This window comes from Anabas testudineus, chromosome 8 (assembly GCF_900324465.2).
Source record: "Anabas testudineus chromosome 8, fAnaTes1.2, whole genome shotgun sequence".
NCBI classification, from domain to species: Eukaryota; Metazoa; Chordata; class Actinopteri; order Anabantiformes; family Anabantidae; genus Anabas; species Anabas testudineus.
Window position 1 is genome coordinate 2,733,761 of NC_046617.1, and position 72,089 is coordinate 2,805,849.

The following is a 72,089-nucleotide window of genomic DNA, read 5'->3' on the forward strand; positions in this document are numbered from 1 at the left end:
ACTTTTTCAAATAAAAATGAAAATAACTAACATTATAATTTTTTAAATTATCTTTGCTATTCTGCGTGTTCCGCCCTCCCTGAATGTGGTTGGTCAGTTTAATATAATAATAGAGATATAGATAATTAGTTTCCCAATGATGAATGGCTGTTTATTTTCCTCCCAAATGAAAAAAAAACCTCTAAAACTGAAACATGCAAAAGAAAAGATATATAAATCAACTATATGGACAGCACATTTAAATATCTACATTATGATATATTTCGCATCCTGGTCATATGACAATGAAAGCGTGCCATGATGTGCTAAAAAGTAAACTATTAGCTCAATGATAATAAATAATGAAATTCCTCATTAACATGCTAACAGTGATTAACATCATTAGTGAGGGCTAAGCCCCCCTAAGGATGAAATCCTAGAACCGCCCCTGCATGACATCTTTAGGCACTTCAGTCCAAGACAAACCTGCTGCTCAGATATTCTATGCGTGAGAATGTGGATGAGACCTATTACACGTCCGACACAAATTGTGGGGATGTGATTTATAAAATGAAAAGACATGAGTAAAGTAAGCACTACCTGATCCAGATCAATAACATATATCGATCATCCTCTAGAGCAGAGCAGCTTTTGGCATCATCCAATAATCTTAACTGAGACAATGCACTTTGGAGTGAGGAGGATAAAAAGCATCAAGTCCAGTGGAATGAATGAAGAAGTAGTAGCTTTGTTTCTGTGTAATGAAACTGCTTACACCTCTGAGGCAAACCAAGGAAAACAGCAAGGAGTGAATGACACCACTGCTTCTGACCAGCTACCATTTCTATTGTATATAAAAAATTGCTTTAGTAAAGTGGACTTTTGTTGTAAAACTTGCATCCAACATATGTGTCTATGTGTTATATCTAATTTAAAAATTAACTTATGCTTATTAGATCACCGCTGGTTTCAAATCCCCCCCATCTATCTACTAACTGTGACCACCTCAGTCTATTTTTCTGAAGCAGTAATATAAAGCCCTGGCAAAGGGGTATAAAATGGGACACGCGTAACACAAAACTAGTCCAGTTGAGTAATTAACTACTGCACAGTACGAAATCTAATCATGTACATTTAATTGTTCTGCTGGAATATGCCAGCTTTGAAAAAAACAAATAGTTAAAGGGCATGATTTGTATGAAGTCACATCATCATCTGGCTGGAAGAAGTCAGAACGTAGGTTAACTGTCTAAAAATGAGAAATTTTCCTCTGCCAAACATGATGTAAGACACATCTTCACTCACATTTCATTTCTCCTTCTCCGACAGTGATACGTGTTTGACAGCAATTACTATTAGCCTGAAAAATTAGAAGTAGAATTGTATTTTAACTGTTTTAGTCCCTTCACCTGTCTCCTTCTCTGTCGCAGTCATTTTTCCTCTGTACACCTCCCTGCCAACATACTGGATAAGAAATGGAAATAAAAAGCATCAGTGTTTCTCTTTTTTTCTGCAAATAGGCATCCGTTCATCCATCTTAATCTCTGTCTCTTTTTTCAGTGTAATACACACATGAAGTCAATAAAAGCACTACAGACATGTGAGATTAGCCCTCAGCCGTAGTCTATTCTCTGAACAAACACAGGAGCTAACTGCCCCACTGTTTGTGTGTGTGTGTGTGTGTGTGTGTGTGTGGTGGAGAATGTAGATGTGTTTGGAGAAGCCAGCACACCATAGTTCCTTCCACAAATACTTTTACCTGTGATAATGCTTTGTTAAAAGGGCATTTACTGGCAAGTGTGTGTGTGTGTGTGTGTGTGTGTGTGTGTGTGTGTGTGTGTGTGTGTGTGTGTGTGTGTGTGTGTGTGTGTGTGTGTGAGTGTGTGTGTGTGTGAGTGTGCTACTGTCCACCCTGCTGTCTGTGATGCCTTTTTAATACAAAGAACCAGCTTAGTCTTTGAATTAGAATAGAGACAGCTAGAATTACATACATCACATCAAGCTGTAGTTTGCATGCACGTGTCAGACAAATGTTCTACATTATATGAAGTCCTCCACCAGTCCAAGTGGAGGTTTGTGGCAATTTATAAGATATACCATCAAGGTGGTCCTAATATAACCTGTTTAAATAAGGTATCGCCTTCTTTTTGGTCAGACTGGACAAATGTCCAATGACCTTTGAACCTTGACCACCACTAACTAGCTCATCACTGAGTCCAAGTGAAGCTTTGTGAATTAATTATTTTTTTTCTCAGATATCACATTCACAAAAAAGGAACAGACGGCCCAGAAATGTAATACCTCTGGCAACACGATGGCACAAAGAAAACAGTGTATTAGGAGTGCTACATTGAGCTTGAGGAACATGCTAATTAAGTTAAAGTGACCTTCTCGATAAACTCCTTTTGATTGACAAGCAAGTATTGAATGTTTGCTACTGCCATCAGTTGAATATTGGATTTACATTCAATATCATCAGGAGCCAGAGATATGTCCCCAAATGAATGCTAATGTTGCTGTGAACATTTCTGAATGCAATAAATAAAAAAACATATGCTACAACCTTGCTGCGTTGACTTAATAATAAGTTGAATAGGTCCCACTTTTATTGTGTAGGTGAACATAGGCATGCACAGACACAAGTTGTTGTTGCATGTTGGTTATACATGATTCACATTTTTGCCACCTGTTTCACATTTCACACTGCACTGCTGACTGACAGATGATGGCAGTAACACGCAAAGTAGAACTTGATGCACAAACAAAAAGCCTGTAATCAAGCACATTCGTGCATCCAATGCACAATTTAAAGTATGCAACAAATCACTGATGTTTACATGGAGGAAATACATTCAGTTTTTAGACATCAACAAGCACCTTTGTATGAGACACTTTCCTAGTCTGAGTCTATGCAATTTACTTTATAGCCCTGCACTCTGGTGCAGCACAATCATAATGAAGTACATCAGTGGATTTTTAATATCCTAGCTGTCTGCCTTTTAATGATTTTTCAGACAAGAAAAAAAAAATCCACTGAACCTGGTGAGAAAATGTCTGATGTATCTTAAAGTATCAGCAGCAGATGAAGACATTGTAGGGTCATGTGAGACAGAGTCACTGTCTTAAGTTGATGGTTTTGGTGATCACATGGAAGTTTACAGCTTTCTGATATTTTTCTTCCTTGTCTGCCCTTTTCAGGTTTGCTGCTGTATGTTCTTGAATCTATTCATCCGTCCATTTTCTGCCACTTATCCAGTGGCTACAGGCTCAGCAATGCAGTCCAAATGTCTCTCTCCTCAGCCACATTTTCCAGTTCTTCCAGGAAAAGAGCATCCAGCGGGGTACTTTTGTTGCAATGGGGCCGCAGCTCCATGCTCCCTCCAGATCTCCAAACACTGTACCTTATCTCTAAGGATGAGACCAGCCACCTTATGGAAGGAAATCAGTTGCACACATACATTCTTTATTCTTTCAGTCACTGCCCAAACCTCAGGACATAGGCGATGGTTTTATCAGGGTAGTCTGTGGAGCTCATAGTACTGATATTTTACATTGTAATAAAACTATGCATCTAGCAGTAATGCTGGCAGTTTTGTGCACACAGCTGTACAGCAGCTGTGTAAAAGTTAGTAACTATTACATTTGCGAGTTAGCACAAAAAAAAAAAATGAAATAAAAATAAAGTTTTGTTGAGGCTGAATGTCTTTTGACATGCTGGACAAGTTCAAATTGTCTTATTAAGTGATCAGCACAGGTAGGACATGAAAGATAAGAACATGAATGTATGTAACAAAGGTTTGGGCAGTGCCGTCCATAGCTGTTGGAATATTTCACTCTAATCCACAAATGAACCCCATGCGGTTACTAGCTGAAAGGTTTGGGGGTGATTAGATCATCTAGGAACACTTAATTCCAAAGCATCCATTAGATGTTTATATGTGGAATGAGATATTTTTAACCTGAATCCTCTGGAAACCATAAATATATGTGGATTGTAAACTCCTGCTTGGTGTGGAACATGCTTAACACTAAAATACCAAAAGCAAAATGATTAATGTATTATATTGTTGGAGTTGTTGTGCATTAATTTGTAGTGACCAGTGATGTTGGAGGTCGTTAATCCATAATGTATAGAGGTCCAGTCAAACTGTAACGAAGTAAAAAGTATAGTATGTTTCTAAAACTGTAGGGAAGTAACATAATATTGAAAAGGCTGTACCATAAAATTGTATTTAAGTACAGTACTTGAAAAAATGTACTTAGTTACTTTCCACCAGGTGTGGCTGAAAAAGAGCATGTCAGTTAGTCTGTGTGTTTGTGTGTGATCGTATCAACAGCAGCATTGTAAAGGTTAGAGACGCTGAAAGCGGGCAGGGAGAGTGGCAGGAAACATTTAACCAGCACTGATAAAACGCACAGTTTTGTTGCTGTCACTGAACGTCACTCAGCATCGCCTTCGACACACACACACACACACACACACACACACACACACACACACACACACACACACACACACAAACACACACACACACACACACACGTAGGCATTCACACATTGAAACTTGTATCTTAAAATGGACATTATTGCTATTTTTCCCTTTTTAGAAAGTAAAGTTATGCATTTCAGTGTGAGTAATGTTTAAAGTAGCGATATCCTGACACAATAATAAACATATGTGCATGAACTGATGCAGAAAGCACCAAAGAATACACACACTGGCACACAAATGCTTTTAAAGCCCATCTCCTGTCTTGATGTTCAGGAGCCTCTCAGTGTTTATTTAAGTCTGTGATCCTTCTATCTGTATCTCCGCTCCGTCAGGACAATATGACAGCCAGACTTCACTGATAACCAGCCGTATCAGCGCCAAGAACAAAACATTACTTTAATGGACGCTGCTGTGTGTGTCTGCGTATCTCTCACTTCGCTTCTTATTGTGTATTTTTACCTAAATCGTGTGTTTGTCTTACTGGCACTTCCACCTGCGCACAACTGTGTTCCTCTGGGAGTAATGGCAACGTATTGCAAGTATAAAGCCCAACAAAGCGTTGAGAAATATGCCTCAGTCCCTTTATTAAATGCAACTACAGATGATATAATGGCTCAGGTTTCATAGCCATATTATTACACTCTTGTTTTCCTTTTCAGTACGATGAAGTAAATGAAATTCTGTTTCAAAGCTAACTCCATTATCTGTTCCTGTTGATTAACAATGTGATGGAAGCAGGATTTGATTACACATTAAACAAGAATTGGTTTTTACTTTTTACTAACATAACACTTGTTTCCAAATGCTGGAGAGAAATATTCAAAACAGATCAGACATTCTTGTGTATTTTAATATTGAACTAATTCTTTTACAGCCTAAATATGTAACATTTTAAAATTTTAATATTTTTACATTTTTTTAAATAAAACCTTCAAAATAATTTCTAAATCATTATTTTATACTAACTTGTAATATCTGGACAGTGACAGAGTTTTTAGGATTTTCCCCTCATACACCACTGAAAATAAAATAAAATAAAAATAAAAGTGGGTCGTTAGGTGCCTAACGATTCTAATGCTTCTTTAAAAAAGGCATTACCTACATCCCACTTTAGGGAATAAGAGGCAGAGATTTGACCATTACATCCTTCACAATCTCCCCTCCCATTGTTTTACCTAACAAGTCCATTCAGGACAAGGGTGAAATGATAAATTGTGGACTTTAACGAACTAATTACAGACTGAAGAAGCTACTTGGATCAGTAGTGAAACGTTTCAACCTAACAAAAAGGAAGTCCAGTTGCCATGACTCAACTTCCGGATAAATAATATGATTAAACTTTTACAAAAACATGACATTTACCATTTAGGAAATATAGTCATTCAAGCACATACAAGCCTGAGTACCTCTATTTTAGGGGCTTAATAATATTTGGACATTTGACTGACAAGAAATGAACTGACCAGGTGTTGTCCATTCCATTATTACTTCAAGACATTACTTCATGAAAACTCAACTCAGACTATTCTTGGGTAAGTGTCTATAGGCTTCTTCTGAGGCAGTCCTGATTTTCTGGTTTAACTCTTTAGTATCTTCTCTTTGGTCCTTCTTTTGCGCACTTCCAGATTTAGGAGGACTTCAGACGTGGTGGACTCTGTGCTGACCCTCCTTTAAGTTGCCTTGATAGGTAAGGTCAAAGGTGAGGCAGGTTTGCCCCATTTGCTGTGTAACAGATGGCGATGTTTTATTGGGAGACCAGTAAGGTCATTTCTTCTGGTAGACTCTCCTAGAAGTTAACACTGGAGGGAAAGCAACATGTTTATGTGATCAGATACAGTATAATGCTACGCTATGTTTTTTGTTATTATGAATATCCAGACCCCAGTCTTAGTCAAAGTATTAAAGCATTATCCAGTAACTTCTTCCTACTAGCCTCAAGTGTTTATTTACTGTATATAGTGCAGAATAGCAACAAAAGTAATCTGAAGGCACTTCACCTTTCAGAAAAATATAAATATAAATATATATATATATACAGAATGATATAGAAAACCCAACACTCCACTTGAGCAGCACTAGGTGAGGAAAAACTCCCTTTAATGGAAGAAACCTCCAGCAGAACCAGGCTCAGTAAATTAATTTGTAAAATCATTTTTTTTTACATTTAAATGTAATCACCAAAACATAAAAAGAGTTACTGTGATTGATTAACAGCAAATAAAATACAATTAAAACAGTAGAATTTAAATGGAAATAGTGAAGGGGGGAGAATACATCAGGACTGTCCTTGTTTAGACTTTTACAACACAACTGGGACCCAGGTAAGACGAATGAGGAACGGTACCAGTAGCCACCTTCCATATTAAGCAAACAGATGATAGTTATTGTACATAAAACAGTAACTACTGTATTTACTATTCACATCACTGTTTTCTTGAGGGCAGCATTTAGATCCCTGCCACAGTTTGTATAGAGGTGCAGCCCTGGGTTTCCCCTGGGCGTGGGGCTCTGTTCAACATAATACAGACTACTTCTTATATTTATGACATGCCAGAAACACTTCAACCCCCCCTGACTTAATGCTGGAAATTGTGGTATGTGTTGGTTGGTCTCTTTGCAAAAGAAGGACTAGGACAGAGAAGTGCCAAGAGTCATTGTAGTGTGGTTGTCAATGTGAGAAATTACAAAATAAATACACACAGAGAAGAAGGGAGGAGGGAGGGAGGCAAAAATTAAAAACGTAGAAGTCAGGCCTCATAAAAAAGAACCCACAACTAGAAGCAAAGGGGTGAGGAAGTAAATGAGGAGCCTCGGGGCTGCGCGGTTTGATAGCCTTCTCCTTAGATCAATAAAGCTCATTTGAACTCTTGATCTCGCCACATCCTGCACACACCTGTTGGTCTCTTTGAGAATGGAGGCAGAAAAAAACAACACAACACAACACAACACAACACAACACAACACAACACAACACAACACAACACAACACAACACAACACAACACAACACCTTAAAGACAACAAAAGATGTGCAGCTGCATAGACAGAAGATAAACTGAAAGCAATGAGATGGTGTCCTGCACACGGCAGGGGCTGCAACAAACAACTATTATATTATACTTAACCATTTGTCTACTGACTTACACAGTTACTCAATTACAAATTGATCTATCAGCTTTGCTATTTTAGTTTTCAAATTAAAATTTGGAAGTTTAAACTTTTTTGCAGATACAAAAGAAGAACAAAGTAAAAAAAAGTAAATAAATAAAAAAGTTGCTTTCTTCTGAAGCGCACACGTTTTTTCAAAAAAGAAATGACAAAACAGGGAATCTGTCTCACAAGGCTCACAAATAGTAAAAAAAAAATGTTTGTTATTATCTGAATTCAGTCCCATATAATTTGGAAAGTGGGATTATGTTATTTTATCCCATTTATGTGGGACGTAGCAGCTCCCAAGTCAGCTGCAGTATTCCAGAAGGTTTCCTAGCATTTGAAATGCAGCAAACATTAACACTACAGTTGTCACCTTCGATAAATCATTTGTCAGAATGTCATAACTCTGATGCTATTCAGTGGACATCTCGGTCCAAAATGACTCAACTCACACAAAAAGGCTGCCCACTTTTAGCATGAGTGGCCCAGTGGGAATAAGAGTCTTTTTCTTATCCCACACAGTAGTGCGAAGCCACGTCTGGATGTCAAACACCGTTGTCTTTGGAGGTGTCATCCTGAGGAGTGATATCCGTCAAAGCTAAGGTTAATATTAGTTGTCTGATTATTTGATCAGGGATCTGAATGAGACTTGTTTCACTATGAGCGTGCCGTGACGTCTTTCCTCCAGGTTAAACCCGCTGACATGTTGGTGTTTATTTAAGTAATCAATCAGATTTGGGCAGGTTGTAGTATAATAAAAGACACTGATGTAAGAATGATGAGCCGTTTGTTTTATTGTCATACCTGGAGAGGCAGGAAGAGCTCACAATATTAAGCCTGCAGGATGAATTCCTTCGCACTCTGTGCATGACTGCTGTCGGTGTCATTGGTGCATTAGTCAGGATGCGACGGGTAGGCAGTGAACAGCTCGGAGCTACACAGCATGTTACGTTGGTCAGATGTCTTTCTCCGAGGTTACATAGTGTGCTCTTTCTTGACTTTTACCTGCCAAAAGCTGGAAAATAAAAGTTGGCTGAGTGCTTTGTCACTTTTTTTGCCAACTTTTTAAAATACAATATTTTATTAATAATTTAGTACCAAAATATGGTCAACACTATTAAACATTAGTTAAACATGAATAAATACTTAATTCATCAATCACAAAGCATCACTTCACCATTAACAGGGATTAGCAACCGTTGAGCGGACAAGCAGTTAATAAAATGGATGAATAATACTTGATACTAAAATGTATTAATTAACACATTTTATAATTTTAAAATAAGTATTAAATCACATAGAAACTAGTTATGTAGGTGGTGTCATTAGTTCATAAGATTATATATAAAGTGTAAGTAATTGTTTATATGTCTAGTTGTTTTGATGTACTGTTACTGAGTTTGTCAATAAATGCGTCCAACTAGAAATCATGAATAATTTATGTAATAAAATCATTTACTTCTTGTTAGTGAACTACTTGGTGAGCTCACCTAAAGCGAGGTCTGTTTCTGCCTTGTGAAGCTTTTGCAAAGGAGATTTAGGGGCTCAGTTATCTTCTCAACAGAAAAACGACTGTGGAAAACAACACTGCGGAAAACAACACAGACTGATACAGAACCAAAGATATTTATTAAGAATGTATTTGTAGATGCAGAAGAATTGAACTGTACAACCTTACACTTGATATAAAATACGAACAAAATAAGCTAGAAAATAACCAAAAAGGAACAAAATAAACACTTGAACCTTTATCTATCTAAGAGAAGCAGAATTAAATAGATAAATAATACAATAAAATAAAATAAAATCAAAGAATTCTGAATGTCTTGTGATACCTTCCAGCGATCTTCCAAATTATACGTTTGTTTGCATCACTTTAAGCAAAGAGGTTCATCCACATGTGATGGAAATCGGCCAGAGGAATGTTCAGACCGGAGCAAAAATCAGATTACCGAGATGAGAGTTTTGTATATTCAGAGTGAACCAGCTGCAAGTGTAAACAGCATCTTCCTTCGAGGAAGGCCTTCTGCAAGAAAAACTAAATTTCCCACCTCACCGGCCTGAACAATCCATCATCATTATGACCTCATAACTGTCGCTGCTGAAAATGTGCTGTCATTTCCCGCCAAAGTGTGTGTGTGTGTGTGTGTGTGTGTGTGTGTGTGCAGGGAGGGGGTGTACAAGTCACCACGGCAATGCAATCTCCACACCTGTACAAACACACACACACACACACACACAGATACCAGAAAGCTGCATCTGTATTTGGCTGCAAAAAGCCCTCGCTCTGCAGGACACCATTCTACGTGCGTGAGCACATTTGGTTCCTACGACTTCAGAAAACCAAGAACTTACGCACATGCAAACACTCATGCACCAATAACACAAATATATGCACAGTCACAATCACATACACCCCCACACTCACTGCAAACCCCTGCTGAGTCCGCGAAGACATTTCATTCTGACAATTATGAAGAAGTTTGAGGGGCGACGGTGAAAGAAAGAAAGAAAGAAAGAAAGAAAGAAAGAAACTGAAATTTAATGAAATCCTGGTTTAGTTTAGTAATAAAAGTAAAAAAAAAAAACATAGTTAGAAAGCATTTAATCCTGAGAAATCAATGTATCATTTATAAAATCCCAATTTTATTTATTTAATTTCTCTTTTATTCTTAATTTGAGAGCCATTCCATAGTTTGGTGTTCATAGTTTAGATAATGTTTAACCAAATGTGAGAATGAAATTATGCTCAGAAATTGACAAACAAAAACACGCAGCTGAGGTCAAATCTTCAACGTGGATGCTGTCATCACATTCGCATTTGGCTGATTGATTGTTGCCAAAATGTAATTTTACTGCAGGAGGAGCAAAGTGCTGCTGCAACTCTAAGGCCACCGACTTCAACCACAGTGTGAGTGTGTTAGCCTTTGATGTGGCTGTGGCCATTTCTGGTGCCGTGCCTGTGTTATCGCCTGTCATAACGCTGCGGCTCTAACTGCTGCTCTGAGCGTGGCTGGGACATTCACTGCAGTAGCTGCGGTTATTGCTGTGGCTGTAGCTAATGTGGTTACGCTCATGGCTGTCACTGTGGCTTCCAGTGTGTGTGTGTGACCAGGGGCATGTGATTAACTGGTAATACCCATCACACTATCACTTCAACAGCAGTCAGTAGGGGAAAGTAACTAGGTACAGTTACTTAAATACTGTGCTTTACCTGAGTATTTCAATGTTCTGCTTCTTCACACACACACACACACAGATTTTAGTTGAGTTTTTATTGCATTACAGAAAAAGGGATTATGAGTGAAAGAGTACAAACTTTTACGCCATCTGTTTAATAACCATGGTAATTAGTTTTTTTCTAGAATATCAGTAATAGTGCAAAATACTGTCTAATTATAAGATTGCAACGTTAAAGTGAAGAAAACGATCATGTATTAGTAATTAGAATCTAGTAATCTAATCTAATCTAATCTAATCTAATCTAATCTAATCTAATCTAATCTAATCTAATCTAATCTAATCTAATCTAATCTAATCTGTCATCACCCAGAATAGAACAACACATCATGATGATCATGAAACATCACTGACCAAACTTTAATGAGACCACACCTGTAGTCCAGCTTACACCTAGTCTGGACTGAACAGTGATAGCCTAGTCACACACCCACACACACACACACACACACACACACACACTGATGACATGTCTAGATCATTATGCAGTATGCCAAATAACTTCTCCCCAAGAAATCAGACGTCACTGAAACCTTTCAGAGCTACTAATTCAGCCGCCTGAGGGGAGGCAAGCGTAACGCTCTTCTCCTTTTCTTCCTCTCACACGCAGTAGCCCCCCCCCCTCCACCTGTGCTCCTTCTCAGAGCCCGGTGAAAACTGGCTGCTGGCACCATCTTGTGCTCACAGAAGCCCATAACAGAAGTAGTTTTTTATTTATTCAATAAATCCCTTCACCGTGACGACGGCACCTGTACTCCAGCTTACACCAACACTGCACTAACCAGTCACACACACACACACACACACACACACACTGATGACATATCTAGATGATTATGCTCAAGGCTCTCTTCAGGCAATAATGGACACATTTTAATAAGAAGGTTTAATGATATAACGGGACAGAGCAGACCTGACCTGCACCCATCCCCACAGCCAGTGCACACACAGTGGTTACAGCCTGTGGCTACAGTCAGTCTACTGGTTTATTTTGCTGTCCTCAGTCCTTTAATCGTTCAATCGTTTAATCATTCCTATCCTGATGGAAATGAATGGTCTCTTCTAGGATGACAATGCCTCCATATGTAGGGACAGTGGAATCAGTTCCACCAGTTTCCACCAGGAGACAGTTGACAAAAGAAGCCAGTAGAAAATTCTCTGAATAAATACAGATTCAACAAAGATGCAGATGTTGATTATTTTATATTTTATTCAGGTTTTTCCCACAAACTAAATTCCATCCACCTTCCCTTTCTTCTCCCCACTGTCGTGACACCCTCACTGCAGGAGCATCCATTAAACATTAAACTGCTCATATTGTTTGTCACCTGCTCCAAATAACATCTCCCCAGGAAATCAGATGTCACTGGAACCTTTGAAAGTTACTAATTCAGCCGCCTGAGGGGAAGAAAGCGTAACGCTCTTCTCCTTTTCTTCCTCTCACATGCAGTACCCACCCCCCCCTCCACCTGTGCTCCTTCTCAGAGCCCGGTGAAAACTGGCTGCTGGCACCATCTTGTGCTCACAGAAGCCCATAACAGAAGTTTTTTATTTCTTTAATAAATCCCTTACACGACAACACTTAGATACAAATTACACATTTTTATAAAAGAAATGCTTCTTTTGTTCAGCAAATGTAAACTTTACTCATTTTAAACAGTCTTTTAGTGGAAGCGTTTGCCTGTGTGTGTGTGTGTGTGTGTGTGTGTTGTGTGTGTGTAAACATATGCTTTCATTTATTAAGTGTGCATTTTCATTCAGACAGTGTCTGTGGAGTGTGTGTATTAGTCTGTGTGTTGCTCCTCTGTCTCGTCCTTGGTAACAGGAAATTCCAGAGATGTCCTGAACCGAATAGGCACCTCACACTTGTCACTGATTGGCTGCTTGGCCACAGGGGCGTGGATGCGCAGCTGTCCATCGTCCATCAGGGAACAAGACAGCCCTGATAGGTCCAGGTGATCGGGCAGGTTGATCTTCTGGACGAATCCCATCTGAGACGAAGCCGTGGAGGAGAAGGCGGCGCAGGAGGAGGAGGAGGAGCTGGACTGGCTCTCTTCTGCTGCGGCCTGCTTCATGGCCACCACCGCCAGGCTCCGCCCTTCTAGTTTCACTGTGATGTCACTGGGAGCATAACCACGAACGTCTAGCGTTACCAGGAGGTCGCTGTTGTTTTCTGTAGGATGGGCTTCCTTGTACAGCTCTGCGCTGGGAGTCTGTCTCTGCTGCTCGTTATCATCAGTCAGCCTGAAGAGAATCAGAATCTGGATCAGAATCCATCAAGTCCACCAGCTCATCCAGTGACTCAGACCAGAGCAAAGCAGCTATAGGTTTAGGAAACACCCTAACCAAACAGGTCTAACTGCCACTGAGACAAAGTTCCTGTACATACCTTGCCAAAGAGGAAGAAACGAAGGGCAGCTGATTAAGTCTAAGCATGGGGTGCCCGTCGTGGAGCTCCCTCAGGAGGCTGTCGGTCAGCTTGGCCCTGCGGTTGAAGAAGTCTTGCTGCAGTGAGGACAGGGCCTTGTGATGGAGTGGCCACAGCAGCCTCTCCTGACCGAAGAAAGGGTCATCAGCGAACAGGCTGGACAGGGCAGCGTGCTGGGACATCATGTCAGCGTTTGAAGACAAACACTACTGCTTATAAGAGTCTCCCTCTGTTTAGGATTTATGTCTTCAGTCTCCAGTGAAGAGTGAGGACTGAAAACTTCCTGAGTGTCTTCTTCTTGTTAGTTCTGCACATCACACAGGACTTCTGAGCTTTATATGCCCCAGCTGACCCTCCCACCGAGCTATTTACAACGCATAAGCTCACTGCTGTTTGTTAGTGTGTGTCAGCGAGGTCAGGAATGCCCTGCAACTCATCAAAAGGCTAAAGACAGCTCACGGTCACATCCGTGTGTGTGTGTGTGTGTGTGTGTGTGGGTGTGTGTGTGTGTGGGTGCCTGTTAACACAGCAGATATAAGTGTCCTGTTTATTCCTAATGTGACTCTCAAAGGCAGATTTCTAAAGCACGTATGCTTTTAGTCCACTGCAGCATGAGAACATCTAATGGCATTATTTTTATTATACATATATTTCTACTCAGTAAACAGCACCTCCAGCGAGTGTGAGCCAGTCTGTTCACAGTGTTGAAGTCAGGTTTTTTAATGGCTGTCTTCTGAGTCACTAAATAGACTCATTAAAAATGTACTATAACAAACTCTGGTTAGAAAGTTATAAATGTTGCTTTTATGCGTTTGCTAAAAATGAAGATATCAGAGTATAAATGTGAAGTTGTCCTGTAACTTTCAGAAAGACAGTGAATCAGCTTTTCTCTAAATGTCAGACTAGTCCATTAAATATGGTTTTGTCTTCCAAAGCCATAGTATTCAACAAAATAAGTACTGTAACTAAACTAAGCTAGAAAAGTGTATTAGTCATCAGTGATGTCTTGTTATGGTTCACAGAGCTGCCTTTTTATTGTTTATATGCACATTTTTTCTCAAACAGATATAAACGTGATGTGTGAGACTTCAGCAGCTGTTCGTCACTGAACATGTAGACCAGCAGTGTAAACACAGCCTGTCTTCAGGTTACGAGGCTTCGTCACTGCTTCTAAGGGGGATGAGCTCAGAGTGCCTACATTTCCTGGTGCCTGTCAAAGTGTGTATGTGTGGTAAGATTAAACGGAGTGTGTGTCACGTCTATCTTTGGCTGCTGGCGTCATGTTGTCCAACTGCCTTCAAATCATTGGTTCAGTGAACAGGCTCACATGTGATTGGCTGAAGACAGCAGCCTCATTTCCTACTTTTGTTTTTGACGGTGTGCAGGGACAAAACAGATACAATTCATCATGTAAAAATATTATATACAGTAGTTTTTCTGTGTTTAAACATCTGGTCAGTGCATTAGGACGTCATCATGTCTGAAGATAAGGATGATTCAGTATTAAGTCGTCTTAAGGCTTATTGCAAAAATAGAGAAGCGTGTCAGTGAACCAGGAGACGTCGGTGACAGAAATAGAAAGGAAGATTCAAGATGGCTGCTTTCTGCTCCGCTTTAAATTACTGGGTTATTATTACACTAGCCGGCTCAGTCTGGTCATAATTTACGATGGGATGAGATCATCTGGTTTAAGTCATGGCCATGCTTTATCTAGGTTATGCATGCGTATTTATGTGTGCATGTGTGTGTGTGTGCAGAAAAAATGTGAAGCTTCACAATTAATCCTTTAAAAAATGTTTAATGAAGTATAATATTTTCAAAAAACATCGTATTGTACAATTTATTTAAATAAATTCAGATTCCAAATGATTTTACAACCCAAGACTGAAAATATTGCTCAACATAAATACAAATAAAAACAACACTGACATAAGTCTCTGATGAGTTGTCTCCCTGATTTAGATTTGCTTGTTCTGATCTCTCTTGTAAAGCATTCTGGATACAAGCGTCTGCTAAATGCTAAAGGATTGTTGGTGAGTTTCATGAATGTGGCTCAGACCATGTTACATTATTATTTCACCTGAATTGTAGTTTTCCAGATGATAAAATCTAAACCAAACCACCACATCTCTTTAAACCACGCTGGTTTCAACTTCATATCTATTGTATTGCAGTGGTTGGTGATTTGTCTTGGAAAGTCATACTCATACGTACCAGCCTATAACCCAGTGTTTCAAAGCAGAGTATTGTTTATTTATTATTATTATTATTATTATTATTATATATTGTTTTTTTAATGATTCCAATTTAACTGGGTGGTTATTAACACATCAATATGACCAGTAGAAGTTTGGATAAATACCCTAGTTTTCTCTGTAGATATTCACATTTGTTTGTTCACATAATGGCACGTTTACATTGACATAGTCGTCTTCGTCATCACTGGTTTCACTTTCTTCATTATCATCTACCACCTCACTGTCTCTGTAGACCTCCTTGGCCTCTGTGTTATTTTCAGCAGGACCAGCTTCGTCATAATCATGATCTTCATCACTTTCTGGATTCTCATAGTCATCACTTTCCTCTTCTTCAGCTTTACCTACTTTCTCTTTGAGTGTCTTCTCATCATCTCTGCAGTCTTTAACACTGAAGCAGATCTTCTTGTCCTCTGTGTTATTTTCAGCAGGACCAGCTTCCTCATAATCATGATCTTCATCACTTTCTGGATTCTCATAGTCATCACTTTCCTCTTCTTCCACTCTAACTGATTCCTCTTTGAGTGTCTTCTCATCATCTCTGCAGTCTTTGACACTGAAGCAGATCTTCTTGTCCTCTGTGTTACTCTCATCAGGACCAACTTCCTCATAATCATGATCTTCATCACTTTCTGGATTCTCATAGTCATCATTTTCTTCTTCTTCCACTTTACCTACGTTCTCTTTGACTTTCTTCTTGGTGTCCATTTGATCAACATTCACATAATCCTGATCATCATCATCATTATCAGTAACAGCCACTGAAACACAAGCATAAAGAAAACAAATTAAAACATATGAATGAATAGAACTTAGATGAAAGTCTATATTTGACATGGCAAAATATCCTGTTGAGCACAGACACTGACTACAGATGAGTGTTGCAGGCTTCTTTGCTCGTCGTCTTCTCCTGCAGACCAGGCAGACCACCAGCAAGACCAGCAGTGCCAGCAAGAGAGCTCCCACAGCTACTGAAGTGACCAGCAGCAACAAAGGCACTGGGAGGAAAAAAGAAAAAGATTTAGTGTGTGTGTGGTTGTCAAGTGTCAGACTCACTCTTTCAAAACAAGTGATTTATATTAGTGGAGTTTCAAGAGCAGTAGTAGAACACTGCAGTGTTGAAGCACATTAGCATTTAGCTCAGCTCCAACTTGCTCTCTCCACCAAATTGTGGGTATAAAATCAGATGACCAACTGACGTTGGCTGGTTTTGGTTGCGAAACCAAGAACAAAACTAAACTGGAACTGGTCTGAGTTAATCTTTAATAACAGTAGGCAGTAGCCAATGGGAAAGTCATCACAACGGACATCATATGCAGATGTTTACATTTTAAACTAGTGGATAGATTATTTGAAAATATACTCCAACTGGGGAGGTAGTTTAACATGGGTTCTTTCATTTCATGCTATACTTCTACTCCAATGCACAATGGGAATTGTTTATTACATTGCTTTTACTTGCATTTTACAAATTTGTGCACACATACTATAATTTTGAACTGTGATTCCAAAACAAGCAGACCCACTTTAACAGTTGTGAGTCATCATATTTGCAGGAATGTAAATTCTGTTTTAATGACAAGCTCTACTTGTAAAGGATTAAACAGAAAGCATGGTAAAACAGCACTTACAATATGGAACTGTGATGAATTATTGTCATTTTGAGACAGGAATTCAGAATCAGTTTGACTCCTTTGAATCCAACACTTTCAAATTTACATTTTCATAAAAAAAACACCTTCATTAATCCCTTAACTTCAAGTTGTGTCTTTTTTTTATTTAAGTGTAGAAACCACAGTGAAAAACACATCATATAAATTAGGTTTCTGTTTCTATTTCTGTTTTCATGCTCCCTCACTCTGTTTTCTCTGTTTCTTTCTCCCTCTTACTGTCTCCATGTAATAAAGCTAACTTTCTGTAAAGGCAGAATAAACAGAGAAACCATGTCTGAAATCCATTATTTAATTATCTATATTAAATTTAGTTCTTATTTCTAAAATGTAAAAATGTTTCAATTAAAGTCTCCAGTCTACTCACATTTTATGATGACACTAATGGATTCAGTCTCAGTGGAATTGAATTTCCAGGTAGACAGTGTGACTTCATACACACAGCTGTAGTTGCCCTGGTGTTTATACTCAGCTACAGGGAAGTTAAAGGAAGCTGAGTGGTCGACTGCTGACTTGCTGGTGACGCTGGAGCCAGAGGAGATGAGAAAGAAACGGCTGTCAGGATAACTGGAGTTAATGGAGCAGGTGATGACGAAGCTGGAACCCCTGGTGACCTGTGCAGCCTCAGGACTCAGGACCAGTCCTCCATCAGGAGATGTCAGGGAGATGCTGGGAGTCTGCAGGTGTACTAGGTGAAAAGAGAAAGACAACAAGTGGGTAAAATACATACAGACAAGTGAAACAACATTGACAACTTGACAGTTGATGGTTGTTTGTTTAGACAAACTGTGTTACATGGGAATTGTGAGAACATCACTGGAAACAGCTCTCTGCTGCAGCCAAAGGCAATTCTGAGAGATCTTTGAGAATAGAGGGCTGAACTGTTTAATATGACTTTAATGATGTAGGGGAAACTTCACTTGCTACAGCAACACAAGGAGCCTTAATAAAGCATTAAAGCATTCACTTTGGTTGTTGTACTTACTTAGTTTTTCAGAGCATGGGTTGATGAGATAACCACTTGAACAACTGTCATGGATTATAAGTGGCATATGACAATTATCTGACAATCACAAGGCTTCTTCCTTTAAACCTCACCTTTAACTCTATGTGCTGAATGTATTAACCATTTCATCTTTTAAAACTACAGGCTGTCAGTATTTTATATTTTAAATATAGATTTTCTGTGAAGGACTTATTTAACAGTGTTTTTACTTTAACATCTCTCTCTCCATCTGTTATCATAACCACTTTTCCTCTTGAAGGGTTGTGGGAGTGCTGGAACCAATACCAGCTGTCAGAGACAGCAAAGACAGGGTACCCCTGGACACCCAGTCTATGACACAGCTGGCATACAGAGACAGACAACCAGTCCCACTCAGATTCACACTAATGGGCCATTTCTAGTTTAACATGAATTTTACTAACTAATTTTACTACTAACCTGTAAAAAACAGCCTGAACACTATTTGAAGGAACTTTTGTTCATTCTGTTAAAACACAATATTACAAAATAAACAAAAAAGTAAGTTCTTTGCACCTGAACAGATCACACCTGCATCCTCACTGTGTCCACAGTTGTTGTTCCCAAATCCATTGTGCTGACACTCAGTTAGAGACCATTCATTTCCTGAACAGGCCACATCATCAAGCCAGATTTGTCCAGTTCCTTCACCAAACTGGGCCGACTGAGTAGCATCCAGTGCTGTACCACAGTTCAACTCTCTGCAAACCACCATGGTATCATTTAAGTCCCAGCTGTCATCACAAACTGTTCCCCAGATGTTGTTGTGATAGATTTCAACTCTTCCAGAACACTGAGTAGATCCAGATCCAGATAATCTTATCTGAACACCTGCAGGGCACAAAATATAACAAGTAATAATTTTATATTAAGCTTTACTTAAGAAATCTTATGTTTGACACATTAGAATAAACTGACCTGCAGCAGGAGAAGATGGCATCAAGAGAAAAGACACTATAAGAGAATAAATAGTTCGTTACTTTTTCTAATTTAAATAGTGCTGAAACAGTTCCTCTGGTTTTCAGGTCCTTGATTAAATTTTAGTGGAAACTCACGACTACAGAACTCTTTCTCGCTAATTATCATTTACAGACCCCCAGGGCCCTACTCTGAATTTCTTTGTGAATTTGCAGATTTCCTTTCTAACCTAGTTGTTTCTGTAGACAAAGCGTTAATTGCTGGAGATTTTAATATTCACTTTGAGAATCCAGAAGACCCACTGAGAACAGCATTTATGTCCATATTGGACTCGCTAGGAGTAGATCAGTGTGTAGTAGGACCCACTCATAAAGCGGGTCACATGTTAGATTTAATAATATCCTTCGGTTTAAGAATAAGAAATTTACTTACGCTCCCACTGTCTGAAGTTATCTCAGACCACTATCTTGTTTCAACTACAGTGTGTCATATTAATAATGTATACTCAGCGCCGCCCTATCGCATTAAACGTACATTTACATCAACTACCGCACAGAGCTTTATCAGTAATCTTCCAGAGTTATCAACTTTGATTGGATCACCGTCTGACACCACAGAACTAGACCAGGCGACTGAATATCTAGAGTCGTCATTCCGTTATACCTTAGATAATGTAGCTCCAGTTAAAAGAAAAGTCATCAGAGATAAGAAACTTGCTCCTTGGTATAACGATGACACGCGCGTCTTAAAACAGACAGCTCGAATGTTAGAACGTAAATGGCGCCAAACTAAATTGTTAGTATTTCAGATAGCGTGGAAGGAGAGCATCCTGAACTACAAAAAAGCTCTTAGTGCAGCTAGATCAACTTATCTCTCCACTCTCATAGAAAACAACAAAAATAACCCTAGATTTTTATTTAATACAGTAGCCAAATTAACTAGAAAGAAGACCACTGCAGATATCTCCACAACAACGTTGTGCAGTAGTGAGGACTTCATGAACTTTTTCAATAACAAAATTGTAAATATAAGGCATAAAATTCAAGCTTTAAAACCAGACAATTTAGTTGACGCAGGTGACGAGCTAACCTCAGCAGATCAGTACCTAGAATACTTTACTCCCCTTGAAGAGAATGAACTAATTTCACTCATCTCTTCTGCAAAATCTTCAACCTGTACATTAGACCCTACACCAACACACTTTCTAAAACAGATAGTGCCAGAAATAATAGAACCCCTGCTGACAATCATAAATTCCTCACTCAGCTGTGGGTATGTCCCAAAGTGTTTTAAATTAGCAGTTATTAAACCGCTAATCAAGAAACCTGATCTCGACCCTTGTCAGCTGTCCAATTACAGGCCGATATCAAACCTCCCCTTTATCTCAAAGATTCTCGAAAAGATAGTAGCTGGGCAGCTATCCTCGTATCTTCATAGAAATAACATACACGAACTCTATCAGTCAGGATTTAGGCCTCATCACAGCACAGAGACGGCACTTGTTAAAGTAGTAAATGACCTCCTATTGGCCTCTGATCAGGGTAGTGTCTCTATGCTTGTGCTACTCGACCTCAGTGCAGCTTTTGACACCATTGACCATAGTATTCTCCTTCACAGACTAGAAAATGTTGTTGGAATTAAGGGAACGGCCCTCTCCTGGCTTAGGTCCTATTTGACTGATCGTTATCAGTATGTAGATCTAAATGGCGATTACTCCACATGCTCTCCAGTGGAGTTTGGTGTTCCACAGGGTTCAGTTTTAGGCCCCCTGCTTTTTTCCCTCTACATGCTTCCTCTGGGCAACATTATCCGTAAGCATGGTATTAACTTTCATTGTTATGCTGACGTCACACAGTTATATGTTTCATCAAACCAAATGAGATCAAACAGCTTAATAAAGTTGAGCAATGTGTAAAGGATATACGAGACTGGATGCTAATTAACTTCCTTCTGCTAAATCCTGATAAGACAGAAGTACTAGTTATAGGATCATCTGCAGCTAGAAGCAAGATGTTAGACCACACCGTAACTCTGGATGGCCTTTCTGTTACATCTAGTGCAACAGTAAAAGACCTTGGTGTGATTCTAGATTCCAGTCTTTCATTTGAAGCTCATGTAGATAATATCACCAGGACAGCTTTCTTTCACCTCAGAAATATTGCCAAGATAAGGAATATTTTGTCACTAAACAACGCTGCAAAATGAGTCCATGCTTTCATCACCTCTAGGTTGGACTACTGTAATGCCTTACTGTCTGGCTGTTCAACCAGGTGCATAAACAAGCTTCAGTTAGTTCAAAATGCAGCAGCGAGAGTCCTCACTAGAACCAGAAGATACGAGCACATCACGCCTATCTTATCTACACTTCATTGGCTCCCCGTGAAATTTCGCATTGATTTTAAAATACTACTTTTGACATTTAAAGCATTAAATGGTCTTGCGCCGCATTATCTAAGTGAACTGCTAGTGTCTTATGATCCACCACGCCTACTTCGATCAGAGGATGCTGGCTACCTGTAAGTGCCTCGTATCATAAAAACTACAGCTGGGGGCAGAGCCTTTTCTTACAAAGCCCCAAAGTTATGGAATAGCCTTCCAAATAGCATTCGGGACTCAGACACAGTCTCAGTGTTTAAGTCTAGGCTGAAAACCTACCTATTTAGTCAAGCATTTTGTAAATAGATTTGGGAAGGACTCATGGACGTAGAGCATTATCGTGAACTGGTATGTTTAGATGCTGTCTTCCCAACTCTCACTGATCACTCAGGTTTGTTGATGGTGAAGTGTTCGGTTGCTCTATATCCCAGGGAGCCCTGATGTCTGTGTTTCCTTCTGGCCCACCCTTTTAGTTAGGCTGTCATAATTAGTCCTGCCGGAGTCCCTGCTGCACTATTCTAAATATACATTCACCTCAAACTTTATCTGACTGTGAATACAACTAACTGCAATCTCTCCTCTTCTCTCTCTTTCCCTCTCCCTCTCTCTTTTCCCTCTTCCTGTCTCTCTGTCGAGCTACACGTCATTCCACCCTTTGCCCTCTGGACCTGTCTGACTCGTCCTGATGCCCAACTTCTGGCTGGAGATCTCGTCGCCTGGATCCACCGTTTGCCCTATGGGATGCGTTTGGAGACTGGATTGGTCACAAGCTACTATGATGTCGGTCCTGGCCTCGGCGGACGTCGGCAGCTGTTTCTCAGAGGTCTCGACTCAACGCTCGATAGTCAAGGAATGGAACAAGTCTGCCTGCAATAACTAACTGGACTCCACATTAACTTAAAGACATTAACTGTTATACTGGACTGCTGCCTACACAGCATGTAATCACCCATATGAGGATGGGTTCCCTGTTGAGTCTGGTTCCTCTCAAGGTTTCTTCCTGTTGCCTTCTCAGGGAGTTTTTCCTTGCCACTGTCGCCCTCGGCTTGCTCATCAGGGACAATCTGATTATTATAATTCTTACACATTCACTGTTCATGTACTGTTCTTTGGTTCTGTAAAGCTGCTTTGTGACAATGTCAATTGTAAAAAGCGCTCTACAAATAAAATTGAATTGAATTGAATTGAATTTATGTATAACGTGTGCTGCAAGTGAAAAAGAACAAGAATTAAATTGGAAAATATGTCTTACCCATGGTGAAAAAGTGAAGGTTTCTCTGTCGACTTCTCATCTTGATTCAGACAGAAGCTCCTCAGTTTCATCTATTACTGACTAAACAGAAGTAAAAATAAAACCAAAGAAATTTAACTGTGGTCTACAGACACAGTTCATACTCGTTGGGCTTCCTGCCACACTTCCTCTTTTGCAGCTTTTTTTCTCTAACACACACACACGCACACACACACACACACACACTGCTCCCAAGGACAGAGACATTTATTACTTTTATTTTCCATAGTTACATCTTATGGTATAAAACGTTTTGATCAGCAGCAGAATTCATTAGTGAAAACTAAAAGATATTTTCCATCCTTCTGTTCCAGTGAGTTACTGACTTTGACTGATACATAAGTGACCAGGTTACTCAGAGAAAGCAGCTTTCTCAAATATTCAGGGAATTAAGTGTATGTGCACGCTTTATTTTAGTTTATTTTTGTTGATGCCAATTATAGTTTAATGACACACTTGTGTGTTAGTTTCATTTTCACTCAGACTTTAAGCAAAGACTAAATTTAAAAACAACTTGACATTACTTTGTAATCTCTCCCACATTCACTCTCCCGTACATGCTGCTCTCACTCTCACACACTATGCACACATGTTGGTCTTTGCCATATTATTTATATTGTAAAATGACATTTTTATTAACATGTAAAAATTGATACTGGTATTATTGTGGACTATATGATGTGTTACACTTCAATAACACAACTGTGTGCTTTGTTGTTGCTATTTATTTATTTTGGTAAAATTTTTATTGAGATTTTTAACATATGTAGTAGCCAACAGCATCAATTCCCAGGAACATTAAAACATGGATGCATCTGACAGTTTGTGGAATATTATCTTAAGACGAGTGTAAATCCAGTGTTTCAGTGTAAGATTTTCTAGCCAAGCTTGGACCACCAGTTTCTTTGCAGCCAACATGCCAGACATATCTTATTTATATGGATTATGAGAGTAAGAGTCTGGATCAATGCTGGTTAAAGATGATAATGTCTGTATAAAAGTTTCCAAACATGATCACACAATGTGACTTAGAGTTGCTAGAGTACCAGGTGGTCAGAATGTACAGTTCACATATGTACACAGCTTCATCTGATATCTCAACTTGGCATGTCACTAAGGCACCATGACAGAACTTAAAATGTATAAACTGGTGATTGGGATTATGTGATGTCCTGTCACTATTGGACCAAACTATGTCCTAGTCAAGGTTTCTTGGACATAGATATAGAACACAGGACCTAGATTTTTCCCATTCTTTTATTTCAGAGATTAAAACTTTAAAGTATAAAATAAAGTTATTATACAAAAAGGACACATTTTATTTTGGTGTCACCAAGAACCAAGTAAGAAATGGGTGATCTTCCAGATCATTGGCCTGTTTCATCTGAGTCTAAGATAGAAAAACAAAGAATGCTTAATGCTCAATGTTAAACTGTGTGACACAAAAGATAATAAAAAAATCCTTTCCATTAAGTTTGACGAATACTTCGAAATCATTTCATTGCCTGAATGAAAGGTTTTTCCTCCTGATAGTAAATTATTATTCCTCCAAATAGATAAAGATTTGTGAAATATGTTATTGTTCCCTATAAGTATAGTAGTATAATATCCTAAAGTTAAAAAAGGACGGGCCTAACCTCCACCCCCCCTACTCCTTGGCAGGAAAGACGTGGATTTTTCTATTTCAGATGTTGTTTCTCAACAATTTATATATTATATAAATTAATAATTAAATGGGATGAACTCTTTTGGGATCTTGATGCTACAGCGATGACATAACACAAGACAAAACATTTCTAGAAAAGAAAATGATACAAGAAACATAACGATATACTACTTGCTGGACCCAGACATCTAGATATCTGTTGGCTAGATAGGTATTTGGTTTTCACTTTTGTTACTATATATATATATATATATATATATATATATATATATATATATATATATATATATATATATATATATATATATATTGGTTTTTGCAAATGTGAGATATCTGTAATAATTTACTGTAATTAATGGTGCTAACATGTGGAAATATACTGTATAGTCTATATCTCAGCTTGGGACCCTGACATCCCTCTCACTCACTGCAGTGAATGTGGACACACTTTAAGCTGAGTAACAAGTACGGTGTTAGGAACTGGTCCACTATGGTGGCACAAGTAGCATTAATGGAACTGACTGAGATACAGGAGAGAAGTCCACTCTGGACCAGTCTGGAGCAAATCAGCAACTGCTGCCTAAACCACATCAGAGCAGGCTGCAGTGCAGTGTAGTTGCTGGCTATTGAGCTAGTGGTCTACCGCCACGACAGGAACGGTGACTCCGGTAAGAGCAGAGGAGAGGGGTTATCCGACTACATCAATGACAACTGGTCCAGAAATGCAACGACTGTAGACAGCTACTGTTCCCAAGATGTGGAATATTTGATTGTTAAATGCAGACCATGCATACATTCCCCGCGAGTTTACCGTCGTCATGATAATTGCGGAATACATACCACCGGATGCTAATGCTAGCGTAGCTATGGATGTGCTGCAGAATGCAATAAGCAGCCAGCAGAACTCATCCTGACGCAGTGCACATCATTGCTGGAGACTTCAATCATGCTGTTTTAAGGTCAGTAATCCCCAAATTTGATCAGCACATTAAATGTGCAACAAGGAGTGCAAACACACTGGACAAAGCCTACAGCAACATCCAAAAAGGCTACAGAGCAACCCCTCTACCACATCTGGGTTTGTCAGATCACACGTCCATGTTGTTGATTCCAGCATTCACCCCTGTCAGGTGGAGAGCCCCCCCAGTGACAAAGATTGTGAAAACATGGCCGGAGGGCTCTTCACAACAGCTGCAGGACTGCTTTGAGGACACAGACGGACCAGGACCTAGAGGAGCATACTACATCCGTGCTCTCTTACATCAACCTCTGTGTTGACAACATCATTGTGGTCAAACGTCTCCAGGTGTGCTCCAATCGGAAACCCTGGATGACTAACGAGGTCCAGGTCCTGCTGAAGCAACGTGTTGTTGCCTTCAAATCCGGTGACAAAGCACAATACAGTGCAGCCAGAGCTAACCTCAAAAGAGGCATCAGAGAGGCCAAGGCAGCTTACAAGAGGAGGATTGATGATCACTTTAGAGACAACAACACACGATGTGTGGCAGGGAGTCCAGCACCTAACCAACTACAAGTCCTGCACACCATGACGGCTGTGGGTGATGTTGTGCTCGCAGAGGCGTTAAACCACTTTTCTGATTTGAGGTGGAAGGACCCGAGGCAGTTGAAGCTCAAACATCAGACTGCAGCAGCTCCAGTCTCACAGTGAGCATACAAGTGAGGTGTATGCTGAGGGCAGTGAACCCCAGGAAGGCTGCTGGACCGGACGGTGTGACTGGGAAGGAACTCAGTGAGTATGCAAACCAGCTGGCTGGGGTCTTCACCAGCATTTTCAACTCATCACTGTCTCAGTCCTACATCCCACCATGCCTGAAGTCAGCCACAATTGTCCCGCTGCCTAAAAAGACCTCCATCAGCAGCCTCAACGGCTACCAACCAGTAGCTCTGACACCTGTCATAATGAAGTGTTTTGAGAAACTGGTTCAACGTCACATAAGATAAGATAAGATAAGATAAGATATTCTTTATTGATCCCACATTGGGGAAATTCAATTGCTACAGCAGGTCAGTGCAAAAAGAACAACAGTAATGTGCAAAAAGAATGAAAGGGTGTGCAAAAATACAAAAGTAATAAACATTTTACGAGAATCTACAACTATATACACTATTACGACTTAACATATATAATATGTTATACGTAATAATAAAATAAAAAATAAAGTAAAAAAACAATACAGTCAGATGGGCTATGGACCGGTTTTGTACATGTATATTTAAACTGTGGCATTGTACAGTCTGACAGCTGTTGGAATGAATGACCTGCGGAACCGCTCCTTCCTACATGGAGGGTGTAACAGTCTGCAACTGAAGGAGCTGCTCAGTGCCTCCACTGTCCGATGTAGTGGGTGAGAGGTGTTGTCCATGATGGATGTTAGCTTGGCCAACATCCTCCTTTCACCCACTTCCTCCACAGAGTCCAGTGGACAGCCCAGGACAGAACTGGCCCTCCTGACCAGCTTGTTGAGTCTCTTTCTGTCCCGGTCTGTGCTGCCTGCTCCCCAGCAGACCACGGCGTAGTGGATAGCAGAGGCTACCACAGAGTCATAAAAAGTCCTTAAGAGAGGTCTGCACACTCCAAAGGACCTCAGTCTCCTCAGAAGGTGGAGGCGACTTTGGCCCGTCTTGTACAGGGCGTTGTGAGTCCAGTCTAAATTCTTGTTGAGGTGAACACCCAGGTACTTAAAACTGTCCACTACCTCAATGTCCAAACCCTGGATGCTCACCGGTGTGTGTTGTGGTGTTCTCCTCCTGAAGTCAATCGCCATCTCCTTCGTCTTACTGGTGTTCAAGCACAAGTGGTTGCGCTCACACCAGTCCACAAAGTCCACAATGACTGACCTGTACTCCAGCTCGTTCCCCCCTGACACACAGCCAACAATGGCCGAGTCGTCAGAGAACTTCTGGAGATGACAACTGCTGGTGTCGTACGTAAAGTCCGATGTGTAGAGGGTGAAAAGGAACGGTGAGAGCACCGTCCCCTGAGGAGCCCCAGTGCTGGAAACCACCACCTCTGACACTCAGTTGTGTAGCCTCACATACTGTGGCCTGTTGGTGAGGTAGTCGGTTGTCCATGCAGCCAGTCGTCCGTCCACTCCTGCCCCTTCCAGCTTCTCTCTCAGCAGAGCTGGCCGGATGGTGTTGAAGGCGCTGGAGAAGTCAAAGAACATGACCCTCACAGCGGTTCCGGCATTCTCCAGGTGAGTCAGCGCCCGGTGCAGCAGGTAGATGACAGACCGGGACAGGGTGGGAGGTAGGACATCATGTCCTACCTCCCACCCACACTCGACCCACTGCAGTTTGCATACAGAGCTAACAGATCAACAGAGGACGCCATCGTCACTGTGCTCCACACCACCATTTCCCACCTGGAAACACAAGGTTGTTATGCTAGGCTTCTCTTTGTCAACTTTAGCTCTGCATTTAACACAATACTACCTGACAGACTGTCAGCAAAATAGATGGACATTGGACTTCCTCCCACCACCTGCTGTTGGATCAGAGACTTTCTCTCTGACAAAGTATAGAGAGTCAGATTGGGTCCTCATCTCTCCACAGCCCGGAGACTAAACACCAGTTCCCCACAAGGCTGTGTGCTGAGTCCTCTGCTGTACACCCTGTACACGTATGACTGTGTCAGTACACACCCAGACAACGTTGTCATTAAGTTTGCCGATGACACAACTGTGCCGGGGCTTATCTCTGGTGGTGATGAGACAGCATACAGGGAGGAGATGCAGTAGCTGGTGGGATGGTGTGCAGACAACAATTTGGTCCTAAACACCGCAACACACCGTGCTAACATACTGCATCTCTGTGTGGTTTTCAAGCTGCACCATGGCACACAAGAAGGTGTTACAAAGGGTCATAAACACTGCCCAAAAGATCAATGGCCACCCTCTTCCCTCACTGAAGGACCTCTACAGCACCTGCTGTCTTAGGAGGGCACGCAGCATCATGAAAGACTGCACACACCCAGGACACCGGGTGTTTAAATTGTTGCCCTCTGGAGAAAGACTCAGGGTGCTGATGTCATGGACAAACTCAGGGACAGTATTTACAATAGGGCAATGTCACGTCAATGTCAGCCCTCATGAACACACACACACACTTCTGGTTTAGGTTTAGTTTCCTGAGTAGAGTGTATATTCTGTGTATATTCTGTTTATCCAGCTGGTATATATATATATATATATATATATATATATATATATATATATATATATGTGTGTGTGTGTGTGTGTGTGTGTGTGTTCACATATAAAAGATGTGGAAGGTGAAGGCACAAGTGGTACCGGTAGTAATAGGAACACTGGGGGCTATAACTCCCAAACTGGGAGACTGGCTCCAGCAGATCCCAGGAACAACATCTGAGATCTCTGTCCAGAAGAGTGCAGTTCTAGGAACAGCTAAGATACTGCGCAGGACCCTCATGCTCCCAGGCCTCTGGTAGAGGACCCAAGATTGAAGGAATACGACCACTCCAAGGAAGGAGTGAGAGGGGAATTTTTATATATATATATATATATATATATATATATATATATATATATATATATATATATATATATATATAAATATATATATATATATATATATATATATATATATATATATATATTTATATATTTTTTATATTTATATATATATATATATATATGTATATATTTATATATATTTATATATTTTTTATATATATTTAGATATTTTTTTATATATTTATATATATTTAAATAGTTCTTTTTGTATGAAAGGCAATTGTAAGTTGTGTTATTATTATTATTTTGTTGTTATCTTCCCTCTTTTTGCATCAATGTGGGACAGTTCCCAATTTCGTTGTACTGTTGTACTAAGTGTGACTGTACAAAGACAATAAAGCTTTATTTTATCTTATCTTATCTTATGTTATCTTATGTTATCTTATCTTATCTTATCTTATCTTGTAGATGTAAGATGAAAATGTGTGTCTTGCGTGAAGCTCCGGATATTTGCAGCTCAGGTGCAAAAAAAGAGGTCGCACTAACTCCTGCAGCCAATAGTGGCTCCCTGACACCCACAAGTCATATGCAATATCTTCCTATGTGGACCTGTCACTGGTGCTTATTGTGCAGAGTTTAAGTTATAGAAGTAGCAGAAGGTACAGCACAAGCAGTCTGTCATGTGTGAGCCATCAAGTTTTTCAGCAGCACTCAACCACACTTAGGGTCAATGGGGCACAAATAACATAAGCTACATAAGTTACAGTAATGTGACAAGTTTCAGTAGTTCAGTAGCCTATCAGATATTCTGTCACCAAAAAACTGTCTGCACAATTGCTGCTTGTGATTGTAATGAAATGATCACTAATGGTCAAACTTACAGAGGGCACATACTTACTCACACTACATACATACTTACACCTACATATACAGTGTTTTCTGTATATTCACAGAGTGAATCTTTAGACAAATTAGCATGTTAATCAACCCAATGCCTGTTTAACACTATTAAAGCAACTTGTTCCTTCTCTAGCTGAGAAAATGCATGAGTGACATCAACACTGGTTCCAAACTTATCACTGAGACATGAAAACTGTTTTGAAAACTTCAAAATGCACGTTATTCATTTAGATTATGGGGGAAATGCAAGAGGTTTGACGTAAGTTTCAGTTTTCCAAATTATAAGCTGACAGCAGAAGTGAGAAAATGAAACACAGAAAACATCACACTTATTTACTAAGATCCCAAATAGCAAGTACTAAATTGAATGGTCAATCTTGAAAATTCTGTGTTTTATTTGTGGTACAATCAAGATGGATGCAGCCGGTTTTCTTCTATTGCTAACAAGCACTGGTTGAAACTGAAGGCACATTGTCAAACCTCTTCACACAATCAACAAAACAAAATAAATTTTCATTGCTTTCGCACAAAATACATTCAGTGACCACATTTGCTAAAATTCATGAACTCCTTTCGTAGTCAGAGACCATCCCCTAGAAAAACACTGTACTCTGACAAAAAAACTTTGTTCAAAACAATTAACAACAAGGACTATTGTTCCATTTCATGAATAAAAACAGACTTTGTCTGAAGATAGTTGGTTAGAGATCACAAATTTATGCTCCAGGTTTGGTTTCACTTCACCCCTCGGCCATCATGTAACACTGGTGTGATGGTCTGTGTGATGGTGTGATGATGTCATGGTCTGTTGGATGTTCATGAGACAAATACCTAGTATTACCAGCACCATCTAGTGTTGATAGCACCACACTGTGTAGCTTTGTTAACTTCTTAAGGGGGAATTTACAGTGGAATGAAGTGTGGTTTGAGGGCCGCCTGAAGCAGGTGATGAGCATGACAGTCGTCATACACATCCACATTTTCAGAAAGCACAGATGGTTAGTCCATCTACAGGTTTTAACAATATTCACTCTTGTTTCATCATTATTGTTTTAGTTATGTCTATTTTTTGTTTGTAAGTATGTTTAATTAAGAATTTCTCAGAGGTTCCATACAAGTCATTCCTTCATCTCTTTATTCTCCTGTTTGCTACCACCCTGAAATAATATGCTGACTACACAAACATATGATACACCTTTATTATTGGAAACCACTTTACTGGTTCCCAGTAAAGAAAAAATGTGTTGATGATCATTGAATAAACTAATCTTTTCAATAAATGCATCTGATTGGGACAACACAATTTAAATGTCCAGGTCAACCTAAACGGTAAAGGCTTTATTCATTTTATTCACTCTAACTATAACTTTCTAACTATCCTTGCTCTAGCCAATGCCTCTATCAGTTGCTTTCAGCCAATCATAAGCTGGAAGATACCATCTTATCTCTCATAGTCATCTTCATTATAGGCTCGTATCTAACAACAGATATATCTGGTCACACTTCCAATCAATACAATTTGGTCCTAATTTATCTATAAAGAAAACTATATTCTATCTCAGCTTCCTCCACTTCCAGTCTGACCTCAAACCCAGAGTAAACTATCCATGAAATCATTTTGGACTGCTAATCTTTTTGTACGGGCTCTGTCTCCTCTGGACACTGCCTTTGGCCGACCCACTGGTACCGTGAGTTTCTTCCCACCTGATCTGTTCACTCCCTCGTCATTCCCTTGCTCACAGTACTGGACCTGAACCTGTTTCTACCCAATTCCCCTCACCGGACCTGCCTAACCTGAACCTGCTTTCTACCTACCCCCATAACTACTGTGAGTGTTTTCTTCTGCTGTTCCCTACCCTGCTTGGACTCTGTGTGGACCTCCTAGTGTTTGACCTCGACTGTTGTTTCCGTTGTGGATATCCCACAAAAAGAGACTCCCTTTCTTTGGACCTGTCTTCTAGGTATATGACCAGGATTCCCCTGACATCAGATCTCAGTCTATTGCATTAATTGTTTGAACTGCTTCAAACAACATCAGGATCTGTATTTGGACTCTCTCTCAATGTGCTCCTGTAAACTGTTATTGCTCTCCTGGACTCATTCCACTGTTGCCAGCCTCCATTCCTGGTACTCATTGTCTCCCTCTGCCTCTGTCTACTCTACATGCTCTCCGTTGGTCGGCCATCTTGGCCATGACATCATACACCTCTTCCGGTTCACACCCAGACCTCAACTCTCACCCTACGCCGTCTCCCTCCAACAAATTCCATGCTGTACTCATTGACTTTTTTTCTTGTACTAAATAAACATTTGAAACTAGTTCTGTCCTGTGTGTCTCTGGTAATAAAGTCCTTCCTCAGATACGTGACAAAAACTGGTCATTGGGAGTATGTGAAGCTCTGTTACTACTAAATTCAATTCAATTTCAATACAATTTTATTTGTATGACACCAAATCACAACAGATTTACACAACAGCACTAGGAGACAGTGGAGAGAAAAAAAACCTTCAGCAGAACTCAGGGTGGGTGGCCATCTGCTTCGACCGGTTGGGGTGAGGTGAAAGAAGAGAGAGAAAAGAACAGCAGGCAACAAACAACAACAACAACAAGCAGCAAAAACACCACAACCACCTGGCTAATATTGTGTTTGAATTCCTTTTGCTGCCAAAATAGCCCCGACTCAACAAGGCACAGACTCCACTAGATACCACAGCACACTATGGAGTGTCATGTTGTAGTTATAGTACCATTGTAGTCAGAACCAGCTGGAGCTCAACACGCTCAAGACTGTGGAGATGACACTGGACTTTAGGAAGAACCGCCTGGCTCCCCTCCCCCTCACCATTCACAATACCACAGTATCTACTGTGAACTTATTCAGGTTCCTAGGATCCACAATCTCCCAGGACATGAAGTGGTCCTCCCAGATCTTTGGGACTGAGCTTCCTTCCATCCAACACCTGTACCGGTCCAGACTCAGAAAAAGGGCTGTCAGTATCACTGCTGACCACACACACTGTTCAAGCTCCTCCCCTCTGGCAGGCACCACAGGGCTATAGCCACCAGAACCACCAGACACAGAGTCAGCTTCTTCCCCCAAGCCATGTCTGAGCTGAACTGTCCAATCCCATAAAGCAAGGACTCAGTGCAATAACCCCATGTGACATAGTGTGCTGTATATTATGTAAATAATTGCAACTAAGTATGTAAATGATTAATATTTCATGCAACCAGAGGGTACAAAAGACGGAGTCAGACCACATCCAATTCCTTGCTTGTCTTGTGCAAACTTGGTCAATAAAGCTGATTCTGATTCTGAAAATGGCTATATTTCTGCTGCATGTAATGTGGGGAAAATGTTTTTTTCACTAGACCACACAAAAAGAAACACAAGACATAGAAAGGGCACTTTCCTTGCAGTCAAAGAAGAAGTGACTGCTGACTTGTGCATGTTCATTCGCTGTAGCTGAAGGAAACAGAGAGAGACAGGTGTTTGAAAATCAGCTGCAGCTTTGCCAAGGAGAGCACGTAAGGAAGCAGATTTTAGTGGTTGGTGGTAACATATTCATGTTATGTCTTAGAAGGAGATTTTCATCATTAAGAGTTATGACCACTAATCCTGCCTATGACACCAATGTGTACAGTATGTGCAAATATACAGATGACTTTTAACACAGAATTATGGCAAAGACTCAGTGAAGTTTAAAACCTAATTATGTTAATTAAATGTTCTTCAACTAATAAATGTTGATGTAATAATATGGATGAAGTAGCTGTCAGTACATGAAGTGGTATAAATCTGATCCACATTTACCAGCTGCTCAGTTTGTTTCCTCACCTTAAGACTCCAAGAAGTAACTATAGTAAGTTAGATAGTAACTCTGTAGTATGATCTTAGTAAGATGCTTGACTTTTTAAATTTTATTTCACAAGTTTTTAAACTATGCAGGAATATAGGGAGTTTTCCACTTCTTTTACCCGACACAAACAAATGTGTTGTCTATATATTTCTAGCTATGTATGTAGTTAAATACAGGCTACTGTCTAGGAGGATTCAGACAAAATAAACACCTATTTAAAATCGTTCCCATAACAGTATCCACTGAGACAAATATAAATATAATCATTACATAGAGTTTGGAAAGATTAGTATTAATAGGATTCATTTTGATGTATCTCTAAAACTGGACACGGTAGCCTGTGGCCTATGTCTGGGGTCCTGTCCTTCACTGACTTCCCAAGTTTACAAGTTCTTCAATACTTACACAAACCAAGACGTTTTGCAATGCATAAAATTGGTTATAGTTTTTTTTGTTTGCTGTGGAGGCAAATATATTGCATGCGTCCCACTTCTCCATGCAAGACCTGTACAGGACCAGTGGTTGGTTAATTTTGCTTGAATACAGCTGAATCAAAGCAGTCACAACATCCTGTGGCAGCCTAACCCAACGAGGTTGAGCTGCCATTTAAAGGTTAACAATAAACTTCAAAAGTCCACATCCAGTCTTTCAGTGGCCTGTAACAGTCTGGATAGCACCCTCTGAAGAAGATCTCTTTTCATTTGCTTCTTATACAGAATTATTTGACTTTTAACTTTTAACATCTGTACATCTGTAGCAGCTGTACCATGCAACATTCCTGATGGCTTTTGAGCAGTTCTTTTTGATATGTGAGGTCTGAACAGCTTGAGAAGTACAACTTTCTCTTTAATGTCAATTTTGTTCACAGCAACCACTTGAATATAGAGCCTAATACGAATTTGCTGCTCAAAATGATCCCTGTTCTCACACTTCATGAAGTCAACATGAGTGAGTGTGCCTCAACCATTTTCATAGATCGTTGCCTGCTAATAGTTTTTTTTAGCTTTCAGGTAGATAGACAAGATTATCCAGCAAAGACATGTCATCCATCTTGGTAAGTGGAATGAAACCAAAACACAATGGTCTTCTGGAGGGTGATTTGAAAGTTAAGGGATGCAGCTGGTGTTTTTACTTGCTACACTCAAATGCTGAACTCAAGAGATTATTGAGCCAGACGAGTACTATTGAACAAACAACAACAACAAACAAACAAAACATGTATCAAATGTCCTTAAAGAAAATCTTGTAACTTATAACAATAAATAAAAAATTTGGAAAATTTTCAATTCAATTGTATTTAGAGTAAAAGTCACATATACACTCCCCTCCACGAGTATTTGAACAGTGAGGCCAATTCCTCTAATTTTGCTGTGGACCAAAAATATTTGGGTTTGACATCAAAAGATCAACATTTCAGCTTTTATTTCCAGGTGTTTACATGTGGATCCAATGCACAACTTGAACCCACCCATCTTTCATGTGAGCAAAAACCAGAGAGCTGTCTATGGGTGGAAAAACAAGCAAGTGTTACGCTGTGAGAAGATGGAAAATCAACCAGAGCCATTGCACAAACATAGATATAACCAGAACAACCATTAGAAGTAACAGAGGTCAAATGGGTAGACTAAAGAAGACAACATCAAGTGATGACAGAAACATTGTGAGAGCTGTAAAGAAAGAAACTGTTAGTGGCATCAGCAACAACCACCAGAGGGCAGAGTGAAGGTTTCACAATCTACTGTTCACAGAAGACTTTATAAATTGAAGTACAGAAGATGCAAAGCACTCATTAGCAGAAAGAATAAGAAGGGCCAGACTGGAAATGACCAAAAAGTACAGAAATATTTTATTATTATTATTATTGGGGGGACTGAACTTGCTCTTTGGCACTTCATACCCTCTTGCTCCACTACACTCCCATTTGAACCCTCCCACCTGCTTCTTTATTGGCTAACCCTTCTTTCTGCCCCCACCCCTTCTCTTAGCTTTTTAAAATAACCATCAATACATTTAACTTCAACAACATGCACTGCTTCTATGTTGTTGTGCTTGAACATTGATAGAATACATTTTAATTTTATTCTCGTATTAAAAAATAAAATGCTAAAGAAAGAATGAAAAATGACTAGAAATCAAGCCTAGAAAGAATGACTGGGAATAAATATATTTTTCAAAGTTTAGAGTCAGGACTTGTCATATGTTGTCTTGTCCAGATACAGACATAACAATGCTTCACATGTTAATAGTTCTTCTAAACCTATAATATACATTGTAACAATCCCAAAATTATTCAATGCATGACCTGCTGTCTATGATGCCAGTTGTCCGACAGCATTCCTCAGGTTTGTGTGCTGCAGTTGCCTTCTTCAAATCCTGTGACTCATCACCTGCCTCATCAAAAATCTGGTTGCAGCCCTTGACAGCTTTATTGTTTTTCCATGTCTGCAATAGTTTTCAGGACTAAACCCAAGAAGGCACCTAGACCACTGATTTAAAATAGGATCACATGAATAATGCGCAGGAGCTGGCTGTGTCCTGAACAGGCTGGTGTGTTGTCCGGGAAAGACAGAGAGATAGACAAGGTAAGTACAGGTACAGCCAGCGGTGAGGGCAACGAGAAAGAATGATCATTCTTAGGTTGACAGAGAGAGAACAGATAAATATCAGCTTGAGCAGAATAATCAAAAGAAGGAAGGTGTGAGGAAAGATCAGGTCCCTACAGTGAAAAAACACAAACATTTATAGTTCACATTCACACAAACTCCACAACCAAATACAGTTTGCTTCCAACAGGGTCTCACGTAGCATTCATTCCTTTGCTGGTGGAGTTTTTTTTTACTTAACCTTAATTCTAACAGGCAGTTAAGCATGTGACTCAAGGAACTCCCTAACAAGTTCACATACTCTGATTGAGTGTGTGTGTGTGTGTGTGTGTGTGTGTATGTGTGTGTGTAAACATATGCTTTCATTTATTAAGTGTGCATTTTCATTCAGACAGTGTGTGTGGAGTGTGTGGAGTGTGTGTATTAGTCTGTGTGTTGCTCCTCTGTCTCGTCCTTGGTAACAGGAAATTCCAGAGATGTCCTGAACCGAATAGGCACCTCACACTCGTCACTGATTGGCTGCTTGGCCTCAGGGGTGTGGATGTGCAGCTGTCCATCATCCATCAGGGAACAAGATAGCCCGGACAGGTCCAGGTGATCAGGCAGGTTGATCTTCTGGATGAATCCCATTTGAGATGAAGACGTGGAGGAGAAGGCGGCGCAGGAGGATGAGGAGGAGCAGGAGCAGGACTGGCTCTCTTCTGCTGCTCTGCTGCTCAGGAGGTCGGTCAGCTTGGCCCTGCTGTTGAAGAAGTCTTGCTGCAGTGAGGACAGGGCCTTGTGATGGAGTGGCCACAGCCGCCTCTCCTGACTGAAGAAAGGGTCATCAGCGAACAGGCTGGACAGGGCAGCGTGTTGAGACATCATGTCAGCGTTTGAAGACAAACACTACTGGTTATAAGAGTCTCCCTCTGTTTAGGATTTATGTCTTCAGTCTCCAGTGAAGAGTGAGGACTGAAAACTTCCTGAGTGTCTTCTGTGTGTTCTGCACATCACACAGGACTTCTGAGCTTTATATGCCCCAGCTGACCCTCCCACCGAGCTATTTACAACGCATAAGCTCACTGCTGTTTGTTAGTGTGTGTCAGCGAGGTCAGGAATGCCCTGCAACTCATCAAAAGGCTAAAGACAGCTCACGGTCACATCCGTGTGTGTGTGTGGGTGTGTGTGTGTGTGTGTGCCTGTTAACACAGCAGATATAAGTGTCCTGTTTATTCCTAATGTGACTCTCAAAGGCAGATTTCTAAAGCACGTATGCTTTTAGTCCACTGCAGCATGAGAACATCTAATGGCATTATTTTTATTATACATATATTTCTACTCAGTAAACAGCACCTCCAGCGAGTGTGAGCCAGTGTGTTCACAGTGTTGAAGTGAGGTTTTTTAATGGATGTCTTCTGAGTCACTAAATAGACTGATTAAAAATGTACAATCATATAAACAGAGGTTGTACAAGTAAAAGTACCTGCCTAAGAAAGTACTACACTACAAGGAAAAGTGCTGCATCAGATGGTTTACTCAAGTTAAAGAAGTATAGCACATGCTCTAAAATATACTCAAACAACAGAAATACGCCACTAAGTAGTAAAAACATGATGTTTAGTTCACATTTGTACCACTCAAAGGTGAAAATGATGACAAAGTAAACTTACAGCCCTTTATCTCTAAAATTCTTGAAAAGGTAGTTTCTAAGCAATTGTACCACCACCTGCGCAGCAATAAGTTGTATGAAGATTTCCAGTCAGGATTTAGAGTACATCATAGTACAGAAACAGCACTGGTAAAGGTCACTAACGTATCTATGAAACCAGGAGAAACTAATCAATTAGTCAAACTTCAAGCATGCTTAAAAGACATAAAGGCCTGGATGGATGTCCCAGTAACTCATTAAAAAGCCTCCACTTAATCCAAAATGCGGCAGTCAGAGTTCTGACTGGAATTAGAAAGAGAGATCATATTTCTCCAATGTTAGCTTCTCTCCATTGGCTCCCTGTTAAATCCAGAATTGAATTTAAAATTCTTCTCCTAACTTATAAATCCCTTAATAATTAGGCTCCATCTTATCTTAAAGACCTCATAGTTCCATATCTTCCAAGCAGAACTCTCCGTTCTCAGGCTGCAGGTTTAATGGGGTTCCTAGAGTTTCCAAATGTAGAATGGGAGGCAGAGCCTTTAGCTACCAAGCCCCTCTCCTGTGGAACCAGCTCCCAGTTCAGGTTCGGGAGGCAGACACCCTAAACTGAGCTCCTCTCCTCTCTCCCTCCCCTATATCAATGCAAATGCCACCACTGCATGTCATTAACTTTGTGTCTTCTCTTTCCTGTAGTTGTTTCCTCCTCTCTGTCTTCCTCTCTCTGTACTTTTCTGCAGGTATCCTCGGCCTGGAGCTGTACATCTCAAGAATCCAGTTGACCGGCCCAATGTTCTTGCTGCTTGTTGTTGTTTTGTTGCCTGCTTTTTTTTTTCTCTCTTCTCTTTCCACTCACCCCAAACGGTCGAGGCAGATGGCCGCCCACTATGAGCCTGTAAAGTGCCTTGAGATAACTTCTGTTGTGAATGGGCGCTATACAAATAAAACTCAATTGAACTGAATTGAATTAAATTACAGTAATTAATTCTAAATAACCACAGAAGTCTGTACCAGTCTTGTAAGCAGTATTTTCCTTATGGCTATGATGACTGTATTTATCATAAGTTAATGTTAAGTTGGGAAAATAACAAACTTGAGTTAGAAAGTTATAAATGTTGCTTTTATGCATTTGCTAAAAATGAAGATATCAGAGTATAAATGTGAAGTTGTCCTGTAACTATCAGAAAGACAGTGAATCAGCTTTTCTCTAAATGTCAGACTAGTCCATTAAATATGGTCTTGTCTTCCAAAGTCATAGTATTCAACACAATAAGTACTGTAACTAAACTAAGCTAGAAAAGTGTATTAGTCATCAGTGATGTCTTGTTATGGTTCACAGAGCTGCCTTTTTATTGTTTATATGCACATTTTTTCTCAAACAGATATAAACGTGATGTGTGAGACTTCAGCAGCTGTTCGTCACTGAACATGTAGACCAGCAGTGTAAACACAGCCCGTCTTGCTTCGGGTTACGAGGCTTCGTCACTGCTTCTAAGGGGGATGAGCTCAGAGTGCCTACATTTCCTGGAGCCTGTCAAAGTGTGTATGTGTGGTAAGATTAAACGGAGTGTGTGTCTCGTCTATCTTTGGCTGCTGGCGTCATGTTGTCCAACTGCCTTCAAATCATTGGTTCAGTGAACAATCTCACATGTGATTGGCTGAAGACAGCAGCCTCATTTCCTACTTTTGTTTTTGACTGTGTGCAGGGACGAAACAGATACAATTCATCATGTAAAAATGTTATATACAGTAGTTTTTCTGTGTTTCTACATCTGGTCAGTGCATTAGGACGTCATCATGTCTGAAGATAAGGATGATTCAGTATTAAGTCGTCTTAAGGCTTACTGCAAAAATAAAGAAGCGTGTCAGTGAACCAGGAGACGTCGGTGACAGAAATAGAAAGGAAGATTCAAGATGGCTGCTTTCTGCTCCGCTTTAAATTACTGGGTTATTATTACACTAGCCGGCTCAGTCTGGTCATAATTTACGATGGGATGAGATCATCTGGTTTAAGTCATGGCCATGCTTTATCTAGGTTATGCATGCGTATTTATGTGTACGTGTGTGTGTGTGTAAAAAAAATGTATAATGAAGTATAATATTTTCCAAAAACATCGTATTGTACAATTTATTTAAATAAATGCAGATTTCAAATGGTAAATACAAGTAAAAACAACACTGACATAAGTCTCTGATGAGTTGGTCAACTTTTGTTGTGCTATGTTTTATCTTTTGTTAACCAACAACTGACAGTCACTTCATATTCAGCTCACAGAGAGTGGAGTTCAGGATTCAACTGTTACTTTGATAATAAGAAACTAAACACAGGTTCAGATTATAAAGTGAGAACCAGACCACACAGCTGCGTTCACAGACAGTACAGAGTGCAGCTTATCAGTGTTGTGAAGTGTTCAGGGACCGTATAGTGTGTAGATCATCCTTGTTTTGAGAGGCCCCAAAAAAGAAAAAGGACAACAAAACAAAAATCTGAAGTCTGAACCAAACTGTGGATTTGAAGAACTGTTACAGCCCAACTTTCTAAACACAGACGAGAGATTTGAGTAGAATGCTGAAATCATGAGTCTAGAAAAGTTGTCTCCCTGATTTAGATTTGCTTGTTCTGATCTCTCTTGTAAAGCATTCTGGATACAAGCGTCTGCTAAATGCTAAAGGATTGTTGGTGAGTTTCATGAATGTGGCTCAGACCATGTTACATTATTATTTCACCTGAATTGTAGTTTTCCAGATGATAAAATCTAAACCAAACCACCACATCTCTTTAAACCACGCTGGTTTCAACTTCATATCTATTGTATTGCAGTGGTTGGTGATTTGTCTTGGAAAGTCATACTCATACGTACCAGCCTGTAACCCAGTGTTTCAAAGCAGAGTATTGTTTATTTATTATTATTATTATTATTGTTTTTTTAATGATTCCAATTTAACTGGGTGGTTATTAACACATCAATATGACCAGTAGAAGTTTGGATAAATACCCTAATTTTCTCTGTAAATGTTCACATTTGTTTATTCACATAATGGCACGTTTACATTGACATAGTCGTCTTCGTCATCACTGGTTTCACTTTCTTCATTATCATCTACCACCTCACTGTCTCTGTAGACCTCCTTGGCCTCTGTGTTGGTTTCATCAGGACCAGCTTCCTCATAATCATGATCTTCATCACTCTCTGGCTCCACATAGTCATCACTTTCCTCTTCTTCCTCTCTGTCTGATTCCTCTTTGAGTGTCTTCTCATCATCTCTGCAGTCTTTAACACTGAAGCAGATCTTCTTGTCCTCTGTGTTATTTTCATCAGGACCAGCTTCCTCATAATCGTGATCTTCATCACTCTCTGGCTCCACATAGTCATCACTTTCCTCTTCTTCCTCTCTGTCTGATTCCTCTTTGAGTGTCTTCTCATCATCTCTGCAGTCTTTAACACTGAAGCAGATCTTCTTGCCCTCTGTGTTATTTTCATCAGGACCAGCTTCCTCATAATCGTGATCTTCATCACTCTCTGGCTCCACATAGTCATCATTTTCCTCTTCTTCCACTTTACCTACGTTCTCTTTGACTTTCTTCTTGGTGTCCATTTGATCAACATTCACATAATCCTGATCTTCATCATCATCATCATCATCATCATCAGCATCAGCATCTTCATAATAGTTGTCAGTAACAGCCACTGAAACACAAGCATAAAGAAAACAAATTAAAACATATGAATGAATAGCACTTAGATGAAAGTCTATATTTGACATGGCAAAATATCCTGTTGAGCACAGACATTGACTACAGATGAGTGTTGCAGGCTTCTTTGCTCGTCGTCCTGTCCTGCAGACCAGGCAGACCACCAGCAAGACCAGCAGTGCCAGCAAGAGAGCTCCCACAGCTACTGAAGTGACCAGCAGCAACAAAGGCACTGGGAGGAAAAATGAAAAAGATTTAGTGTGTGTGTGGTTGTCAAGTGTCAGACTCACTTTTTCAAATGTGAAATGATGTGATTTATATTAGTGTAGTTTCAAGAGCAGTAGTAGAACACTGCAGTGTTTAAGTATATTAGCATTTAGCTCAGCTCCAACTTGCTCTCTCCACCAAATTCCGGGTATAAAATCGGATTACCAACTGACGTTGGCTTATTATGTTTTGGTTGTGAAACCAGGAACAAAAGTGCGCTGGAACTGGAGCTAATCTTAAATATCAGTAAGAAGTAGCCAATCAGTGAATAGATTATGTGATTATTTTGCTATGGCGCCATGTGTGTGGCAGCCAGTCTCAGCAGCTCTGTCCTTTTGTGTTCTTTTCTTTGCGTTTTAATGTTTTCTTCCACGTTATTTGTGTTTTTTGTTTTTTATATAAATCCATATGGAGTCCTGCGACAAAGGGCACAAACTTCATTACTTTTGCACTTTGTTTTATGATCTTTTTTCAACTTTTTGAGCCGGCCTCGGGGGACCCTTCAGGATGCAGTTCCATTGTTTACACTCGAGACCAGCTGTTAGCTCTTAGCCGAGCTGAGTTTCTCCACACTGGAAAGCCAGAGATTCCACCTGAGATATGGAGAAAACGAAGATGCTTTCTCCCAGCTGGAGTTAAACGCCGGGAGAAAAGACTGAGGTACAAGCCATATGTACCATCTGTTATTATGGGAAATGTCCGCTCTCTCTCTAACAAGCTGGACGAGCTAACGGCGCTAATGCGTCGGCAGTGCGTGTACCGGAAGAGCAGCCTGATGTGCTTCACCAAGTCGTGGCTCAACCAGGACACACCGAACTCCATGGTCTCCCTTAATGGATTCACGCTGGTGCGGGTGGACTGGAGTGTGGCACAGAGCGGAAAGAAGAAAGGCGGCGGACTGGCGGTGTTCGTTAACGACAGATGGTGTAACCCGGACCACATCACTGTTAAAAAACAACACTGTAGCAGGGACATTGAACTGGTGGCAGTCAGCCTTCGGCCGTACTACCTTCAATGGGAGTTCTCCCATGTACTGGTAGTCACTGTTTACATCCCTCCGTCGGCTGATGCCGCTATCGCGTGTGCACAGCACTGTGTCCCAGCTGCAAACACAACACCCACAGGCCCTGATTCTCATCTCTGGGGACTTTAACCATGCCTGCACCCCTCTCCAACTTCACCCAGTATGAAAACTGCCACACAAGGGACAATAAAACTCTGGACCTTCTATATGCTAACATTAAGAACGCATATACTTCTGCCCCCCTCCCTCCTTTAGGATGCTCTGACCACAACGCCATGGTGAGGCTTGAAATGGTCGCAAGGTCACAGGTGACCGAGCCTGGGCAAATGAACTAAACCAGTTCTTTAACAGATTTGATTCTGCCCAGCCCCCAGTCTCCATCCACACGGCCCCCCTCTCCACACCTTTCCAGTTCAGGCGTCTCCTCCCAGCTGCAACTCTTCACACCTCAGCACCAAGCAGCAGCTGCCCTTCCTCCGACCACAACAAAGGCACCCCCCAACAACCCACAACTCCAGACCAGCCACCACCCACCCCCCTCTGCCTCACTCTGAACCAGGTTAGGAGAGAGTTAAGGAGGACAAAGGCCAGGAAGGCAACAGGCCCATATAACATTAGCTCCAGGCTCCTCAGGGAGTGTGCAGACCAGCGCTGTGAGGTGGTCCTGTCCATATTTAATAATAATAATGTATACTTGGAAATTTGGTTGGACAGCTGTCAGACTGACTTAGCGCTACTACAGGGTTTCGGTGTCTTGTCCAAGGACACCTCAGCAAGTAGCCAGGAGGAACCGGGAATTGAACCACTCACCCTGGGGTTCGTAGGCGACTGCTCTACCACCTGAGCTACTGCCACCCCTTTATTTAACATGAGCCTTAGCCTGCAGAAAGTATCAGTACTCTGGAGGACTTCCTGCCTGGTACCGGTTCCAAAAGTACCTCATCCTAAGGAGCTGAACCACTTCAGACCCGTCGCCTTACCCTCCCATCTCATTAAGGCTAAGGAGAGGATTGTCCTCAGCCACCTGGTTCCGGTTCCAAAAGTAAATGGGAGAATTGTTCCTCAGGAAAGTGTCCACAGCGCTGGTCTGCACACTCCCTGAGGAGCCTGGAGCTAATGTTATCTGGGCCTGTTGCCTTCCTGGCCTTTGTCCTCCTTAACTCCCTCCTGGCCTGGTTCAGAGTGAGGCAGAGGGGGGTGGGTGGTGGCTGGTCTGGAGTTGTGGGTTGTTGGGGGGTGCCTTTGTTGTGGTCGGAGGAAGGGCAGCTGCTGCTTGGTGCTGAGGTGTGAAGAGTTGCAGCTGGGAGGAGACGCCTGGACTGGAAAGGTGTGGAGAGGGGGGCCGTGTGGATGGAGACTGGGGGCTGGGCAGAATCAAATCTGTTAAAGAACTGGTTCAGTTCATTTGCCCAGGCTCACACTCAGGTGAGCTCAGCACTGGACCCGCTGCAGTTTGCATATCAACCAGGCATCGGGGTGGATGACGGCATCATCTACCTGCAGCATCGGGCCTGGAGTCCCCTGGGAGCACTGTGGGACTCATGTCTTTTGATTTGATTTGATCTCCAGTGCTTTTAACACCATCCAGCCATCACTGCTGAGGAGGAAGCTGGAGGTGGCAGGCGTGGACCAACATCTGGCTGCTTGGACCATCAACTACCTCACAGACAGGCCACAGTTTGTGAGGCTGCGTGACTGTGTGTCTGATGTTGTAGTCTGCAACATGGGGGGCACCTCAATGGACTGTGCTCTCACCTTTTCTGTTCACGCTGTACACATCGGACTTTAAATACAACTCCCACCACTGTCACCTACAAGTTCTCAGATGACAGTGCCATTGTTGGCCGTGTATCCAGGGGGGACAAGCAGGAGTAGAGGGGGGGTCATCTCTGACTTTGTGGGCTGGTGTGAAAATAACCACCTGATCCTATCCGTACTAATCACAGCTGTTTTACATACCACCCCAGCATAGCTCTCTCACTGTTAGCAGACACAATACACAATACACAACTACAGAAGATTCACCCTGACGGTGTACACATAACACATGGCGACTTCAATCAGGCAAACCTGAAGTCTGTCCTGCCTAACTTTTACCAACATGTTAAGTGTCCAACCAGAGGGAACAACATATTACACCATGTTTACACAAACATTAAACATGCATACAGAGCCACTCAACTTCCACATCTAGGCCAGTAAGACCATCTCTCTCTGCTCCTAACCCCTGCTTACAAAGCCCTGAGAAGGAGCACTACCTCACTTGTTAGGTCCATCACCACTTGGCCTGGCGATGCACCTTTCCAGCTCCAGGACTGCTTTGCACACACTGACTGGAGTATTTTTGAACACCAGGACCTAACAGCATTCACGGAGGCTGTGATGGAATACATCACATTCTGCATGGGGACTGTCACCGTAGTGAAATGCATCCGGGTATTTCCCAATCATAAACCCTGGATTACCAGTGAAGTCAGGCTACTCCTAAAAGGCCGTAACACTGCCTTCAGGTCAGGTGTCAAAGAACTGTAGAGTGCTGCTAGAGTTGACCTGAGGAGAGGTATCAGAAAGGCCAAGTTGGATTACAGGAGGAAAATAGAGGACCACCTCTCCAACAACAACCCTCGGCAGGTGTGGAAGGGACTACAGCAGCTCACCAACTTCAGGGGACAGACCAGCACAGCTGCACTGGTGGAAGCGCTGAACGCGTTCTTCTCGCGCTTCAAGACTACACCACTGCAGTCTGCAATCACACCACCTCTACCTCAATCTGCTCCCAGCTCCAAACCACTGACTGTGCAGGCACAGGATGTGGCACTAATGTTTAGCAGAGTGATCCCTAGGAAAGCGACTGCTCAACCATTGAGAGCATCCTGCTCTACTGCATCACAGTGTGGTTTTCCCACTGCACTGAAGCAGAGTGGCAGAGGCTCCAGAGGGTGGAAAAGATGCAGAGGATCATCGGCTGCCCTCTGCCCTCCCTGAAGGACATTTACCTGTCACGCTGCCTCAGCAGTGTGACCAGTATCACCAATGACTTCACCCGTCCTGTCTCCACCCTATTTGACCTGCTACTCTCTGGCAGGAGGTAGAGCTCCATCAGAACCAGGACAAACAGACTCAGAAACAGCTTCTTTCCACAAGCAATCACCATACTGAACACACACATACACTAACTACACCCCACTCTGACTTGACTTACATACACCTCTATTCTTCACCCAATGGACAACTTGTGTGTGCAATAACTGCAATGTGCAATATGGCAATATGGCAAAGTGCAATACAGCTCTACCTCCACTCCATACACAATATTTATATTAATGTTAATTATGTTTTTCTCCACCTACTGCACCTTATTCTATTCTACTCTATTTTATTCTACTTTTATAAGAATTACTTTATTTTTTATTGTAAACTTGTACACACTTTAGATTTATAGTACCACCACTCCTAGGCTGCTACAATTTTGTTGTATTCTGTACAATGAATGAATAAAGGATTCTGATTCTGAGACTGAGGTCTTTTGATGTGTGCAGACAGCTGCTAAGGACTTTTTATGACACTGTGGTGGCCTCAGTAGTCCTTTATGGAGTGTGCTGGGCAGGGGCAGTACAGGCAGAGACAGGAAGGGACTTAACAAACTGGTTAAGAAAGCAGGCTCTGTCCTGGGCTGCACACTGGAGTCCATCGAGGAGGTGGCGGACAGGAGGATGTTGGTTAAACTAACATTCATCATGGATAACCCCTCCCACCCCTGCACCAAACTGTAGAGGCTCTGACCAGCTCAAGTTGTCTTTTTTTATTTAACTATAGAAACCACAGTGAAAAACACATCATATAAATTAGGTTCCTCACTCTATTTTCTCTTTTTCTTTCACCCTCTTTCTGTCTCCATGTAATGCAACAAATTTTTGTAAAGGCAGAATAAACAGAAGAATCCTGATTATTTATATTCAATTCAGTTATTCTTTCTAAAATGTAAAAATGTTTCAATTAAAGTCTCCAGTCTACTCACATTTTATGATGACACTAATAGATTCAGTCTCAGTGGAATTGAATTTCCGTGTAGACAGTGTGACTTCATACACACAGCTGTAGTTGCCCTGGTGTTTATACTCAGCTACAGGGAAGTTAAAGGAAGCTGAGTGGTCGACTGCTGACTTGCTGGTGACACTGGAGCCAGAGAAGATGAGAAAGAAATGGCCGTCAGGATAGATGGAGTTAATGGAGCAGGTGATGACGAAGCTGGAACCCCTGGTGACCTGTGCAGCCTCAGGACTCAGGACCAGTCCTCCATCAGGAGATGTCAGGGAGATGCTGGGAGTCTGCAGATGTACTAAGTAAAAATAAGAGAACAATTAGGTAAAATACACACTGACAACCGAAACAACATTGACAACTTTTCAGTTGATGGTTGCTTTTTCAGACAAACTGTGTTACATGGGAATTGTGAGCTTTTTACTGGAAACAGCTCTCTGCTGCAGCCAAAGGCAATTCTGAGAGATCTTTGAGAATAGAGGGCTGAACTCTTTAACATGATGGCTTTAATGGTGTAGGGGAAACTTCACTTGCTACAGCAACACAAGGAGCCTTAATGACACCACACCCACAAAAGTTTTATCAGCACTATAGACTAATAAAGCATCTTGAGTAGCTTGTTGCACATGTTGACTAACCCTAACCTAAGAACCATTCTGCTCTGTCCTTTGCATATGGGGCATCTGTGTTGTTTGGCTAATGTTTTCCAGTTGTTGTTTTTTTTCAAAACCTATATAAAAGCATTCTTAACAGATAAAATATACTTATTCTTACCAGTAATAGAGAGTCTGATAGAGTTGCTTTGAGGGGAGCTGAACTCATCAATTGAGCTCCTTTTCTGGTACTTATACTGACATTGGTACAATCCCTCTTTGTCAAAGTCCACTTTAGAAATAGTGAAGGTAGCAGAGTTGGTACTTGATGTTTGATTCTCTCTGAATGACCCTGATGTCTTCTGCAGAATGAATGTTCCACCTAAAAGCTGAGTTGAGATTGAACAAGTGATGCCAACATCCTGACCCCAGTTAACCTCACTAGCAGGATTCATGGAGATGCTGGGCTTTGGGAAGGTCACTGTAAAGAGAAGCACAATATTACAGCATTAAATGTGTTGCCTTACAGCTGCACTGTCTCTGATTTAAATTCATTTGTTTGCAACTCTTTCATTCTTTACACAAAGAGATGAAACATTAAATTCATGAGAGTGAATTGTTCATTTTTACCAGTCACAGAGACTCTGACAGAGTCACTCAGGTCCGACCTGAAAGTTTGACTTTCAGTTCTTTTCTCATACTGACACTGGTACGATCCTTCATTATCAAAGTTGACTTTAGGAATGTTGAAGGTAACAGAGTTGGTACTTGATGTTTGATTCTCTCTGAATGACCCTGATGTCTTCTGCAGAATAAATGTTCCACCTAAAAGCTGAGTTGAGACTGAACAAGTGATGTCAACATCCTGACCCCAGTTAACCTCACCAGCAGGATTCATGGAGATGTTGGGCTTTGGGAGGGTCACTGTAAAGAGAAGCACAGTATTACAGCATTAAATGTGTTGACTTACAGCTGCACTGTACCTGATTTAATCGTACTTGCATGGGTTGATGAGATAACCACTTGTACAACTGTCATGGATTATAAGTGGCATGTGACAATTATCTGACAATCACAAGGCTTCTTCCTTTTAACCTCACTTTTAACTCTGAATACATTAATCATTTCATCTTTTAAAACTACAGGGTGTCAGTATGTTATATTTCAAATGTAAGTTTTCTTTGATGGACTTATTTAACACTGTTTCTACTTTAACATCTCTCTCTCCATCTGTTATCATAACCACTTTTCCTCTTGAAGGGTTGTGAGAGTGCTGGAACCAATGCCAGCTCTCAGTGGGTGAAAGACAGGGACAGACAATCTGTCACACTCAGATTCACACTAATGGGTCATTTCTAGTTTAACATGAATTCTAAGTTTACTATTAACCTGTAATATACAGCCTGAACACTATTTTAAGGAACTTTAGTTCAGTGTGTTAAAACATAATATTACAAATTAAACAAAAAAGTGAATTCTTTGCACCTGAACAGATCACACCTGCATCCTCGCTGTGTCCACAGTTGTGTTTTCCAAATCCACTGTGCTGACACTCAGTTAGTGATCTTTCATTTCCTGAACAGTTCACATCATCAAGCCAGATTTGTCCAGATCCTGGACCAAATGCGGCCGACTGAGTAGCATTCAGTTCTGCACCACAGTTCAACTCTCTGTAATCTGATTACCTGATCAGTTTCACCTGTTCTCTCCCTCTCACATATAAGCAGGTCTGCAGCCCCTTTGTTCTCCAGCAGATCTTCTGCATTCATTCCTGAAGTGACCTTCCAGTGTTTGTATTGTGGTTTCTTCTGTCAACCTGTTACCGACCTGGACTGATCCCTTTGGACCGATTTGCTGCTTGTTGTTGTTGCTTTTTGTTGACTGCTGTTCTTTTCTCTCTCCCCTTTCACTCACTCCAACCGGTTGAGGCAGATGCCCGCCCAACCTGAGCCTGGTTCTGCTGGAGGATTCTTCCTCTAAAGGGAGTTTTTCCTCTCCACTGTTGCCTAGTGCTGCTCAAGTTGGATTGGGTTCACACTACTTTGTTGGTTCTTAAACCTTAAACACTGTAAAGTGCCTTGAGACTTTTGTTGTATTTGACACAATAGAAATAAAATTGAAATGAATTGAATTTATTCTCACTGATTCTCAGATCAGGTCAGTTAAGTTTGACCTGATCTGACACTTAGTGGTCAGAGAATTTTGTTCAATTCTATGGTTTGACCTGTTTTCTGTCTCTGGGAATTACTCTTCTGGTTTGTGGGTTTTTAGCTTTCTTTTTCTCTCGTTGACTTCCTCTCTGGATCCTGTGTTTGCTGTCCATTTTTGTCCTGTTGCCTGTGTGCCTGGTAGTGGACAGGAGTCATTTGACCACATTTCTATCAATGAGGCTAGGACATAGAAACACCTCTCTGTATAACATATTACAGTCAGACAGCAGCATCTTTCACATTGATCAAACAACATTATCACCTTAATGGAGGAGGACTTATTGTAGGACTGTTAGATTAGACTGGGTTTAGGATCACACTGTTCTACAACAGTCTACAACAAAGACTCAATATCTTCCTTAAATTCAATATAAAATATTCACCAAAAACAGTGCTGGTAGTAATCTAGACCACACCGTAACTCTAGATGGCCTTTCCGTTACATCTAGTGCAACAGTCAAAGACCTTGGTGTGATTCTAGATTCCAGTCTTTCATTTGAAGCTCATGTAGATAATATCACCAGGACAGCTTTCTTTCACCTCAGAAATATTGCCAAGATAAGGAATATTTTGTCACTAAATGATGCAGAAAAATTAGTCCATGCTTTCATCACCTCTAGGTTGGACTACTGTAATGCCTTACTGTCTGGCTGTTCAACCAGGTGCATAAACAAGCTTCAGTTAGTTCAGAATGCAGCAGCGAGAGTCCTCACTCGAACCAGAAGATACGATCACATCACGCCTATCTTATCTACACTTCATTGGCTCCCCGTGAAATTTCGCATTGATTTTAAAATACTACTTTTGACATTTAAAGCATTAAATGGTCTTGCGCCGCATTATCTAAGTGAACTGCTAGTGTCTTATGATCCACCACGCCTACTTCGCTCAAAGGATGCTGGCTGCCTGTCAGTACCTCGTATCCTAAAAACTACAGCTGGGGGCAGAGCTTTTTCTTACAAAGCCCCAAAGTTATGGAATAGCCTTCCAAATAGCGTTCGGGACTCAGACACAGTCTCAGTGTTTAAGTCTAGGCTGAAAACCTACCTATTTAGTCAAGCATTTGAGTAAATAGATCTGGGAAGGACTCATGGACGTAGAGCATTATGGTGAACTGGTATGTTTAGATGCTGTCTTCCCAACTCTCACTGATCACTCGGGTTTGTTGATGGTGAAGTGTTTGGTTGCTCTACATCCCAGTGCGCCCTCATGTCTGTGTTTTCTTCTGAACCCACCCTTTTAGTTAGGCTGTCATAATTAGTCCTGCCGGAGTCCCTGCTGCACTACACTAAATATACATTCACCTCAAACTTTATCTGACTGTGAATACAACTAACTGCAATCTCTCCTCTTCTCTCTCTTTCCCTCTCCCTCTCTCTTTTCCCTCTTCCTGTCTCTCTGTCGAGCTACACGTCATTCCACCCTTTGCCCTCTGGACCTGTCTGACTCGTCCTGATGCCCAACTTCTGGCTGGAGATCTCGTCGCCTGGATCCACCGTTTGCCCTATGGGATGCGTTTGGAGACTGGATTGGTCACAAGCTACTATGATGTCGGTGCCGGCCTCGGCAGACGTCGGAAGCTGTTTCTTGGAGGTCTCGACTCAACGCTCGATAGTCAAGGAATGGAACTTGTCTGCCTGCAATAACTAACTGGACTCCATATTAACTTAAAAGACTTTAACTGTTATACTGGACTGCTGCCTACACAGCATGTAATCACCCATATGAGGATGGGTTCCCTGTTGAGTCTGGTTCCTCTCAAGGTTTCTTCCTGTTGCCTTCTCAGGGAGTTTTTCCTTGCCACTGTCGCCCTCGGCTTGCTCATCAGGGACAATCACATTATTATGACTCATACACATACACTGTTCATGTACTGTTCTTTGGTTGTGTAAAGCTGCTTTGTGACAATGTCAATTGTAAAAAGCGCTCTACAAATAAAATTGAATTGAATTGAATTGAATAGTAATCACTGCCTGAAGATTTGAAAGAATGAACAATAGTGAAATCAGTCACTAGCACTCATTGATCGTCCTGCACTATATTACAGCTCCACTAATCTCACTCCCTCCTCTCTTCAAGTGCCAATAGGTTGAGATAACACAAAGATTTTCTCACCTGAGCAGATCACACCTGCATCCTCATTGTGTCCACAGTCATGTTTCCCAAATCCTCTGTGCTGACACTCAATTAGAGACCTTTCATTACCTGAACAGTCCACATCATCAAGCCAGATTTGTCCAGTTCCTGAACCAAACTGGGCCGACTGAGTAGCACTTAGTGCTGTACCACAGTTCAACTCTCTGCAAACCACCATGGTATCATTTAAGTCCCAGCTGTCATCACAGACTGTTCCCCAGATGTTGTTGTGATAGATTTCAACTCTTCCAGAACACTGAGTAGATCCAGATCCAGTTAATCTGACACCTGGGAACAGAACAGATGATGAAATTAAAAATTGTTTTTTGTTTGTCAAAAGATCATGACAGCAAACAATATATTAAAATGTTTATCGTTGTTTAAAAAAAGGGGCAAACATGTTTATCAACACATACAATTCTATTATTATAGATAAACTATTATAACAAACAGTAAAGTTAATTAGAGTACTTTACTGTATGTGTCACAGTCCTTAGCCTTCACTTCCTGTTTTGATCATATATTGACTAGTTGTCCTCTCTGTCTCTGTCTCTGATTACCTGATCAGTTTCACCTGTTCTCTCCCTCGCACATATAATCAGGTCTGCAGCCCCTTTGTTCTCCACCAGATCTTCTGCATTCATTCCTGAAGTGACCTTCCAGTGTTTGTATTGTGGTTTCTTCTGTCAACCTGTTACCGACCTGGACTGATCCTTTTGGACTGATTTGCTGCTTGTTGTTGTTGTTTTTTGTTGACTGCTGTTCTTTTCTCTCTCCCCTTTCACTCACTCCAACCGGTTGAGGCAGATGGCCACCCAACCTGAGCCTGGTTCTGCTGGAGGTTTCTTCCTCTAAAGGGAGTTTTTCCTCTTCACTGTTGCCTAGTGCTGCTCAAGTTGGATTGGGTTCACACTACTTTGTAGGTTCTTAAACCTTAAACACTGTAAAGTGCCTTGAGACGACTTTGTTGTGATTTGACACAATAGAAATAAAATTGAATTGAATTGACTGACACTGTTCTACAACAGTCTACAACACAGAGATACACATAACTAACTCAAATCCAGTCCAACAAATGTTCTCTTCATGAAGGTTAAATATTCACGTTTTGTGGAAACTGTTTTGTATTGTGGTTTCTTCTGTCAATCTGTTATTGACCTGGGCCGATCCTTTTGGACCGATTTGCTGCTTGTTGTTGTTGTTTTTTGTTACCTGCTGTTTAGTGGGGGCCAAAAGAAGCCTCATGAAGCACTGAGGCTTTCCTAACAATTGTGTTGAAAAAGGTTCAAAGCTTCAAGGCCTCAGTGACGGTCACATCTGGTGGACAACTGTAGCCATAGCAACCTCTAGAGGGCACGACTGAAGCATTGTTTCAATCCCATGACAGAAAGAATAGTTCAGAAAAGTCTGTGTGGTCATTCAAGTCTTTTGTTCATTCATACCAAATAATGATTATATAGTCATTACAATAAAATATGCAGACGCTCTCTCCCATACTCTAAAACACATTCCAGATTAACCCAAAGAATCAATGCAAATTATAATATGGGTTAAATGTTAGTTGAGGGTTTGTTAGGGTTTATTATCCCTAACAGGATTAGAGATCCTTCCTACTTTGCAAATGATCAGTGTTTGAATTCAGAAACATTGTATCTTTTTTGTGTTTTAATAGAAAACCTTTAAAGATAATAGTTTGTCATTTTATTCGTCATTTTAGGACTTGTATGGTTGATTTGACATAATTATTTACAGAAGCAAGTTAGTTGTCTTTACAGGTTTTTATTGAGAAATATCATTTTTTCTACTGTCGCAGGATCAGTCGGCTCATGACTGACACGCAAGTGTGGCAGTGGCTTCTCCATCATTTTCTGTTATGCCCCTCCCCAGGAATAATTAATCACAACACCGCTACATAACCTTCGTCATATTTCCTTGTCTTAGCTTTCGGGTGACTTTCGTTTCTCTCATTACCTCTCTCTCTTTCTCTCTTTCTTTTCATTCCTGTTAAATATTTTTTCATGGTGTCTCTTGAGGGTTTGTTCATTACACTTCAAACGTCCCGCTCTGTGCAGTATGTGCGCATACTCGGTGCAACAAAACCATAGAGCTAATATGCGCTGTGCACACTCTGACAAGGAGAGTGCCGCTGCCGACTACTTTGGTGGATGTGCAATTACACTTCATTCTAGTACAGCCAAAAAGCATGTTTCCTGGGGTCACACGCGCCCCCCCTAGCATCGCACCCACTATTTGAGAAGCACTGCTCTAAAGGGAGTTTGTCCTCTCCACTGTTGCCTAAAACTTGTTCAAGTGGGATTGGTTTCAAATTACTTTTTAAGTTTTTAACCTTAAACACTATAAAGTGCCTTGAGATGACTTGTTGTTGTGATTTGACACAATAAAAATAAAATTGAATTGAATTGACTGACACTGTTCTACAACAGTCTACAACACAGACTCAATATCTTCCTTAAATTCAATATAAAATATTCACCAAAAACAGTGCTGGTAGTAATCACTGCCTGAAGATTTGAAAGAATGAACAATAGTGAAATCAGTCACTAGCACTCACTGATCGTCCTGCACTATATTACAGCTCCACTAATCTCACTCCCTCCTCTCTTCAAGTGCCAATAGGTTGAGTCACTTGCACCAGTTCAACCAAATCATTTTTCACATTTGCACGTTGATTTTCTCACCTGAACAGATCACACCTGCATCCTCACTGTGTCCACAGTTGTGGTTCCCAAATCCTCTGTGCTGACACTCAGTTAGAGATCTTTCATTTCGTGAACAGGTCACATCATCAAGCCAGATTTGTCCAGTTCCTGAACCAAACTTGGCCGACTGAGGAGCATTCACTGCTGTACCACAGTTCAACTCTCTGCAAACCACCATGGCATCATTTAAGTCCCACTTATCATCACAGACTGTTCCCCAGATGTTGTTGTGATAGATTTCAACTCTTCCAGAGCACTGAGTAGATCCAGATCCAGATAATCTTATCTGATCACCTGCAAGGCACAAAATATAACAAGTAATAGTTTAAAATAAAGCTTTACTTTGAAGGAATCTTATGTATGATACTCTAGAATAAACTGACCTGCAGCAGGAGAAGATGGCATCAAGAGAAATGATACTATAAGAGAATAAATAGTTCATTAGTTTTTCTAATTTCAAAAATGGTAAAAGAGTTCCTCTGGTTTTCAGTTCCTTGATTCAATTTTACTGGAAATTCACACGACTACAGAACTCCTTTTGTGTATAACATGTGTTGCAAGTGAAAAAGAACAAGGATGAAATTAGAAAATATGTCTTACCTATGGTGAAAATGTAAAAGTTTCTCTGTCGACTTCTCATGATTCAGACAGAAGCTCCTCAGTTTAATCTATTACTGACTAAACAGAAGTAAAAATAAAAGCAAAAAAATTGAAACTGTGGTCTACAGAAACACTTCATACTCATTGGGCTTCCTGACACACTTCCTCTTGCTTTTTCTGCTGCACACACACACACACACACACACACACACACACACTGCTCCCAAGGGCAGATTCATTTAATACTTTTATATTAAAGAGTTTTTTTGTTGATGCAATTTAGATTTTAATGATGCACTTGTGTGTTTCATTTTCATTCAGACTTTAAGCAAAGACTAAATTTAAGAACAACGTGACATTACATCTCTCCCACATTCACTCTCCCGGACATGCTCTTTTCACTCTCACACACTATGCACACATGTTGGTCTCTGTCATTTTATTTATATTGCAAAATTTAATTTTTATTAACACCTAAAAATTGATACTGGTATTATTGTGGACTATATGATGTGTTACACTTCAATAACACAACTGTGTGCTTTGTCGTTAAAATGCTATTTAGTTATTTTGGTAAAATTTTTATTGAGATTTTTAACATATGTAGTAGCCAACAGCATCAATTCCCAGGAACATTTAAACATGGATGCATCTGACAGTTTGTGGAATATTATGTTGAGAAGAGTGTTAAACCAGTGTTTCGGTGTAAGAGTTTGGACCACCAGTTTCTTTGCAGCCAACATGCCAACCATATGTTATTTTTATGGCCTCTAAGAGTAAGAGTTCAGTGTAGTCTGGATCATTGCCAGTTGAAGATGATAATGTCTGTATAAAAATTTCCATATATGATCACACCATGTGAATAAGAGTTCCTAGAGTACCAGGTGGACTTTCTTTCTGATTTACCACTACAAAACCACTTCCTGCAGTAATGTAAAGTAATTGACCAGTGATATATCCTAAAGTTAAAAAATGACAGGCCTAATCTCCACTACTCCTATTCTTTGGCAGGACAGACCTGTAGTTTTTCCATTCCAGATGTTGTTTCTTAACAATTTCTCGTTCCTTGTTCAAGCAGGCCCAGATTACTCCACTGTTGAAGAAGCCTTCTCTGGATCCCTTCCTTTGTGGAGAACTATAGACTGGTCTCTCTTCTACCATTTCTGTCCAAGACTCTGGAACGTGCAGCCTTCAATCAACTCTCTGACTTTCTTTCCCGGAACAACCTCCTCCATGTCAATCAGTCTGGCTTCAAGAGTGGTCACTCCACAAAAACGGCACTTCTAACTGTTGTGGAATCCCTACGGGTGTCAAAAGCTGCAGGTAACTCTTCTGTCCTTATTCTATTAGATCTATCTGCAGCCTTTGACACTGTGAACCATCAGATTCTTATGACTGCACTCTCAGACTTGGGCATCTCTGGATCAGCTCTAGCCTGGCTTCGGTCATACTTGTCCGAACGAACCTTCAAGATATCCTGGCAGGGGCGTGTTTTCTCATAACCTCTCCACCGGTGCACCGCAGGGCTCAGTCCTTGGTCCTCTTCTTTTTTCCATCTATACTTCTTCCCTAGGCTCTATCATCCATTCTCATGGCTTTTCTTATCACTGCTATGCGGATGATACACAGCTCTTCCTGTCCTTTCCGCCGGATGACGGATGATCTCTGCATGTCTCTCTGACATCTCTGCCTGGATGAGAAAAAGACACCTTCAACTTGATGTAGGAATATACTGGATGGCCAAGATGGCGCCAGAGTGTCCGGCTTGCCGTCTGTCATGTCTGACTTTGTTTGTGTTTATCCTGCTTTTGTCAAGTGTCATTCAAAATGCCAATGCTCTGCTGGTGTATGATCGCCTTACGCTCCTGGATCTTCGTGTCTCGGCCAGGAACTTGGTGGGGATTGACATTGATGGTCAGGAAAGTTTGCCTCCTTTCTTGTCCAGGATACCTGCTCACCTTTGCCGGGCTGCGGTGCTACCTCCACGGAGGAAATGCCACCGTCGCCAGGGCAGACGCAGCGGTAAACTGGTGAAGCTGAAGGCCTGCTTGATACGGTTTCGGGTGGACTTGCTGCATGGGTTGGGAGTGGTTCATCGCCTCTTGCCTTCCCGACATTTACTGGAGCCTGTTGGTGCCTGGCTGGTGCCTATCGTCGGATGGGAGGAGCTCTACTACCGTCGTCGTCCTTGTTCTGAGGGGCCCAGGCAGCGCGGGGTCAATCTGGAGAACCTACGGCCTCTCTGCCGGGCCCCCCGGACTACAAATACCTTGGCCTCACCAGCACCTGTCAGCTTCGGCCTGGTAAACGCCAGGTCTCTAGCGAACAAAACTTTTATCCTTAAGGATTTCTTCAGCTCACAACGCTTGGACTTTCTTTGTCTGATGGAGACATGGCTGAATGTTGGTGAGTCCAGCGCTCTTTCTGAACTTTTACCACCGGACTGTGGTTATTTTAACTGTCTGCGCTCGTCGGGTCGAGGCGGCGGGATAGCCACCGTGTACAGATCTGTGTATAAATGTAGCCGACTAGCTATATCCAACTCCTTCTCCACCTTTGAACTGGACTTCTTTGAACTGGGTCGCCTGCACCCTGTATTGTGTGCTGTGATTTATCGTCCACCTAAATATAATAAGGACATTATTAATGAATTTTCTGAACTGCTGGCTGAAATCATGCCTAAGTATGATCGAGTTCTTATTGTTGGAGATTTTAATGTACACATGTGCTGTCCAGACAAAACAATGTCGAAGGACTTTTTAAGCCTTATTGACTCTTTTAATTTTCTTCAGCACGTTTCAAAACCCACGCAAGAACGTGGACACACACTTGACCTGGTTTTAACTTACAGTCTGTCTGTTTCCAACTTGAGGATTTGTGATTCAGTGTTTTCTGATCACATGCCTGTTTTATTTGACATTAACCTGTCCTGTAACACCTTCAAGTCCCGCGCTCCTGCTCGGAGTGTCCGTATTATTAACCCTTCCACTGCCGCTCAGTTCTCAGCCTCCTTCAATCAAAACACCCCAGAGCCTGTGTGTTCTGATACAGATGAGCTCTGCTCCTGGTTTTATTCCACCTGCCAAACAGTAATAGATGCTGTGGCTCCATTAAAACCCAGACAGCCTGAGTGAGATGTGAGTGCCGAAAAGCTGAGCGAAAGTGGAGGAAGGACAAGCTGCAAGTGTTTTTGCAAATTTTAAAGGACTGCTGGCGTCGTTATCAGACTGTGGTAAAAGAGGCTAAAAGACAACACCTGTCTAATATCATCCTGTCAAACTGTCACAAGCCTCGTGTTCTGTTTAACACTATAGACGTTGTTCTTAATGCCCCGAAGACTGCCTGTGTAGAACCTTGTCTGGAGGCATGTGAAAAGTTTCTTAAGTTCTTTGTAAATAAGGTGAACAATGTCAGGGCCCTCATATCACCACCTGCTTCTGACCCGTCAGTTTCTGTATTTTGTCCTGTAACTTTTCTTCGATTTGAACCAGTGACTCTGTCGTTTTTACACGAGACTGTTAAACATTTGAAGCCCTCAGGTTCCCCCACTGATGCTGTCCCACCTCGATTTTTTAAAGAGGTTATCACTACTTTAGGACCTTCTGTTCTTGCTGTTATTAACAGCAGCCTCGCCTCTGGTGTCTTTCCAAAGAACTGTAAACATGCTACAGTCCAGCCACTGATCAAAAAGCCAGGCTTGGATCCCACTGTGTTGTCTGATTTTAGGCCTATTTCCAAACTCCCTTTTATCTCCAAAATTCTGGAAAAAACAGCTGTAGGATTTTCTAGACCAAAACGGCACACTTGAGGTTTTCCAGTCTAGTTTTAAACCTCTTCATAGCACTGATTCAGCATTGCTGAGGGTTTTTAATGACATCCTTTTAGCTACAGATGCTGGAGACAATGTGGTCTTGGTTCTACTGGACCTAACTGCTGCTTTTGACACAGTGGACCATGGTATTTTGACTTCTCGATTAGAGAAATGTGTAGGCATCAGTGGCACTGCTCTTGAGTGGTTTAGGTCGTACTTGGAAGAGAGAACGTTTTGTGTACAAATTGATCATGTCCAGTCCTCTTCTGCTCCTCTCCTGTGTGGGGTCCCACAGGGCTCAATTTTGGGGCCTCTGCTTTTTTCCCTGTATTTGCTTCCCCTCGGCTCCATTCTTAGAAAGTATAATTGCCCCTTCCCTGTTATGCTGATGACACCCACATATATGTTCCAGTAAAACAGAAGAATGGCTTTGCCATGGGCTCATTGATGACATGTTTGGATGAAGTAAGAGCCTGGATGGCTCTAAACTTCCTCCATTTTAATGAGAAAAAGACAGAGGTCATTGTCTTTGGTCCGAGTGCCAACAGTGGGTCCTCTCTTGTAGACCTGGGCCATTTACAACAATTTTTTAAACCTACCGTCACAAACCTGGGTGTTAAGGTGGACAGTGGTTTTAGTTTGGATAGGCAGGTTAGTGCAGTGGTAAAATCCAGCTTCTTTCACTTGAGACAATTGGCAAAAATTAAACCATTTTTGTCAAAAGTGGAACTCGCAAGAGAGAGCACATTACCCCGGTTTTAGCCTCACTGCACTGGCTGCCTGTCCATCTTAGAGTTCATTTTAAAATTATTTTATTTGTTTTTAAGTCTTTAAATGGTCTTGCCCCTCCCTACCTTTCTGAGCTGCTATGTGTGCACTCCCCCTCTCGGTCAGCTGACCAGCTGCTTCTGTATGTGCCAAAGACACAAAGGAAGCTCAGGGGAGACAGGGCATTTGCGGTTGTAGGCCCTAAGTTGTGGAATGCATTGCCACTGTAAGTTAGACAGGCCTCCTCACTGACTGTTTTTAAATCAAAGCTCAAAACTCATTTCTTCTCCTTGGCTTTTGACCCAGTATGAGAAGTTGGCTTTAACAATTTTATTGTATTTTATTCCTTTTAGTTCTTTTAAATTTTTAATTTTATTTAAATGTTATGTTGGAAATGGCATTTTGATTGCACTTTTATTATGTTCTATTCTTTTATTCTATTTTATTTTAAATTGTTAAGCACTTTGGTCAGTCTGCTGTTTTAAAAGTGCTTTACAAATAAACTTGACTTGACTTGACTTGACATTCCCAAGACTGAAGTCCTATTCTTCCCTGCCAGACCTTCGACACAACACAACATCAGCATTACCATTGGATCTGTGATGATTGTCCCTTCTAAGACACAGTCTCTTTAAGCCTGTGTCTTAGAAGGGAAGCCACAGTCTCTAGGTCATGTAGATATGCCCTCCACAAGATCAGACCCTACCTGACGGAGTACACGACCCAACTCATTGTACAGGAGTTGATCATATCTCGTCTTGACTACTGCAATGCACTGCTGATGGGGTTACCGGCATCCACGACCAAACCCCTACAGATGTTACAAAATGCAGCAGCACGCCTCATTTTCAATCAACCAAAAAGGTCTCATGTCACACCGCTCTTCAGATCTTTGCATTGGCTTCCTGTGGCTGCAAGGATCAAGTTCAAAGCTCCGTCTCTTGCCTACAGAGTGTTTTTTTGTACTAACATCTCTTGAAACAGAAACACTTTTTTGATAGCACTTTGCTTTGATGTATTTTCTCCTTGACTTAGATTTTGTCTGCTTGCCTTGTTCCTCACTTGCAAGTTGCTTTGGATAAAAGTGTCTACTAAATGACTAAATGTAAATGTAAATGTAAACAATTTATATATTATATCAATTAATAATTAAATGGGGCTGTTAACGGCAACATGACTCATTCATTTGAGACACACGGACCTGAGGTCCTGACTGCGCAGAGATTTTAATTTATATACATTCATGGCAGATGTGTACAGTTCCAGGACATCCAAAGCTCCCTTGTGTGTTGGTGAAGGAGACATTCACCTGTGTTAAGTTCAAGATTTAAGGTTATTTATTGTCATTTTAATCCTATACAGTCATGCAGAGAGTGAAATCCCCTTTTTGGGGATAAATGAAAGGGCAGCATGATTAATAGAAGACATGATGTGTCCAAGTCCTCCACCTCTGTTGAGAGAGGGGGTGTTGATTTGCACATGAAAGGCTTCCCTCACCCCTCTCTCCAACTACTTGTCCTCTTTGTCCAATATTTGAACATCACAGTCTTTAAACGAGTGTCCTTTGTCCTCAACATGAAGGTACACAGCTGATTCAGGACCTGAGGTGCTACTCCTCCTGTGCTGTGCCATCGGCTGTTTGGTTTCTCCAATGTACAGTTCGGAATATTCTTCACTGCATTGGACCACATACACTATACTGCTCATCTTGTGTTTTGGAGTCCGGTCTTTGGGATGGACGAGTTTCTAAGTGTGTTGGTGGGTTTGAAGTAGACAGGTATGTTATGTTTTCTGAAAATTCTTTTTAGCTTCTCTGAAACCCCAGCCATGTAAGGTATGACCAGGTTTTTGCGTAGGACCTGGGACTGTTCCCTTGTTCCTTTCCTGGAACAAGGCCCACTTGGGGTATCCACAGGTCCTGAGAGCTGACTTCAGATGCCTGTCTTCCTTCTTTTGGGCGTCTACGGAGGTGATGTTTCATCGGGCTAATCCCTCTCACTCACTACAGTTAATGTGGAAACACTTTAAGCTGAGTAACAAATGGACCTAGGAACTGGTCCACTATGGCGACACAAGTAGCATTAATGGAAACAACTGAGATACAGGACAGAAGTCCACTCTGGACTGTAAGGCTCAGTGAGCTAGCTATCTGATTATGATATTATTGCTAAGTGGTAGAAACTGAATTTGTAGATGTGAGATGAAAATGTATATCTTGCGTGAAGTTCCTGATATTTGCAGCTCAGGTTCAAAAAAAGAGGTCGCACTAACTCCTGCAGCCAATAGTGGCTCCCTGACACCCATCAAGTCATATGTAATATCTTCTTGCGTGGACCTATCACTGGCCCTTATTGTGCAGAGTTATAGAAGTAGCAGAAGGTACAGCACAAGCAGTCTGTCATGTGTGAGCCATCAAGCTTTTCAGCAGCACTCAACCACAGTTAGGGTTTAATGGGGCGCAAATAACATAAGCTACATAAGTTACAGTAATGTGACAAGTTTCAGTAGTTCAGTAGCCTATCAGATATTCTGTCACCAAAAAACTGTCTGCACAATTGCTGCTTGTGATTGTAATGAAATGATCACTAATGGTCAAACTTACAGAGGGCACATACTTACTCACACTACATACATACATACATACTTACACCTACATATATAGTGTTTTCGATGTATTCACAGAATCAAATGAGCATGTTAGTCAACCCAATGACTGTTTAACACTATTAAAGCCACAAAGCTACTTGTTCCTTCTCTAGCTGAGAAAATGCATGACTGCTCGGATAATACAAACTCATCACTGAGACTTGAAAACTGTTACTTCTTCAAAATGCATGTTATTAATTTAGATTATGGGGAAAATGCAAGAGGTTTCACGTACGTTTAAGTTTATACACTGACAGCAGAAGTGAGAAGATGAAACATAGACAACATCACACTTATTTATTAAGATACCAAATAGCAAGTACTAAACTACATGGTCCATCTTGAAAACTGCGTTTTATTTGTCGCTGTTTGTCTGTGATCTAAGAAAAACTGTGTGATTGACAACAGGTGCAATCAAGATGGATGCAGCTGGTTTTCTTCTATTGCTGACAAGCACTGGTTAAAACTGAAGGCACATTGTACAAACCTCTTTACACAATCAACAAAACAAAAGTCTGAGTGGAGAAAACTGTGAATTAATTGTCATTGTTTTCACACAAATGCATTTAGTGACAAATCAGTTTATTTGTATAACACCAAACCACAACAAAATCATCTCATGGCACTTTACATTGTAAGGTAAAACTTTACAGAATATAATTGTCTATAGAATAATGTAGAAAACCTGACAATCCTACATGAGCACCACTGGTGGAAACACTGAAGAATCACAAAGTCTTTAATAGAAGAAAACAGGATTAGGGTGAGTGAAAAGAGGAGAGAGGAAAGAACAGCAGGCAGCAAAAGAACAACGCTAACTACAAATAGCAAAAACACTGAGCAGGTTGGTTGGACCAGTAACTGCACACTGGAAACACAGCTGAAAACCTACCCAGGTGACTTGTGTTTGACTCATTAGAGAGCAAATGTTTCCTTTTTTCTTTTTTCTTTTGCAATATGGATAAAAAAGTAATCTAGCCACAGGGGTTGCAAGCCAGTTACTTCTGTGCCGGTCCCAAGCCCGGATAAATAGAGAGGGTTGCGTCAGGAAGGGCATCCGGCGTAAAAATGGCCAAAATAACCATGCGAATCATCAATAACACTTTCATACCGGATCGGTCGAGGCCCGGGTTAACAACGACCGCCACCGGTGCTGTTAACCTACAGGGTGCCGGTGGAAATTTGACTACTGTTGGTCGAAGAAAGAGGGGAGGCAGAAGGGTTCGTGGTCAGAGAGAGAAGGGAAAAGGCAGGAACATAGATCTGAGAATAGGGACTCTTAACGTTGGTACGATGACAGGGAAAGGCAGAGAGCTGGCAGACATGATGGAGAGAAGGAAGGTAGATGTTCTGTGTGTGCAGGAGACAAGGTGGAAGGGCAGCAAGGCACCTAGTATCGGAGGAGGATACAAACTGTTCTACCATGGTGTGGATAGGAAGAGAAACAGGGTAGGAGTGATCCTGAAGGGGGAGTTTGTGAACAATGTTCTAGAGGTGAAAAGAGTCTCAGACAGGGTGATGAGCATAAAGCTAGAAATTGAAGGGGTGATGGTGAATGTAGTCAGTGGGTATGCGCCACAGGTTGGCTGTGAGTTAGAAGAGAAGGAGAGATTCTGGAGTGAGTTTGATGAGGTCATAGAGAGTATCCCCAGAGGAGAGAAAATTGTTGTTGGAGCAGACTTCAATGGGCATGTTGGTGAGGGCAACAGAGGTGATGAGGAGGTGATGGGCAGGTTTGGTGTGAAGGAAAGGAATCTGGAAGGACAGATGGTGGTGGACTTTGCTAAGAGGATGGAAATGGCTGTAGTCAACACTTACTTCCAGAAGCGAGAGGAACATAGAGTGACATACAGAAGTGGAGGTAGGAGTACGCAGGTGGACTACATCCTATGTAGACGAGGTCATTTGAGAGAGGTTAGTGACTGCAAAGTGGTGGTAGGAGAGAGTGTAGCCAGACAGCACCGCATGGTGGTGTGTAAGATGACTCTGGAGGTCAGGAAGAAGAAGAGAGGGAAGACAGAGAAGAAGACCAAGTGGTGGAAGTTAAAGAATAATGAAACTTGTGAGAAATTCAGACAGAAGTTGAGACAGGTTCTGGGTGGTCAGGATGAGCTTCCAGATGACTGGGAAACCACAGCAGAAGTTATCAGGGAAACAGGTAGGAAGGTGCTAGGTGTGTCATCTGGAAAGAGGAAAGAAGGTAAAGACACTTGGTGGTGGAATGAGGAAGTACAGGAATGCATCCAGAGGAAGAGGTTAGCTAAAAGGAAGTGGGATGTAGAAAGGACTGAGGAAAGTAGACAGGAGTACAAGGAAGCGCAGCGTAGAGTGAAGAGGGAGGTGGCAAAGGCCAAACAGAAAGCTTACGATGAGCTGTATGACAGGTTAGACACAAAGGAAGGAGAGAAGGATTTGTACAGGCTAGCCAGACAGAGAGATAGAGATGGGAAGGATGTGCAACAGGTAAGGGTGATTAAGGACAGAGATGGAAAGGTACTAACAACCCAGGAGAGTGTGCAGAAAAGATGGAAGGAGTATTTTGAGGAGCTGATGAACGAGGAAAATGACGGGGAAAGAAGGGAGGAAGATATGGATGTTGTGGAGCAGGAAATAGCAGAGATTGGAAAGGATGAGGTTAGGAAGGCTCTGAAAAAGATGAAGAGTGGAAAGGGTGTTGGTCCTGATGACATACCTGTGGAGGTGTGGAAGTGCTTAGGAGAGACAGCAGTGGAGTTTCTAACCAGTTTGTTCAATAGGATTCTAGAGAGTGAGAAGATGCCTGAGGAATGGAGGAGAAGTGTTCTGGTTCCGATCTTTAAGAACAAGGGTGACACGCAGAACTGCAGCAACTATAGAGGAATAAAGTTGATGAGCCACACAATGAAGCTGTGGGAAAGAGTAGTGGAAGCCAGGAAGAAGGTTTGAGATTTGTGAGCAGCAGTATGGTTTCATGCCCCGTAAGAGCACCGCTGATGCCATTTTTGCTTTGAAAATGTTGATGGAAAAGTACAGAGATGGTCAGAAGGAGCTGCATTGTGTCTTTGTAGATTTAGAGAAGGCGTATGACAGGGTGCCGAGGGAGGAGCTGTGGTACTGTATGAGGTCGTCGGGAGTGGCAGAGAAGTACGTCAGAGTAGTTCAGGACATGTATGAGAGAAGTATGACGGTGGTGAGATGTGCTGTAGGTCAGACAGAGGAGTTCAAGGTGGAGGTGGGACTACACCAAGGATCAGCTTTGAGTCCCTTCTTGTTTGCTATGTTGATGGACAGGCTGACAGATGAGGTCAGACAGGAATCTCCCTGGACAATGATGTTTGCGGATGACATTGTAATTTGCAGTGAGAGTAGAGAGCAGGTAGAGGAACAGCTGGAGAGGTGGAGGTTTGCTCTGGAAAGAAGAGGCATGAAGGTCAGTCGTAGTAAGACAGAATACATGTGTCTGAACGAGAGGGATCAAGGTAGAAGCGTTAGGTTACAGGGGGCTGAGGTGAAGAAGGTGCAGGAGTTTAAGTACTTGGGGTCAACAGTTCAGTGTGATGGAGAGTGTGGAAAAGAGGTGAAGAGGCGAGTGCAGGCAGGTTGGAGCGGGTGGAGGAAAGTGTCAGGAGTGTTGTGTGACAGAAGAGTGTCAGCAAGACTCAAAGGAAAGGTGTACAAGACAGTGGTGAGACCAGCTCTGCTCTATGGGTTAGAGACGGTAGCAGTGAGACAGAGACAAGAGGCTGAGATGGAGGTAGCAGAGATGAAGATGTTGAGGTTCTCCTTAGGAGTGACCAGGTTAGACAGAATAAGGAACGAGTACATCAGAGGGACGGCTCACGTTGCCTGTGTTAGCGACAAAGTCAGAGAGGACAGACTGAGATGGTTCGGACATGTTCAGAGGAGGGATAGTGAATATATTGGTAGAAGGATGTTGGAGATGGAGCTGCCAGGCAGGAGGGCAAGAGGACGACCAAGAAAGAGATATATGGATGTCTTAACAGAGGACATGAGGTTGGCTAGTGTTAGGGTAGAAGATGTTCATGATAGATTTAGGTGGAGAAGGATGATTCGCTGTGGCGACCCCTGATGGGAAAAGCCGAAAGAGAAGAAGAAGTTCGATTCATGGTGGTAAGAAACGAGGCAGCATCACTCTGTGTAATGATCTCTCCTCTCTCATACAGGCCGGAAAAAAATACTGGATGAAAACACAGCCTGTGGCAGAGTTGTATGACAAACTGAAAAGCAACATTTGAGAACTCCAAAATGATTTGTTTAGTTTGAGAATATTTCATTTTCAGATTTCTGTCAATTTATGCAAACAAACAAATGGAAAATAGAAACAAAGCATCAAGCTGCAGTGACTTTGTTCTCTCTGGCTGCATTCTCCCTTCTTTTTTAACATCATGTAACACTGGTGTGATGGTCTGTGTGATGGTGTGATGATGTCATGGTCTGTTGGATGTTCATGAGACAAATACCTAGTATTTCCAGCACCATCTAGTGTTGATAGCACCACACTGTCTAGCTTTGTTAACTTCCCAGAAAAGAAAGAATAAAAAGATAGTTTAAAAGAATAAAACCTGATAAACATGGTTTATTGATATTTCTAAATTGATGCTTTATTGCCTTTATGAATGTCATACTCAGTGTTGACGATCATTAAATAAACTCATCTTTTTAATGAATTGATCTGATTGGAACAAAGCAATGTAAATGTCTAGGTCAATCTGAACACTTATCTCTCATAGTCATCTTCATTTTAGGCTCGTTCAACATAAGCAAGTTATGTGCAAATTCAGTCCTGACAATCTAAATATCTGACAGATCAATAATGAAATGTATTTCTATTGAATGATTGTCTTACATTTATAGTTTAATCAACAAACTGACATGATGACTGTGTTTCATTAAAATTTGAATTCATTTCATGACAAATATGAGTCATATAATAATTAAACCATAAACACAACATCATAAAATTAATGCTAAATGTTTCCTTTGCTCTTAAATTTGTTATTGTTGCTTTTCTAAATAAAATCTAACAACACATATATCTGGTCAAACTTCCAATCAATACTATTTGGTCCTAATTTATCTTTATAGAAATCCATATTCTAGCTGCTCCACTTCCAGTCTCACCTCAAACCCAGAGTAAACTATCCAGCAAATCATTTTGGACTGCTAACCTTTGTGTTTGGGCTCCCTCTCCTCTGGACACTGCCTTTGCCTGTTACATTCTCAATGTACCGTGAGTTTCTTCCCACCTGATCTGTTCACTCCCTCGTCATTCCCTTGCTGGACCTGAACCTGTCTCTACCCAATTCCCCTCACCAGACCTGTTATCTGTCTACCCCCTCAGCTACTGTGAGTGTGTCCCCTGATCCATTTTCTCCTGCTTGGACTCTGTGTGGACCTCCTAGTGTTTGACCTGGACTGTTGTTTCTGTTGTGGATGTCGCCTGCCGGACTCCCTCTCTTTGGACCTGTCTTCTACGTATATAACCTGGATTCCCCTGACCTCAGATCTCAGTCTATTGGATTAATAGTTTGAACTGCTTCAGTACATTATTCTGAACTGTACAATTTTTCTGATTATTGTATTTTGCACTGCAACATTATCATGATCTGTATTTGGACTCTCTCTCAATGTGCTTCTGTAAACTCTTATTGCTCTCCTGGACTCATTCCACTGTTGCCAGCCTCCATTCCTGGTACTCGTTGTCTCCCTCTGCCTCTGTCTGTTCCACATGCTCTCCGTTGGTCGGCCATCTTGGCCATGACATCATACACCTCTTCCTGTTCACACCCAGACCTCCACTCTCACCCTATGCCGTCTCCCCCCAACGAATTCCATGCTGTACTCATTTAACTTTTTCCTTGTACTGTTGTTTTAAATAAACATTTGAAACTAGTTCTGTCCTGTGTGTCTCTGGTAATAAAGTCCTTCCTCAGATACGTGACAAAAACTGGTCATTGGGAGTATGTGAAGCTCTGTTACTACTAAACTCAATTCAAATTCAATACAATTTTATTTGTATAGAACCAAATCACAACAGATTTACACAACAGCACTAGGAGACAGTGGAGAGAAACAACAACAAACAACAACAACAAGCAAGAAAAAACACCACAACCACCTGCCTAATATTGTGTTTGACTTTCTTTTGCTGCCAAAAAAGCCCCGACTCATCAAGGCACAGACTGCACTAGATACAACAGCACACTATGGAGTGTCATGTTGTAGTTATGATATAGATGATATAATGGCTATATTTCTGCTGCATGTAATGTGGGAAAAAAGTTTTTTTTACTAGACCACACAAAAAGAAACACAAAACACTAAAAGGGCACTTCCTTGCAGTCAAAGAAGAAGTGACTGCTGACTTGTGCTTGTTCATTAGCTGCAGCTGTAGGACACAGAGAGAGACAGGTGTTTGAGAATCAGCTGCAGCTTTGCCACTGAGAGCGAGTAAGGAAGGAAGTTTTAGTGGTTAGTGGTAACATATTCATGTTATGTCCTAGAAGGAGATTTTCATCAATAAGAGCCATGACCACTACATACACACCAATGTGTGTGTATGTGCAAAAATACAGACGACTTTAAACACATATAGAATTATGACAAAGACTCAGTGCAGTATAGAAAACATAATTGTGTTCATTAAAGGTTCTTCAACTAATAAATGTTGATGTAATGTTATGGATGAAGTAGCTGTTAGTACATTAAGTGGTATAAATCAGATCCACATTTACCAGCTGCTCATTTTGTTTCCTCACCTTAAGACTTAGAAGTAACTATAGTAAGTTAGATAGTAACTCTGTAGTAAGATCTTTGCCTTTCTTGACTATTATTTCATATAGTTTTTAAACTAAACTATGCAGGAGTATAAGGAGCTTTCTGCTCCTTGGCCACTCCTTTTACCCCGGAACAAATAAATATACTGTCTATACATTTCTAGCTATGTATGTAGTTAAATACAGGCTACTGTCTAGGAGGATTCAGACAAAATAAATACCTCTTTAAAATAGTTCTAAGTGTCCACTGAGACAAATATAAATATAATCGATACATAGAGTTTTGAAAGAAGATTAATTTTGATGTCTCTCAAAAACTAATGGGGTATAGGATGATTTTGATTGTTTGGACAATAACTGTGGATAAAAGGTTTTGATCCTGTTTTATTTTTTTCTTCAGATTTCTTACGCTTTTTTATTCATGTCTTACTACCTATTTTTATTTACATATGTTTTGCATCCATGTACACAAAACTGTAAATTTAAATGACCACACCAACACCTGCTATGGCAGAGATTATGACATGAAGATTATGAAGTACAATATATGTAGGACATAAAAACAGCCTGTAAATTAGTGTAGAAATCACTGGTCTTTCAGGAATAAGTCCCATGGAACATGTTAATATGTCTTAACAGAATATGTCCTCCTTGCATCACACCCCATCCCATGTTAGCTTTTTGAATACACCAATAGAGTCCACACGATGCATAGAAGCTGAAGCTTTCCCACTGGACATGGTAGCCTGTGGTCTGCAGAATACCCCTCATCATTCGGTATCCTACTGTATGTCTGGGGTCCTGTCCTTCACTGACTTCCCAAGTCAACAAGTTCTTCAATACTTACACACACCAAGACGTTTTGGATTGCGTTATGGTTATTGACATTTTACATTTGCTATGGAGGCAAATATATTACATACGTCCAATTTCTCCATGCAAGACCTGTACAGGACCAGTGGTGGGTTAGTTTTGCTCAACATTACCAAGTATTGTTTGAGTATTGCTTGAATACAGCTGAATTAAAGCACTAACAACATCCTGTGGCTGCCTAACCTGACCCAACGATGTTGAGCTGCCATTTCATGGTTGACAACAAACTTCAAATAGTCCACATCCAGTCTTTCAGTGGCCTGTAACAGTCCAGATAGCACCCTCTGAAAAAAGATCTTTTCATTTGCTCCTGATACAGAAAAGTAGGCTTCATTAATTGACTTAACTTTTAACGTGCATCCATTCAAAAACAACAGTGAAATGTCATGCTCAAAAAAGTGACTGTTGAACTGTACCATGCAACATTCCTGATGGCTTTTGAGCAGTTCTTTTTGAGATGTGAGGTCTGAACAGCTTGAGAAGTACAACTTTCTCTTTAATGTCAATTTTGTTCATAGCAACCACTTGAATATAGAGCCTAATAAGAATTTGCTGCTCAAATTGATCCCTGTTCTCACACTTCATGAAGTCAACATGAGTGAGTGTGTCTCAACCATTTTGATAGATCGTTGCCTGCTAATTGTTCTTTTTAGCTTTCAGTTTGTCACGAGCTGCAGGAAGGACTCCATGGCCAGAGATCAGACAGGACAGAACCGAGGATTGAATCTTTATTTGTATCGACAGAACACGGTAAATCAATGAATTGAATGCAACAGTCACTAGACAGGAGGAGATGAGGTAGGGTGAGTATGGTGGTCTGGTTGGAAACCAGAAGTGATGTCAAAAAAAGATGGCCGACCAACGGAGAGCACATGGACAAAATGGAGGACAATGGAGATTGTGGATGGTAGCGACGGAGAGCCAGTGGAGAGTGTCCAGGAGTGTAACTAGAGTAACAGAATCACAATGAGAACACAGTCACAGCGTGTGATGAAACCCAATGTCCAAAGCAATGCAAATAAATGTCTTAAACAAGTGTGGGAAAAACAGGCTGGGGGAATGAACGCAGGCAGTCCAAACAATGGATCCAAAAGGCTAAACTCAGGTCAAGGGTAATCCAGGTCATACACGGTTATGGCAGTTCAGAGTTAAGTCCGGCAGGCAAAATCCACAGCGGAAAGACAATCCAGGTCGAAACACAAAGGCGGTCCAAACAGTCAGAGCAGGGTACGGGACAACAAGGGAGAAAACAGAACAGGGAAAAACACTCACTGAACCAAAGGGGAAGACGGGAAGCAGAGTCAGGTCAGGCTGGTCCAGTGAGGGGGAATCCAGGGTAGACAGGGTAGAAGGGGTACAGGTCCGGGAAAGGGAACCAAGCAGGCACAGGTACGGGTCTGGTACTGTGAGCAGGGGAAATGACAGGGAATGAACAGAACTCACAGCACCAGGGGGTCAGGCAAGAGACAAGGTTCAGATCAGGCAGGTAAGTGGAATGAAACCAAAAACACATTGGTCTTCTGGAGGACGATTTGAAAGTCAGCAGCTGGTGTTTTCCTTGTTACACTGAATGCTGAAGTCAAGAGACTATTGAGCCAGATGAGTACTATTAAACAAACTTGACAAAACATGTATCAAATGTCCTTAAAGAAAATCTTGTAACTTATAACAATAAATAAAAAATTTGGAAATTTTCAATTCAATTGCATTTAGAGTAAAAGTCACACATACACTCCCCTCCACGAGTATTTGAACAGTGAGGCCAATTCCTCTAATTTTGCTGTGGACCAAAAATATTTGGGTTTGACATTAAAACATTTTAGCTTTTATTTCCAGGTGTTTACATCTATATCCAATGCACAACTTGAACCCACCCATCTTTCATGTGAGCAATAGTATTAGAAATGTGACTGACAGGTGAGTTTGGTTGATATATTGAAAAATCAGA

At 41.2% G+C, this 72,089-nt stretch overlaps 3 protein-coding genes across 4 annotated transcripts; all 3 read right to left on the bottom strand.

The window, feature by feature from the left end:
* Positions 1 to 12,063: 12,063 nt before the first annotated feature.
* On the bottom strand, positions 12,064 to 13,747 carry hspb9 (heat shock protein, alpha-crystallin-related, 9). The gene is made up of 2 exons (XM_026358193.2): positions 13,254 to 13,747; positions 12,064 to 13,108 (listed from the first exon to the last, which is right to left on the bottom strand). The coding sequence occupies exons 1-2, from the start codon at positions 13,475 to 13,477 to the stop codon at positions 12,649 to 12,651; spliced, it is 684 nt and encodes a 227-aa protein (XP_026213978.1). The 5' UTR covers positions 13,478 to 13,747; the 3' UTR covers positions 12,064 to 12,648.
* Positions 13,748 to 14,684: 937 nt separating this feature from the next.
* Positions 14,685 to 22,852, bottom strand: LOC113153478 (scavenger receptor cysteine-rich type 1 protein M130-like). 2 transcript variants are annotated; one of them, XM_026347135.1, is made up of 6 exons: positions 22,788 to 22,852; positions 19,160 to 19,195; positions 18,758 to 19,072; positions 17,585 to 17,905; positions 16,417 to 16,545; positions 14,685 to 16,308 (listed from the first exon to the last, which is right to left on the bottom strand). In XM_026347135.1, exons 1-6 carry the CDS (start codon positions 22,825 to 22,827, stop codon positions 15,656 to 15,658), a joined length of 1,494 nt encoding a protein of 497 aa, XP_026202920.1. In that variant the 5' UTR covers positions 22,828 to 22,852; the 3' UTR covers positions 14,685 to 15,655. The 2 variants fall into 2 exon arrangements, with proteins under 2 accessions (XP_026202920.1, XP_026202912.1); XM_026347127.1 differs by having other exon boundaries at positions 16,411 to 16,545.
* A 17,314-nt stretch (positions 22,853 to 40,166) lies between these two features.
* Positions 40,167 to 52,125, bottom strand: LOC113157108. The gene is made up of 6 exons (XM_026352386.1): positions 51,927 to 52,125; positions 48,232 to 48,525; positions 47,783 to 48,082; positions 46,986 to 47,306; positions 41,774 to 41,908; positions 40,167 to 41,671 (listed from the first exon to the last, which is right to left on the bottom strand). Exons 1-6 carry the CDS (start codon positions 52,123 to 52,125, stop codon positions 41,010 to 41,012), a joined length of 1,911 nt encoding a protein of 636 aa, XP_026208171.1. The 3' UTR covers positions 40,167 to 41,009.
* Positions 52,126 to 72,089: the final 19,964 nt, after the last annotated feature.

Coding starts and splice junctions, on each gene's coding strand:
- hspb9 (XM_026358193.2), bottom strand. CDS start 13,477: ATGATGTCCCAGCACGCTGCCCTGTCCAGCCTGTTCGCTGATGACCCT. Junction 13,109..13,253: donor GTTTCTTCCTCTTTGGCAAG/GTATGTACAGGA, acceptor GATTCTCTTCAG/GCTGACTGATGATAACGAGC.
- LOC113153478 (XM_026347127.1), bottom strand. CDS start 22,827: ATGAGAAGTCGACAGAGAAACCTTCACTTTTTCACCATGG. Junction 17,906..18,757: donor TGCAGGTGTGATCTGTTCAG/GTGCAAAGAACT, acceptor CTTTTCACCTAG/TACACCTGCAGACTCCCAGC. Junction 16,309..16,410: donor AACACTCATCTGTAGTCAGT/GTCTGTGCTCAA, acceptor CTTGTGTTTCAG/TGGCTGTTACTGATAATGAT.
- LOC113157108 (XM_026352386.1), bottom strand. CDS start 52,125: ATGGTGGTTTGCAGAGAGTTGAACTGTGGTACAGCACTAAGTGCTACT. Junction 48,083..48,231: donor TGTCAGAGTCTCTGTGACTG/GTAAAAATGAAC, acceptor TTCTCTTTACAG/TGACCTTCCCAAAGCCCAGC. Junction 41,909..46,985: donor TATTAGTGTCATCATAAAAT/GTGAGTAGACTG, acceptor TTTTCCTCCCAG/TGCCTTTGTTGCTGCTGGTC.